At 38.5% G+C, this 72,089-nt stretch overlaps 3 protein-coding genes across 3 annotated transcripts; 1 reads left to right on the top strand and 2 right to left on the bottom strand.

The window, feature by feature from the left end:
• Positions 1–7,820: 7,820 nt before the first annotated feature.
• On the bottom strand, positions 7,821–9,306 carry LOC146380127 (homeobox protein ceh-31-like). Its single transcript, XM_084939928.1, has 4 exons — positions 9,276–9,306; positions 8,441–8,799; positions 8,266–8,349; positions 7,821–8,125 (listed from the first exon to the last, which is right to left on the bottom strand). The coding sequence occupies exons 1-4, from the start codon at positions 9,304–9,306 to the stop codon at positions 7,862–7,864; spliced, it is 738 nt and encodes a 245-aa protein (XP_084796054.1). The 3' UTR covers positions 7,821–7,861.
• Positions 9,307–16,437: 7,131 nt separating this feature from the next.
• On the top strand, positions 16,438–17,526 carry LOC146380128 (zinc finger BED domain-containing protein 4-like). Its single transcript, XM_084939929.1, has one exon. It carries the CDS (start codon positions 16,438–16,440, stop codon positions 17,524–17,526), a length of 1,089 nt encoding a protein of 362 aa, XP_084796055.1.
• Positions 17,527–31,249: 13,723 nt separating this feature from the next.
• Positions 31,250–55,523, bottom strand: LOC146380129 (uncharacterized). Its single transcript, XM_084940363.1, has 5 exons — positions 55,422–55,523; positions 55,001–55,068; positions 32,113–32,471; positions 31,938–32,021; positions 31,250–31,797 (listed from the first exon to the last, which is right to left on the bottom strand). Exons 1-5 carry the CDS (start codon positions 55,463–55,465, stop codon positions 31,534–31,536), a joined length of 819 nt encoding a protein of 272 aa, XP_084796489.1. The 5' UTR covers positions 55,466–55,523; the 3' UTR covers positions 31,250–31,533.
• Between the last annotated feature and the right edge of the window lie 16,566 nt (positions 55,524–72,089).

Here is a 72,089-nt window from a genome sequence, read left to right on the forward strand (position 1 = left end):
ACAATCAGAATACTTTTGTAATTCTTGTATTTATTATTGGAATTACATTTAAATAAATAAAATCAATTCCCCAGATAATGACAGAAACAGTTCTGTTTAATAATAGGAGATACTTACATGAAGTGGGACGCCTTGATTCACATGCTGAGGATGTGACCTCCTCCTAAACTTACTCCGTCTGTTTTGAAACCAGGTTTTTACCTAAAGATAGAAGAAAACAGAAAACATTTAATCAGTACAATGGACCCAAAATTCAATTTCTTATGTTCTATTGAGCTGAAAAACACTCACCTGTTTGTAGGTCAGTCCTGTCATCTGTGCCAGCTGTTCCATCTCTCCTGGCTCATGGTAATGTTTCAAATTAAAGTGATGGACAAGAATATTCAACTGTCTCTCCGTGAACACCACCCGGGCCTTTCCTTTAGGTTTCTCTGGAGCAGTGCTGGGATGGTGCAGAGTGGCAGTGATGTTGCCATCCTGGCTTCTTGGGACAGCAAAATCTTGTTTCTGCTCTGAGACAGAGCTGGAAACTGTCTCAGAGGTTTTGTTGCCCGTCTCCTTTTGTAGAGCACTCTCTGCCCATATAGCGAGTTCTTCCAAGGGCAGACTTCCTTCAGGGCCGCTGCCTGAACTCCACGAGTCTGTGAGGGTAAAGACACAAGAGGAGAAGTAATCACAAGTCTATATGGTCCACATGGGTCAGTTGCTGATATGTTTGGGCACGACTGACTTTGTAACAGAAAAAATAAAAAGGGAATATTGATGAGTCTTAAACACAACAGTTTCACACAAACTTGGGAAAAAAAAGTGGTCGGATATTTGTAGATTCTTTAAAACCAAAAAGGATTTAAAGTGGACTCTCTGTTCAGCTGTGGAGGGAGAAATGGTGATTTCTGCAATCAGGACTTACAACACAGAGTGAATGAATATTTCTGCATGTTGTCTTAAAAGTTAGCAAACTCTGTTCATATCAGCTCACCAGTCAACAATGCTGAGTACATACCTGGAGAAAAGTGCATCCCATAATCTTCCATCTTTGAAGTCCCAGTGATTAAAACAGGAAAGCTGGAGAAAGTATCTCTGCTGAAAGAGCTCCAAACCAAGCAGGATAGTAACTTAAGACTGACGGACTTAAAACTTAAGAGCAATTCTCCTGGGCTTTTAAGGAGGTTTGTGGGTGTGGGCAGGAATGTGGGGGGTTGAGCTTCTTCTTTTGTGAGTCTCTTTACAAGCAGTCAGGCTGTTTCTACCAACTGGCATCATTTACATTTCTTTAAAATGCTGTTTCTCAGGTCTGAAAAAAGAAAGTACAGTTAGAAAGCAGCCATACAAATGAGCTTTACCAAATCCTTCCAACTCACACTTTATAAAATATGAAACACTTAATGCACTTAAATCAATTAAATAAACACATCTTTACTCATGTGTTTGAAATACATGATGGACTATATAATGTGAAAAATTCTCATTTTGTAAAGAAAACCAAAACTAATGAGTTGCTGACTGTGAGCTGCAGCTGGTGTAAATCATGATTTTATGGATATTTCTCACTGGTGAGTTGAGAACAGTTTTGCTTGTTCTGCTTTCATGTCAACTAGATCTGTGTTAGATGATTTTGATTTAACTTCCTGCTCTGGTTGTTTCAGACAAGCAACCAGTTTGATCTTTGAACCTATGTTTAATTTACTTTCTATTATCAGAAGATTTGTGCACATAGTTTATAATTTCAAATGTTTCAGAGCAAATACAGCTGCTCTTTAAATATATTTTTGCATACGTTCTGTATTATTTCAGTGAGTATTGAAACCTGATGTTTAAAATGTTTTAAAATAAGCCAATGTATACCAATATTACACACAAATAATGACTTACACCTCTAATTTAGATATTTTTGATCATGTGGAGAACATTTGGAGTTTATAAAGTAGCAAATGGTAGCTTTCACCTTCTACATTGTAAAATGCACCTCTACATTGTAAAAGTCTCTGACACTAAAACACCCACATAAGTCAATGTAAACAATAGCAAGGCTAACGATCCACAACAACGCTCGTCATAAACCCACGGACACATGCATCTGGCCTCCTCTGGCTCATTCAGAATTAGAGACGCACCCAGTTCAGCCAGTGACCACTAAACATCCGCTAATGTGTGTTTTAGAGTTCCTGTATCACACCCTGCTACCTCTGATTAATTATCAAGTCAATGCAGACAGATGGCACCAGGGCCATGAGAGATAAATGAGGGTAAAGGTGTTTGTGTTAACATGTCTTAATTTGAAGTAATTTTAAAGACACAGAAGTCATATTGTTTGCAGATGACACAAAGTTATTGTGGAAGTAACTTGGAACAACTTCTGAATGAACTAGAAAATCAATTTAAAAAATTGAAGACTTGGTTTTTCTATAATGAACTAACACTGGATATGAGCAAAACAAAACTCATACTATTTGGGAGTTGTACAAATTCTATCATTAATAAACTGATGATAAATAACAGACTTAGGATCATAAATAAAACCACTTCAACAGAACCACCAAACCCACTTTTCAGCCTTTTAATTAAATACTCTTAAATTTAAAGACTTGACTGACCTCAGAACTCTACAAGTAATTTATAACGCAACAAACAAATCTTTAGGACATTTAGGACTTGATCAGGGCTTGTGTGGAAAACCGAGATAGAAAACAACTTGAAAGAGTGAGTGGTGAATCAAAGAGATGAAATTAAATAAACTTAATGTAAAGTGCACAAAAGAATGTAAAACTCAGCGATACATCCAGTGAGCAGCACTTCTCTGGATGAAACAAGCTTCTTGATGTCAGAGGTCAGAGCAAAAAGACCAGACAGCTTCATGCTGATAGGAAAGCAGGAGTGACTAAACATAACCACTCATTAAAAGCAAACTATACAGAAGACCATCACTGAGAGCACAACATGTCAGAATTTGAAGCACATGGGCTAGAAGCAGCAGAAGACCACACTGGCTACAACAGCTGTCAGCTAAGAACAGCAAACTGAGGAAACAGACTCACAAATATTAGACAATAAGAGATTGGAGAAATGTTTCCTGGTCTGATGAGTGTCCATTTCTGCTGTGACATTCTGGGTCAGAGGCTAAACACAAGATTTCATGACTTCCAAAGTGAAAAAAGCATGCACTTTTTAACATCCTATCAAATATTGTAGATTATGATGTTAGACACTCAATGAAAGCAAAACAAAATATGCAGCCAGTATGTAATCCTAGAAATGTCGTTGTTGGAAGAAAATGGATGGCACTGACTGAAACATTTACAACATATAAAAAGTTGACTTTATCAGTCTCCTGCATGAGCCTTGATCTACTGCACCAACTCTGAGGAAAAAAGCAAAAACAGACGTACATTACATGTTAATTCTTTCTTTCTTTCTTTTTTTACTTTAACTGAGATTCACTGAGTCTTGTCAAAACAGCCTATGTTTTATATTTAAATGGCAAGACAACAAAATCTACAAGAAATAAACCTTTAAAACAGGATAAAACATGTATGTAGCTTTCATGTTGAAAAACTGCAGATGACATGGTAGTCTTTTAAATCTTTGTGAAAACCACCAGCATGTGGTTTGGCAAGACCAAGGTGGAAGAAATCCTCATCTGAAGCTTTGCTGAACATAAGGATTTCTCTCAGGTCATCATGATTTGGTCTTTATCCTGATCAAGTTCTAAATGTTGTGGGACAAAGATTTGTTTGTTGCTTTATAAATTATGTGTAGAGTTCTGAGGTCAACCAAGTCTTTAAATTTAAGAGTATTTAATGAAAAGGCTAAAAAGTGGATTTGGTGGTTCTGTTGAAGTGGTTTTATTTATGATCCTTAATTCCTTATTACTCTTTGTTGCAGAAAATGGGTGTGTGTTTTATAGGTCATCGATATATTTGTAATGTGGGATGACCACGATAGTTTGTGATACATTATCACTGGAGTAAGTTTTTTTTTCACATAATTTATTTTACTTTTATGTTATTTATCATCAGACTCCTGAACAGTATGAGTTTTGTTTGCTCAGATTCAGTGTTCATCAATTATAGAAAAAGTCATCAATTTCTTAAATTCATTCTCTGTTTCTAGTTAAACTTTGTGTCATCTGCAAACAATATGACTTCTGTGTGTTTGAAAGTACTTGGTCACTGGGTGAACTGGGTGCGTCTCTGATTCTGAATGAGCCAGAGGGGGCCAGATGCATGTGTCTGTGGGGTTTATGACGAGCGTTGGTGTGGATCGTTAGCCTTGCTATTGTTTACATTGACTTATGTGGGTGTTTTAGTGTCAGAGACTTTTACAATGTAGAGGTGCATTTCAAAGAAGGTGAAACTACCATTTGCTACCTTATAAACTCAGTAATGTTCTCCACATGATCAAAAAGATCTAAATTAAGTCATTATTTATTAGTAATATTGGTATAATTTGGCATATTTTAAACACTTTAAAAATGCATTGGTTTGATTTCAGTTGCCCTATCAGATAGTTTAATTTAATGAAATTAATAATAATAATAAAAAATCCCACAGCCATCCTCTGGTGGGAGGGGTCAAACATAAACACACATAATACCTGCATGATCTTGGGTCGTAACAGACATCAACAGCAGACATTTTGGCTGTAATGTCTTAAGAGGTTGACAGCACTGTAGTTGAACCTACCAAGTTTGTTTCTAACATTTAGATGATAAACTCAACGTATTTTCAGCAGGCATGAATGGCTTCCTGCCTGTCATAGTTTCAGATATATAGTGTTAGATTGGGTTGGGCACGTCTGGTGTATTATCATCATCATCATCTAATAAGCTGAATGTACAATATCAATCCACGGCCACTCAGGTAATGAGTTATTCATTAATCTGTATTCACTTTGTATTTCACAGAGGCAAAAAAATTCCCAATGCATCTTATCTCTTGTGTTTCTAAAAATTAAGTAAGTTTGAGGTAGGGTTGTTGTTTGAGGGGTTTCTTGGACAACCTTTGTGTACATTATTTACAAATACTGGATGATACAACAAAATAAAGAAAAACATTTTCATCAATTAATGTCCTAATGTTTTATACAAAACTTCTTTTTATTATTACTATTAAATTTTTAATGAAAAAAATACTTATTACAATAGTGCACTGATTTTATTTAGTCCAAAAAAAAAAAAAAATATAATAAAATAATAATAATAAAATAAAATAAAGAACGACTTTCTTATTCCTTTTGTTTTACCTTCAGGTAACGAAAAGTGAACTCGGTGGCTTGACAGTGTTTACATAACGCAGAATGTTTAACTTATTTACATAAAGTACATCCAGTACATATTATGAAGTAGAGGGTCGACCTGACATTGTACAATACATGGGAGATACACCAATTCAGGGTTGGTCTTACCTAAATTCAGGGCGGAGGGGAGACACAAAGCTAATCCATTTATTCCATATTTTATAGAATTTGTCTTTTTTTAATTTTTCCATATTAAATAGTTCAAAAACCACATTAAACCAATCCTCAAGTGTTGGCGGAGTTGGATTTAGCCACTTTTTGGTTATTGATTTTTTGCTGTCCGCTAATAGCGCTTGTAAGAGCTTTGTATCCCCTCCCCGGCCCGAGCCAGCAACCAGGCCTAAGCACAAATTTACAAAATTAATATCAAATTTTTATCTTAAAAACCTCACACAGAGTTTTGATTTCCCAGCCAGTAATTTTTAAGTTAGGGCAGTCCCAAAAGACATGGTAATGATGTGCCTCTTCTGATCCACTTCTTCTCCAGCATTCCGCTGTCCCATTTTTATATCTGGTTTGATCAGGGTTTTGAAAAAAATCGAATAATATTCTTCCAGAAGTGGTCTCTCCAAGATAATGAACTTGTACCAATGAAAGTTACAAATAGTCTCCCAGTTCTCGTTTGTTATACCGATCCCTGATTCCAATTCCCATTTAATCTAATGTTTTGAGTGTTATCCTTCCTTGCCTGAAGTAGCACATTATATAGTTTGATGTATAGTCTCAGAGTACCAGCATATGCTAATTTAACCATCTTAAAAATTTCTGACTCAACCGAGTTTGGGATATTGCAATGTTTGTTAAAATAATCCCGCATTTGAAAAAACCTGAAGAAATCTACTTGTCTTAAGCCATTTCTTATTTATAAAGAGTGAAAGCTCTGCAGTGTCCCTTTATGTGTGAAGGAATGGAATGTTGTTAGTCCACTCTATCCAAGACTGAAATCTTTTATCACTTTCATTTGGTTTCAAATCTGTATCACACCATCTAAATTCTTTTAGTATTTGTTCACTACCACATATTTTAATCACTTTATTCCATATTTTTAGAGTGTGGCTTATCCCTGTTCCTTTACCTTCTAAATGGTCTGCCAGTTTTTGTTTTGTTTTTTTAATCCGGAATTGAGGCTGGTAATTGAAATTTAGAGGTTGTATTAAATTCTATGGATTTCCACTTAGCTTTCAAATCAGGGTTACACCATTGCAACAGGGGTATGACCTGAGATGCATAATAATAGTATTGTAAACATGGAAGCATTGCCCCCCCATTTGCTTTGCTTAACTGTAAAATACTAAATTTAGTTCTTGGTTTTTTCCCCTGCCAAATAAAATGCGAAATCCATTTGTCCCTTTCCCCAAACTGTGTTTGGCTTACTTCAACAGGTGAAGTTGTAAATAAATAGAGGAATCTTGGGAGTACATTCATTTTCACTGCTGATATCCTTGAATTTAAATTTAAGAAATGCACCAGATTCCACCTATCTAAATCAGATTTCATGGCCTGGGACAAGGGACCATAATTTACTTGTGATAGATGGGAATAATTCTAACTAAGAATATTTCCAAAGTATTTAAGTCTTTCAGCTTCCCAATTTATATTATAATTATCTCGTAAAGTTTCAGATGCTGTATACTTTAGTGTCATTACCTGGGTTTTGTTTAGGTTTAGTTTATAAGCAGACAGTTCTCCGAAGTCAGATAGAGAGGACATCAACTTCTGAAATAATTCTTCAGGTTCCCTCAAAAAACATCATCTGCAAACATTGCAACCTTTTGTTCGTCCCCAGCAATTGCGATACCTTTAATTTTAGTATTGTTTCTTATAAACTGAGCAAGAGGCTCAATATAGAGTGCAAATAAAAGTGGTGAGACTGGACAGCCCTGCCTGGTCCATCGTTTTAGAGTAAAGGATTCAGATAGATCTCCATTGACCTTCATGCAAGCCCTTGGTATATCATAAAGGGATTGTATTATTGAGATAAAATTATTGTGAAAACCAGAAGTGTTCAATACCCTATAAAGAAAAAGCCATCTGACTGAATCAAAGGCTTTCTCAGCATCCAGTCCCACCAAAAGCCATCTCTGTTTATTTGTTCCATAACACGGAATCTAGCAGTTATTGACCGATTAGTGTATTAAATCTGGATTATAAACTATTTACAGCAATTTTGGCACGGAGACTTGAAAAATATTTACCTGACATAATAGACCTGGATCAGTGTGGTTTCATCTAACAAAGGCAAACAGTGGACAACATAAGGCGTTCCCTACATGTTATGCAACTATACAAAACTTCTGATGGTGTTCTCTCTGATTTCCCAGGATGTATTTTGGATAGACTAAAATATTCACAATAGTCAGAGTTGACTGAATTCAAATATTTCTAAAGTCCAATTATTACAATAAAACGGCCAGAAATTCACCCCGTTCCTTTCATTTAATGAAAGAGTTCAAATATGACAATCTGTCATCTTGAGGTACATGAAGACAAGAAATGCAAACTTTATTACAAAAAAAACCAAAAAACAAACAAACAAAAAAAACAACTAATGTAACAATATATGTAATTAAAAGAGCATTGGCTGCTGGCAAGGCTCTCCACTGGCTCCTTCAAAACATGTATTGGGAATTCCAGAGTTCTTTACATTCATACCAGTGTTTAAAATAACGGGGCTGAATTCATACTGGCTGTTGCCAAGTGGCATCGACCAGCCAAACATCTGGGGGGAGTTGGGGAAGGTCCATTGAGGTAAAGCCACAGAATGAGGATAGTGTGCCTGATTATTAATTCTCATAAAGTTCATGAGTGGGGGCTGTCCCTCTCCCTGAAACTGAATCACAGATAGGTGGATTATCAGTACAATCAGAATACTTTTGTAATTCTTGTTTTTATTATTGGAATTACATTTCAATAAATAATCAATTCCCCAGATAATGACAGAAACAGTTCTGTTTAATAGGAGATACTTACATGAAGTGGGACGCCCTGATTTACATGCTGAGGATGTGACCTCCTCCTAAACTTTCTCCTTCTATTTTGAAACCAAGTTTTTACCTAAAGATGGAAGAAGACAGAAAACATTTCATGAGTACAATGGACCCAAAATGCAATTTTTTATGTTCCAGTACGTTTCAAAAACACTCACCTGTTTGTAGGTCAGTCCTGTTATCTCTTCCAGCTGTTTCATCTCTCTTGGCTCATAGTAATGTTTCGCATTAAAGTGATGGACAAGAATATTCAACTGTCTCTCTGTGAACACCACCCGGGCCTTTCCTTTAGGTTTCTCTGGAGCAGTGCTGGGATGGTGCAGAGTGGCAGCGATGTCGCCATCCTGGCTTCTTGGGACAGCAAAATCTTGTTTCTGCTCTGAGACAGAGCTGGAAACTGCCTCAGAAGCATCACAGGTTTTATTGCCCGTCTCCTTTTGTAGAGCACTCTCTGCCCATGTAGCGAGTTCTTCTAAGGAAAGACTCCCTTCAGGGCCGCTGTCGTAACTCCACGAGTCTGTGAGGGTAAAGAGACAAGTAAGCGCAAGTCTATATGGTCCACATGGGTCAGTTACTGATACATTTAAAAAAAAAAAAAAAAAAAAAAAGTGGACTCTCTTCAGCTGTGGAGAGAGAAATTGTGACTTCTGCCATCAGGACTTATAACACAGATTGAATAAATACATTTTTAGATGGTGCCACACAAGTATCAAGTTGCCTTGATCGAGTTCAGGGCATACTTAAAGTAAATGAAGTCAATGTATAACAATAGTAAGGCTGACGATCCACACCAACGCTCGTCATACACACTGAATATCACGATGACCGCTGACCACTCGTTTTTATCTTTATTAAATGAAAAAGTTTGAAAGTGGCAACTGAAATTAAATCAATTAAATGAATTCGGCATCTTTGTGTGTTTGAAATACATGGACTATATAATGTGAAAAATTCTCATTTAGAAATGAAAACTGAAACTGATGAGTTGCTGACTGTGAGCTGCAGCCATAGCTGGACTGGCCATTGGGCATACCAGGAATTTGCCCGGTGGGTCGATGGTAATTTTTCGTTTTTAATGGGCCGATGTTTTTTTTTTGTCTTTTTTTCCCCCCGTAACGGTGTAAACAGTGAAAGGTTGCGGATTGGACAGATGCTGGCAGATGTGTAAATATAACTCAATTGTTTGGTAGTGGCTATAGTGGAGCTTTCACAGATTCAGTAAAATTAGCAAGTGGTGGAGGCCAGCAGGTGGATGAGGGAAAGGGGAGGCGGAGAAGGAGAGACCCGAGGCGGCCGCTGGTCCGACTGTCAAGTGAACTGAGCTTCAGGTGAGAAGTTATGACAGATATAAACCAAGTTTAGGTGGAGTTTATTTTCGTTGTGCTGACTTTTTACAGTCACTTACAATAACTCGTACTGCGTACTAGCTAGCATGACGCAGTTTCTATACTGCTGGGTGGGTGCTATGATGTTACTGATTGTGAACTTTATTTTATTCATAAGGTTAGTTAGCAGAGTTGCCAACCATCCCATAAAAAAGGGAATCCTCTGGTATTCAGAGTTCATATTACGCGTTTCGTGTTGAACTGAAAATAAACGTGATTTGTCCCGGACTAGAATGGGGGGAAAAAAAAAAAAAAAAAAAAAAGGACACAAAGCTGGAGTTATTCTGCGTCTTTACGCTGTCAGCTGCCTCTTCTTCACTCATTTGCTCCTCCTCCCTCTCCTGTTTCTACTTCAATCATGAAACTGATCAGCTGATCGGCTTTTCTCTCTTGTTTGTTTATCGCCCACTTTGCGCCAGAAAGAGGAAACCAGCGGAGGTCGCGTTAAACAACAGCAGCACATTTAAACTTGATAAGCTGTTGTTAGAATTTATTTAATATTACTTTACTTTCTAGTATCAGCTGATGTTTGTTGGAGCCACGGCCGTAAAAGCTGCTGGTCATGATATCGGTTTGTATATCTGGTGAGAGGGAAACATGAAGATGAAACCAGGAGATGTCCTTACTGAATCATCAGAGCTGAACAGGTGATGGAGAAACAGGTTTACCTTTTAGGTGACATGAATGAGTTGAAGGGAAGTTATGAACTGTTTCTGAGAGACAAAAAACACCAGGATCCTTTTCTATGTAGCTGACAGCTGGTAAATATGCAGGGGCGGCTCTAGCAAAGTTTTGCCAGGGGCCAAGGTAGGGCATTAACAGGGAAAGGGGGGCACAAAGAAATACTTTCTTATTCTCATTTAAAAATGTCTAGTTTATAATAAATAATTATCTTAATCTTACAAACAAAGATTTCATCTGATGTCAAATGTACAGGGAGTGCAGAATTATTAGGCAAGTTGTATTTTTGAGGAATAATTTTATTATTGAACAACAACCATGTTCTCAATGAACCCACAAAACTCATTAATATCAAAGCTGAATGTTTTTGGAAGTAGTTTTTAGTTTGTTTTAAGTTTTAGCTATTTTAGGGGGATATCTGTGTGTGCAGGTGACTATTACTGTGCATAATTATTAGGCAACTTAACAAAAAACAAATATATACCCATTTCAATTATTTATTTTTACCTATGAAACAAATATAACATCTCCACATTCACAAATATACATTTCTGACATTCAAAAACAAAACAAAAACAAATCAGCGACCAATATAGCCACCTTTCTTTGCAAGGACACTCAAAAGCCTGCCATCCATGGATTCTGTCAGTGTTTTGATCTGTTCACCATCAACATTGCGTGCAGCAGTAACCACATCCTCCCAGACACTGTTCAGAGAGGTGTACTGTTTTCCCTCCTTGTAAATCTCACATTTGATGATGGACCACAGGTTCTCAATGGGGTTCAGATCAGGTGAACAAGGTGGCCATGTCATTAGTTTTTCTTCTTTTATACCCTTTCTTGCCAGCCACGCTGTGGAGTACTTGGACGCGTGTGATGGAGCATTGTCCTGCATGAAAATCATGTTTTTCTTGAAGGATGCAGACTTCTTCCTGTACCACTGCTTGAAGAAGGTGTCTTCCAGAAACTGGCAGTAGGACTGGGAGTTGAGCTTGACTCCATCCTCAACCCGAAAAGGCCCCACAAGCTCATCTTTGATGATACCAGCCCAAACCAGTACTCCACCTCCACCTTGCTGGCGTCTGAGTCGGACTGGAGCTCTCTGCCCTTTACCAATCCAGCCACGGACCCATCCATCTGGCCCATCAAGACTCACTCTCATTTCATCAGTCCATAAAACCTTAGAAAAATCAGTCTTGAGATATTTCTTGGCCCAGTCTTGACGTTTCAGCTTGTGTGTCTTGTTCAGTGGTGGTCGTCTTTCAGCCTTTCTTACCTTGGCCATGTCTCTGAGTATTGCACACCTTGTGCTTTTGGGCACTCCAGTGATGTTGCAGCTCTGAAATATGGCCAAACTGGTGGCAAGTGGCATCTTGGCAGCTGCACGCTTGACTTTTCTCAGTTCATGGGCAGTTATTTTGCGCCTTGGTTTTTCCACACGCTTCTTGCGACCCTGTTGACTATTTTGAATGAAACGCTTGATTGTTCGATGATCACGCTTCAGAAGCTTTGCAATTTTGAGACTGCTGCATCCCTCTGCAAGATATCTCACTATTTTTGACTTTTCTGAGCCTGTCAAGTCCTTCTTTTGACCCATTTTGCCAAAGGAAAGGATGTTGCCTAATAATTATGCACACCTGATATACGGTGTTGATGTCATTAGACCACACCCCTTCTCATTACAGAGATGCACATCACCTAATATGCTTAATTGGTAGTAGGCTTTCGAGCCTATACAGCTTGGAGTAAGACAACATGCATGAAGAGGATGATGTGGACAAAATACTCATTTGCCTAATAATTCTGCACTCCCTGTATAGAAATCCATTATTGTACATAGTAATTTTTTTCAGGGTCCCAACATAATTTCTTCAGAAGTAAGTACTGTATGTGATGCCAGTATTTTCCCACATTTTCTAGATACTGTACTAGTACTTTGTGTAAAATGGCATCAATTAAGTTTTATTCTTTCTCACCTGTCTTTCGGTCTCCTTTCACTTTGGCAAGGTTGCCATTTTAGAAAAAAATATTTTCCCCTGCCATGCTGTTTATTGATGTGGTAAATAAATAGTTTATGAAAATATCACCAAATCTGTCATTTATTATTTTTAATATTCCGTAATGGTCATGTCTCACCTTTAGTCTTCTGTCTTGATTTCAGGTTTCCACCATGTGTTGTAGATAGTTCAGGAGGTTAACTCAACCAAGCAGTCTTTGGGTTTCGGCTAAGTACTGTTTAGAATACCAGAATAGAGAGGATGCTGTAGGTTTAAGTTTATTAGATTGATACATATGTACCAACAAGACAGTGTACGTCACTGTTACAACGACGTTTGTTTTCATTCAAAGGCTTTATGGTTTTTCCTATAATACCTGGTGGGCTGGTCTCTAGTCAAAATGCCCAGGCTGATTTTTTTTCCCAGTCCAGCCCTGGCTGCAGCTGGTGTTAATCATGATTTTTATGGATATTTCTCACTAGTGAGTTGAGAACAGTTTAGCTTGTTCTGGCTTCATGTCAACTAGATCTGTGTTAGATTATTTTGTTTTAACCTCCTATTCTGGTTGTTTCAGACAAGCCACCAGTTTGATCTTTGCACCGATGATTAATTTACTTTCTATTATCAAAAGATTTGTGCACATAGTTTATAATTTCAAATGTATCAGAGCAAATACAGCTCCTCTTTAAATATATTTTGCATACGTTCTATATTATTTCAGTGAGTATTGAAACCTTATGTGTAAAATGTTTTAAAATAAGCCAAATTATACCAATATTACTACCAATATTATGGTAGCTTTCACCTTCTTTGAATTGCACCTCTACATTGTAAAAGTCTGACACTAAAACACCCACATAAGTCAATGTAAACAAAAGCAAGGCTGACGATCCACACCAACGCTCGTCATAAACCCCACAGACACATGCATCTGGCCTCCTCTGGCTCATTCAGAATTAGAGACGCACCCAGTTCACCCAGTGACCACTAAACATACGCTAATGTGTCTTTTAGAGTTCCTGTATCACACCCTGCTACCTCTGATTAATTATCAAGTCAATGCAGACAGATGGTACCAGGGCCATGAGAGATAAATGAGGTTAAAGGTGTTTGTGTTAACATTAGAGCAGACCAAAAATATTATATATAAATTTAACAGTGCAAAAGCAAATTCCTTGCTGACAGTTTAACCAAAAGGCATTTCCAGTGGAAATTGGCCAACTTATCCTCAGCATAACCATGTATAATATCCACAAAACTTAAGAGGTTATACACAAACAATACAGTAATATGATGTTGAAGCACAGTACGTATCACTCCGCGAGGCTCCTGCCTACGGTAGCCGTAATGCCATGAAGCGGTGCGGGTTTGTAGCTTAGCAAAGTCATAGTAAAACATTTGACAGATTTTCGAGTGCCGTGTACAACATAAAATCGTTTCAAGGTCAGCAAACACAACCAGAATTCATACATAAGGCACACGGGATTATAAGGGGCACTATCGATTTTCAGAAAAATCAAAGGATTTTTTTTTTTAAGTGTGCCAAATTTTTTTTCCAAAAAACACGGTAATAACGACGCCCCGCTAGCATGCTCTACCAAAAATAGTGCTTTGTTGTGTATCTGACAGACGAAAGCTAAACCAGTTCCACACCCCTGAAGTTGCAGCATTTTCACAAACCAATTCTGGTTCATCCGTTTCATTAAACGATTCGCTTTCTCCCTTCTCATTCTCCGTCGCCGCTGTGCTTTTTTTCGCCATGTGCGTATGAAAACAAAGGCAATGCGCATGCGCGTTTTACCCATATTCTATTGCGATATTTCATTTTCTTATCGTTGCCCAACATTATACCGGTATTACCGTGAACGGTATGATAAGGCCCAGCCCTAGTTAACGTGTCTTAATTTGAAGTAATTTCAAAGACAAAGAAGTCCTATTGTTTGCAGATGACACAAAGTTATTATGGAAGTAATTTGGAACAACTTCTGAATGAACTAGAAAAAGAATTTAAGAAATTGAAGACCTCTTCTATAATCAATAAACACTGAATCTGAGCAAAACAAATTTGGGAGTCAAAAATTATATCACTAATAAACTGATGATAAATAACATAGAATTAGGATAATAAATAAAACCACTCCAGAGCCACCAAATCCACGTTTTAGCCTTTTTATTAAATACTCTTAAATTTAAAGACTTGGTTGACCTCAGAACTCTACACATAATTTATAAAGCAACAAACAAATTTGTTCCACAACATTTAGAACTTGATCAGGATAAAGACCAAATCACGATGACCTAAGAGAACACCCCAGGTCTGTCAGGTCATCAGTTAAACTTAAACTTAAGAGTAAACTCTTAAAAGTAAGTACTGAATATGTCACTTATTTAAATGCAAATGTTTAATAACAAAGAACATTAAAGCATTACTGTTGGCAAAGTAGTGATGTTAGTACTTGTAGCATTAACGTGGCTTTAAAGCCTTTACTTTAAAATATACACCGTTCAATAGTTAACCTTAATTTTACAGAGCATGTGATGATTTTATGGATAATTAAAGTCAGTCATATATTGTGAGATTATTGTATTATCTTATGTCATGTTATACGTTATACCTCTAAAGACTGAAATCATTGTGTAGTTTTAGGTTGCATTTAACTCTGGACTTAGAAGGTGACAACTATTAGATTTGACTGATTTGTATTACATTAGACTGCTGATTTATTGTGAATGAATTACATTGTTTTATGATGCATTATACTGCTATAAGATATATAAGAAATACTGTTTTCAGAGAATCTGGGCCTATTTGTCCGATTAGAAAAGAACAGAACATACTGCACAGGAAGCCATGGTCATAACTTAGGCTCACTGAGAGAGCGAAAGAATGTTGATGTTTAGGTTTTATGACTGTGGAAGGGGGGCTGAAGCTATAAGAATGTGAGAAACAGACACTTCGAGATCTGGCGGACACCCTCCTGTCCACAACTATCATATCTGGATGGTTAATGCTCAAAAGTGTTTGTATAGAATAATAAGAATTGTATGAATTAAAGAGATTGGCGATTGAGCATCTATACATTGAGTGTTGTTCTTCCTTCAGCCCAAAGATTAAAGAATTGGGATATTTAACAATATCCACAAACACAACAAGCTGAAAGTCAGTGATGCTGCTCGGTTTGCAGTCCTGAATATCACGGCACAAGCAGGATTCACTGCACTGTTAATGTTAGCTATGTTATATTGCTGCCTCTGTTCGGTGGTGTTCTCTCTGATTGTGTAATAAAAGTATGAACATGTATTTATAAGTTACACTTGTGGACCCACTGCTGCACATCATCTGCGAGGCTTTGCACCCCTGATGATCCACCAGGACAAACTCAGCAGTGTGTGAGGAAGAGGAGGAGGAAGAGCCAGCAGCAGCTGACAGATGGAGAGAATAGACAGGCTGTTCCCTGTTTGTGAAGGACTGCTAGAAAAGTTTAAAATAATAAATTGTCTGTCCTGAATCAGTCTTATTAGGTAAAGTTCAAATAATTTTATCATTCCCGTGTTTTCAGTGTGGGAGAAAGTACTCAGGGCCTTCAGGTTCCACACCATGAAAGGCAATTAGACTTAACAGTAGGTAACACCAGACTGCAGATGAACTGCATACAGGGCTGGACTGGGACAAAAATAAAAAATAAAAAAAAAATAAAAAATCGGCCCGGGCATTTTGACTAGAGACCGGCCCGCCATTATAGGAAAAATTAGGGGTGCAACGGATCACGGTTGATCCGAAATCCGAACCGATCCCATCCACGGTATGGTACGTACGTGAGCCGAAGATTCGAAAAAGGAAAAAAAAATTTCACTGCGCAAGTTTCATGCGCAATCTGCGCATGGGCAGTCTTTCAAGCGTTAGTCATAGCCAGCGCTAGCGGTCCAACTAAGGAGCTCGAGAAACCTCCACCATCACTTAAATCTCATGTGTGGGAGCATTTTGGCTTCCCCGTTAAATATATAGATGGGAAAAGGGTGGTGGATAAAACCACCACAGTTTGTCGACAGTGTGGCACGTGGAAGCCTTATGACACTGGCAACACGTCGTGCATGGCGGCTCATTTGAAACGACATCATCCTAGTGTGACAGGAGCTAAGATGAGGGCTGCGCAACAACCGCTGATATCCGCGGCATTAAAGCAGCCCTTTGCTGCCCAATCCGACCAGGCTAAAGGTATTACAGAAGCTATTGGTGTGTCTATAGCTGCAGACATGAGGCCATATTCCGTTGTACAAAATAAGGGGTTTAACCATTTGATGAACGTGCTTGAGCCACGCTACGACATCCCGTTGCGCGCCCACTTCAGTGAAAAGGTCGTTCCAACCATTTATGAGCAGCAAAAGTCTAAAGTTATGGCTGAACTGTCCCAGGCATCTTCTGTTGCGCTAACTACAGATGGTTGGACCTCCAGGGCAACGGAAAACTACGTGACCGTGACCGCTCATTACATCACAGCCGAGTGGGAGATACGAAGCGCTGTACTGCAGACACGCCCCTTCTATGAGAGTCACACAGGTACAAATCTGGTGCACTTACTGACGGAAGCGGTGGTAGAGTGGAGGATAGAGAGGCCCAATACCAATATCCCAGTCACAACAGATAATGCTAAAAACCAAATAAATGCAGTGATGGACCGCCTCCTTGGGAGGATAAGGAAGGTGGTTTCCTACTTCCACCGAAGTTCAACAGCTGCTGATGTGCTTAAGACCAAGCAAGATATGCTACAGCTGCCTACTCATAAGCTCATACATGATGTCCCAACAAGGTGGAACTCCACTTATGATATGTTGGAGCGTTATCTTGAGCAGCAGACAGCTATATACTCTGCACTAACAGACAAAACCCTGAAGAAAAATGTCAGAGACATCATCACCTTGTCTGATGATGTTAGAGTTGCAGAGGAGGTCCTCCAGCTGCTCAAACCACTCAAAGCGGTTACAACTCTGTTGAGCACTGAAACTGCACCATCTGTGTCCATGATCCTGCCTCTGAAAACAAGGATCCTACAATCCATGGTCCCAAGTGAGGAAGACAGCACCATCACAAGAGATGTCAAGACTGCCATTAGAGAGGACCTGAAGCACATACACTTCACCACCAGCCCTACAGGAGTACCTTCACCGAACTACTGCACTTGATCCAAGGTTCAAGTCCCTATCTCACCTAGACCTGGCCCTACGCCTGAGGACATACAGTGATCTCACTACTGAGACTGTGAGCAGTTTTGGCACTGCAGACTGTGAAGAGGTACAGAAAATAAATATTTAGAAATTATATATTTTTTATTTTTAATGATATTGTTTTTCTTCAAAGTTATTGCCACATTTTAATGTCAATGAAATATTTTTCTTCTTCTAGTTCTTTGGGTACTCCCTGCTCACAGCGATGGTCTTCTCCCTGATGCTGGGCAGCGTGTCCTTCTGGTCCTCATTGGCATTTATTCGCTACATCTATCGTAGCCTCAAGATGGACTAGAAATTCAATTTGAAACACGCAACTTAAAACAGACATTTCCACTTAGCACACAAAGACAATCTTCATTCTCCTCTTTTGCTTTTTCACTCATACACACCTGTTGCATTAAAGTGAGGAGAAACAGGGGCCTTTTCCTTGATTTAAAAGGGGTTAATAGTTAAACTTGGACAGCGTGCTGGATTGGTGAAAGCTCAGATGAGTTTGGGGCTGGAATCGCATAGATTTATGATAAAAGGGGATATTTCAACACAAAGGGATGATTGCTTCCCATCAGGGATAAATGGGTAAATTGTTGGATTTGCTACGTGAGTGAACCAAAATCACAGTCAATGGAGACCACAGAATACAGTTACAATATTGCCCCCTTCACCACCAACTTCAATCTAAAAGGCATCATTCTTTTTATCCGCTGCAAGGCCATGTACTGCTTCAAGTACTACAATGTTGCTGCTACTGCCAGAACCAAGGAAGAGCTCCCATCTCACAGCCCTGAGCAGCAAACCACGGACGGCCAGTTTCACTACCTGGACTCAGCCAGTGTACACAAAGGAAAGCCAGGCCAAGCTGTCTGCCAGTGGCTCATCAAGTATGTATGCATGTTCATTTTTTATTTATACAGCGCCAAATCACAATAACAGTCACTTCACGGTGCTTTATATTATAAAGAAGACCTTTTTTTTTTCCCCCCCCCTTTGGTAATATGAACTAATATTAGCAGAGTTAGCTAACCTATGACCTGCTACAAAAATACCCTCTGTGTTGTAAGGCCATGTTTCAGTAGTTTTTCCAGAAGTACTTTCCAGACTAGAAAAGGGGGTCTATCCCTGTTTCCAATTATACCACCACTGCTTTGGTTTTGTTTTTTTTTCCCCCCAAATAGCGACACTTGGTGGCAAAGTTTTAAAGCGTGCCACCAGAATAAAACCTTAAAGCTCTGAGGTTTTACTTTTGTATTTTCTGATCTAAAGTCACTCATGCCAACACACATCAGTAACCATGCTGACCCATGTGGACCATATAGACTTGTGCTTACTTGGCCTGTGTCTTCCTATCCTCACAGACTTGTGGAGTTCTGGCAGCAGCCTTGAAGGTAGTCTCCCCCTGGCATACCTCACTATGTGGGCTGAGAGAGCTCTTGATTAGGAGATGAGGAACAACATCTTTGAGACTGCTGAACTGTTTCCAGCTCTGTGCGAAGGAAGGAGGACCACAGCAAAAATGCCACTTTGCATGGTCCACAGAGGACAAGCGCTACATATGAGCCCTAGCTTAGCCCTAACCTTAACTTAAAAGTTCTTGTCCATCACTTTAATCTGGAATGTTATTATGACCCACAGGAGGTGAAAGGACTGACCAACAAACAGGTGAATTCATGTTTAATTTTGGGTCAATCTGACTCATTGATTGAAACTGAAGCGGTTTCCAGCTCTGTCACAGAGGAGAAACAGGTTTTTACTGTCCCAAGTGTGGTGGCCTGAAGGAGGAGAAGAGGAAAGGGTAACTAAATGGTACTGACAACACCATTTGGGCGTGCAGTTATGCCTCAGGAAATATTACATTAGCCATTGCAAAGGCTTTCCAGTAACAAAGGCACACAGACTCTGTACTGACAAGACAGAGGCGTGGCAAATTAATATAAAATGTATTAAATTACCTGAGAATATCGAACTGCGGGGAAATGTGTTAAAAAAACAAACAAACAAATAAAACTTTTAATTCAAAAACCTTTTAATTTAAACTCTTAATAACCACACATTGCTTAAAAGAACAAGGTTTGTGGCCTCTTGCTGCTTTATTTAAAATAGCAGCTCAAAACTGTTTATTAATTTGGCCACTTTGGCACTCCTTCCTCTACGTTGCTTCCCCAAGGGGTACCACCTGTTACTCACCCGTGACTCACACAACCACCTAAATGGTGGTTTATACACATCTCCCAGTGTTTACACTCTCATGGATAAGAGGGAACATCACTAAACATCACAGCTATTGTAAATGACGCTGGCTACTAACAATGACTGAGCTGAGTGTATCAGATTTTCTGTGGATTTTATCTGACAGCCATTTTAATGTTCTGTTGATGTTGACTTAACGGAGACTGTCTTTAACGTAACTATTTTATGACCACAGTAAAATTAAGTACAACCTTTTTTGTGTATCGTGGGTTGTTTGTTTTTTGTGGGGTTTTGTGTGTGGGGTTTTTTTTTTCTTTTCTTTCTTTAAAAGTTGTTACTTTGGGTGAGGTATTAGATGGAAGTGTTGACAAATAAAAGTGGGCATGTCAAATGCACTTTCAAGCTCATAATTAGAATCAGACAGTCTGTTTTGACAAAGGGAAGAAAAAGGGGCTTATTGACTTTTTCTGATAATGTAATGTGGCTGAAAGAAACATCCTACAGCAATGTTTTTTTTTTTAAATGTTATTTTGTATCTTCCATCCCTTGGAGAGAACATTGGGTCTTGCTTGATCACTGAATGGTGAAATATATTGTTTTGATTTTCATAGGGATTTCCAGTAGACTGTATTTTTATTCCATGAACATTAAGTTTTAGGGTCACCTAAAACTGGTTTGTCAGGCCACATCACACATGGCGCTAATGATCACAGATGGTATCGAAACTTGACTGTGCGCTGAGGTGGCAACCCCTAACCCTACGAAAGTAAATTAAAGTAAATGCATTTGGAAAAATGTACTTCTAAAAGTCGTTTTAATGCACCATGTTCATTTACTCATGAGCTGCTGTAACATGAATCAAAACTTAGTCAGATAATTTCAAATTCAAAGGTTGTGCGTTTGCTGATGTCTGAGCTGACAATGTTTTTGTGTCGTTTGTCACACAGTGTGTTGCAAGCTGAGGTCCAGCTGGTATGTTACAGATTTAAAGGTAGATTTGAAGTGCTCAGTGACGCTTGACAAACTGCAAATTTAAAGCTTAAATATGTTTTAATCACATATTGGGTCTACGTTCAGGAGTTGCACTTCAGTTCCATCCTGCAGTACATCGTCCTTCACTTGCTGGAGCTGAAGTGAAGACCGATGGGATGATGCCCTGATCCAGTTCATGTGTGATGAGAAACAGTTCAAGTGAACTAAGTGAAGCATTGACTTTTTTTTTTCCTGTTCTTTTCCTCCTTTTATCTGCCCACTGAGTTTTCATGCCATGAGGACGAAGATGATCTGTTGTTGCTGTGACTTCAACTACACACACTTGTTTAATGTTTGACCACTAGACTGGACTGTTGAGTATGTACATGAAGTGTTTCTGGAATCTTTTGAATTCAATGGTTAATCATCTGTCACACAAAACCTCTGCATGTCCTCCTTCACTACATCCATGAACCTCCTCTCTGGTTTTCATTCTTTCTGTCCTGGCTGGCAGTCCCACTCTTTTAAAAAATAAAAAAAATAAAATTTGTATAAACCTGCAAGAAGAACACACTGTACATCAAATATCTTTTTATTTTATTTTGCCTGTTAAATATGCGAATGAGAATGCTAATTGTTCAAGTGTAGCTTTGATTTTGTGTATGTGTGTGCAGCGAGGACATTGCTGCGACTTTGACCACACACACATGTTATATAATGTTGGACCAGTAGGTGTCACTGTTGTCCATGTACATGGAGTGTTTCTGGCGTCTGGAGAAAATCAGAAAGATTAATGAACTTTTTAACACTATTAAAAAATATTATAGATTTTCACATAGACACATGAAGCCGTATTTCATTCTACCAAAGTCCTAATTTTTTTGGAAGAAAAATCATTGGTGATTCATGCATGTCTGACTTCAAAACAGACGTGCATGTGTGATTGTGTCATCTGGGGCAGGGATAGCTCAGTAGGTAAAGTGGTTGCCCCATAATTCACTGGGTGAGTAATTGGCCTACAGGAATCAATAAAGTATACATTATTGTTATTACTACACAATTCCTCTAATTAGTCCACCCTTTTTCGTCCTCAAGTTTGCCTCTATCATGCGCTGGTTGTAGAATTTCTTGGAGTGGGGGCTGGCTCTCACTTGTATTCTAGAAACATCAAAAAAAACAAAAAAAACACTGTTTGTTTGGATAGTACTGCCATCTTTACCACCTCTTTCATTTTCGATGGGTCATGGTAAATCACCTTATCAAGAGCATTCTCAGCCCATGTAGTAAGGTCTACCAGGGGACGACTCCCTTTAAGGCTGCTGCCAGAATTCTAAGACTAAAAGGCAAAACTGGTTTAAGTATTTCTGCTGGAGCAGGTAGTTTGTTGCAGAGGCTGCAGAGCTTCTGTTTAAACTATGATGTTTTGCAACATAACCAACCATGCTGATGTCAGCTCAGTGTGAGTGGAAGACATAGGCATGATAATCAGTGATGTATTCATAAACTGCAAAAGGATGTACCTGTTCCAATTCACTTCCTTGTAAACCTCCCTCACCCCAACTCTCTGCTCCCAACTAAATTCAGTGGTCATAGAGCACTTTTGGTGAGGTGAGGACATGCTTCTCCTTATGAGGTGCTAACAAACAGCATCAGCCGTGGAAGCAGTGTCTGGTGGGAAAGCCCACACCAGAAATATATATGCTGGGTGGAATAGTGAAATGCCCGGCTAAGTCAGGACAGACAAAGCAGAGCCAAAGGGGAAAATTTTTCACCATACCCATTTATTAATCCTGAGAAAACAGAGATCTAAAGAAAACTAGGTGCTAACTTTAACCAACATTGCAATCAAAGCAGATTAAAGAAAACAAAACAACAAGTTGGGTTAAGCACAAACAGGCCCACCAGTCAGGCTGAGGTGCTGATTAACAATACATATCAGAGCAACAATCAGGATATCAACATTCATTTTTTCTGTGGTGCACACAGGTATGTCAGTCTGTCAGACCTTACTGCTCTGTTGTCCTAAAGATGACCAATGGCTGGAGCTCAAAGTGCAAGTAAAACTCAATCTACACTCCACCCTCACAACTGAAGCTACAGCACAGAGGTGAGTCTTTGCTCCCCAACCTTGTGTTCAGTGGAGCAGAGTGCTTTAATTGTCAGGTGGAGGTAAAACCTGCAGACTGTGGCTGTGTCCAAATTCAGGGGTAGCATGCTTTGAAGGCGGCATTTGTAGGCAATTATGTCACAGTGACGTGACGAAGGTTGTCCAAATTTGAAGAGTCCTCCAAATGGGGTGACAAATGCGTCCTTTTTTTCCCCCCAGATGTGAAAGATGGGTCGGATATATCCTTCGTGGCCCACCCTATCCCAGGATTCATTGCGGGTGATATAGGAGAATTTTTCTCAAAACAATCGCAGATGAAGCAGGAGTTAATTGCGGAAGAGGAATACACTTTTAAATTTAAGTATATGAAAATCTGGTGGTACAAACCTTCTGTCTCTGACAGAAGGTTTGGAGACATGTACAATGTTCAATTTTTAAGGTGTGGGACTCGCATTTTATTTACAGCTTCTCAAGACAGATAATATTCAGTATACACATGGCATTACAATTATTGGAACATATAGAAAAAAAAAAGAAAGATGGTTACAGCTTCAACAGCATTGGTTGTTGGCACGGCTCTAAATTGGCTCCTTCAAATTGTGTATTGGGAATCCCGGAGTTCTTTACATTCGTACCAGTATTAAAAAAAATGGGGTTGAATTCATTCTGGCCAGCCAAACATCTGCGGGGAGTTGGGGAAGGTCCATTGAGGTAAAGCCACGGGATGAGGATAGTGTGCCTGATTATTAATTCTCATAAAGTTCATGAGCGGGGGCTGTCCCTCTCCCTGAAACTGAATCACAGATAGGTGGATTATCAGTACAATCAGAATACTTTTGTAATTCTTGTATTTATTATTGGAATTACATTTAAATAAATAAAATCAATTCCCCAGATAATGACAGAAACAGTTCTGTTTAATAATAGGAGATACTTACATGAAGTGGGACGCCTTGATTCACATGCTGAGGATGTGACCTCCTCCTAAACTTACTCCGTCTGTTTTGAAACCAGGTTTTTACCTAAAGATAGAAGAAAACAGAAAACATTTAATCAGTACAATGGACCCAAAATTCAATTTCTTATGTTCTATTGAGCTGAAAAACACTCACCTGTTTGTAGGTCAGTCCTGTCATCTGTGCCAGCTGTTCCATCTCTCCTGGCTCATGGTAATGTTTCAAATTAAAGTGATGGACAAGAATATTCAACTGTCTCTCCGTGAACACCACCCGGGCCTTTCCTTTAGGTTTCTCTGGAGCAGTGCTGGGATGGTGCAGAGTGGCAGTGATGTTGCCATCCTGGCTTCTTGGGACAGCAAAATCTTGTTTCTGCTCTGAGACAGAGCTGGAAACTGTCTCAGAGGTTTTGTTGCCCGTCTCCTTTTGTAGAGCACTCTCTGCCCATATAGCGAGTTCTTCCAAGGGCAGACTTCCTTCAGGGCCGCTGCCTGAACTCCACGAGTCTGTGAGGGTAAAGACACAAGAGGAGAAGTAATCACAAGTCTATATGGTCCACATGGGTCAGTTGCTGATATGTTTGGGCACGACTGACTTTGTAACAGAAAAAATAAAAAGGGAATATTGATGAGTCTTAAACACAACAGTTTCACACAAACTTGGGAAAAAAAAGTGGTCGGATATTTGTAGATTCTTTAAAACCAAAAAGGATTTAAAGTGGACTCTCTGTTCAGCTGTGGAGGGAGAAATGGTGATTTCTGCAATCAGGACTTACAACACAGAGTGAATGAATATTTCTGCATGTTGTCTTAAAAGTTAGCAAACTCTGTTCATATCAGCTCACCAGTCAACAATGCTGAGTACATACCTGGAGAAAAGTGCATCCCATAATCTTCCATCTTTGAAGTCCCAGTGATTAAAACAGGAAAGCTGGAGAAAGTATCTCTGCTGAAAGAGCTCCAAACCAAGCAGGATAGTAACTTAAGACTGACGGACTTAAAACTTAAGAGCAATTCTCCTGGGCTTTTAAGGAGGTTTGTGGGTGTGGGCAGGAATGTGGGGGGTTGAGCTTCTTCTTTTGTGAGTCTCTTTACAAGCAGTCAGGCTGTTTCTACCAACTGGCATCATTTACATTTCTTTAAAATGCTGTTTCTCAGGTCTGAAAAAAGAAAGTACAGTTAGAAAGCAGCCATACAAATGAGCTTTACCAAATCCTTCCAACTCACACTTTATAAAATATGAAACACTTAATGCACTTAAATCAATTAAATAAACACATCTTTACTCATGTGTTTGAAATACATGATGGACTATATAATGTGAAAAATTCTCATTTTGTAAAGAAAACCAAAACTAATGAGTTGCTGACTGTGAGCTGCAGCTGGTGTAAATCATGATTTTATGGATATTTCTCACTGGTGAGTTGAGAACAGTTTTGCTTGTTCTGCTTTCATGTCAACTAGATCTGTGTTAGATGATTTTGATTTAACTTCCTGCTCTGGTTGTTTCAGACAAGCAACCAGTTTGATCTTTGAACCTATGTTTAATTTACTTTCTATTATCAGAAGATTTGTGCACATAGTTTATAATTTCAAATGTTTCAGAGCAAATACAGCTGCTCTTTAAATATATTTTTGCATACGTTCTGTATTATTTCAGTGAGTATTGAAACCTGATGTTTAAAATGTTTTAAAATAAGCCAATTTATACCAATATTACACACAAATAATGACTTACACCTCTAATTTAGATATTTTTGATCATGTGGAGAACATTTGGAGTTTATAAAGTAGCAAATGGTAGCTTTCACCTTCTACATTGTAAAATGCACCTCTACATTGTAAAAGTCTCTGACACTAAAACACCCACATAAGTCAATGTAAACAATAGCAAGGCTAACGATCCACAACAACGCTCGTCATAAACCCACGGACACATGCATCTGGCCTCCTCTGGCTCATTCAGAATTAGAGACGCACCCAGTTCAGCCAGTGACCACTAAACATCCGCTAATGTGTGTTTTAGAGTTCCTGTATCACACCCTGCTACCTCTGATTAATTATCAAGTCAATGCAGACAGATGGCACCAGGGCCATGAGAGATAAATGAGGGTAAAGGTGTTTGTGTTAACATGTCTTAATTTGAAGTAATTTTAAAGACACAGAAGTCATATTGTTTGCAGATGACACAAAGTTATTGTGGAAGTAACTTGGAACAACTTCTGAATGAACTAGAAAATCAATTTAAAAAATTGAAGACTTGGTTTTTCTATAATGAACTAACACTGGATATGAGCAAAACAAAACTCATACTATTTGGGAGTTGTACAAATTCTATCATTAATAAACTGATGATAAATAACAGACTTAGGATCATAAATAAAACCACTTCAACAGAACCACCAAACCCACTTTTCAGCCTTTTAATTAAATACTCTTAAATTTAAAGACTTGACTGACCTCAGAACTCTACAAGTAATTTATAACGCAACAAACAAATCTTTAGGACATTTAGGACTTGATCAGGGCTTGTGTGGAAAACCGAGATAGAAAACAACTTGAAAGAGTGAGTGGTGAATCAAAGAGATGAAATTAAATAAACTTAATGTAAAGTGCACAAAAGAATGTAAAACTCAGCGATACATCCAGTGAGCAGCACTTCTCTGGATGAAACAAGCTTCTTGATGTCAGAGGTCAGAGCAAAAAGACCAGACAGCTTCATGCTGATAGGAAAGCAGGAGTGACTAAACATAACCACTCATTAAAAGCAAACTATACAGAAGACCATCACTGAGAGCACAACATGTCAGAATTTGAAGCACATGGGCTAGAAGCAGCAGAAGACCACACTGGCTACAACAGCTGTCAGCTAAGAACAGCAAACTGAGGAAACAGACTCACAAATATTAGACAATAAGAGATTGGAGAAATGTTTCCTGGTCTGATGAGTGTCCATTTCTGCTGTGACATTCTGGGTCAGAGGCTAAACACAAGATTTCATGACTTCCAAAGTGAAAAAAGCATGCACTTTTTAACATCCTATCAAATATTGTAGATTATGATGTTAGACACTCAATGAAAGCAAAACAAAATATGCAGCCAGTATGTAATCCTAGAAATGTCGTTGTTGGAAGAAAATGGATGGCACTGACTGAAACATTTACAACATATAAAAAGTTGACTTTATCAGTCTCCTGCATGAGCCTTGATCTACTGCACCAACTCTGAGGAAAAAAGCAAAAACAGACGTACATTACATGTTAATTCTTTCTTTCTTTCTTTTTTTACTTTAACTGAGATTCACTGAGTCTTGTCAAAACAGCCTATGTTTTATATTTAAATGGCAAGACAACAAAATCTACAAGAAATAAACCTTTAAAACAGGATAAAACATGTATGTAGCTTTCATGTTGAAAAACTGCAGATGACATGGTAGTCTTTTAAATCTTTGTGAAAACCACCAGCATGTGGTTTGGCAAGACCAAGGTGGAAGAAATCCTCATCTGAAGCTTTGCTGAACATAAGGATTTCTCTCAGGTCATCATGATTTGGTCTTTATCCTGATCAAGTTCTAAATGTTGTGGGACAAAGATTTGTTTGTTGCTTTATAAATTATGTGTAGAGTTCTGAGGTCAACCAAGTCTTTAAATTTAAGAGTATTTAATAAAAAGGCTAAAAAGTGGATTTGGTGGTTCTGTTGAAGTGGTTTTATTTATGATCCTTAATTCCTTATTACTCTTTGTTGCAGAAAATGGGTGTGTGTTTTATAGGTCATCGATATATTTGTAATGTGGGATGACCACGATAGTTTGTGATACATTATCACTGGAGTAAGTTTTTTTTTCACATAATTTATTTTACTTTTATGTTATTTATCATCAGACTCCTGAACAGTATGAGTTTTGTTTGCTCAGATTCAGTGTTCATCAATTATAGAAAAAGTCATCAATTTCTTAAATTCATTCTCTGTTTCTAGTTAAACTTTGTGTCATCTGCAAACAATATGACTTCTGTGTGTTTGAAAGTACTTGGTCACTGGGTGAACTGGGTGCGTCTCTGATTCTGAATGAGCCAGAGGGGGCCAGATGCATGTGTCTGTGGGGTTTATGACGAGCGTTGGTGTGGATCGTTAGCCTTGCTATTGTTTACATTGACTTATGTGGGTGTTTTAGTGTCAGAGACTTTTACAATGTAGAGGTGCATTTCAAAGAAGGTGAAACTACCATTTGCTACCTTATAAACTCAGTAATGTTCTCCACATGATCAAAAAGATCTAAATTAAGTCATTATTTATTAGTAATATTGGTATAATTTGGCATATTTTAAACACTTTAAAAATGCATTGGTTTGATTTCAGTTGCCCCTATCAGATAGTTTAATTTAATAAAATTAATAATAATAATAAAAAATCCCACAGCCATCCTCTAGTGGGAGGGGTCAAACATAAACACACATAATACCTGCATGATCTTGGGTCGTAACAGACATCAACAGCAGACATTTTGGCTGTAATGTCTTAAGAGGTTGACAGCACTGTAGTTGAACCTACCAAGTTTGTTTCTAACATTTAGATGATAAACTCAACGTATTTTCAGCAGGCATGAATGGCTTCCTGCCTGTCATAGTTTCAGATATATAGTGTTAGATTGGGTTGGGCACGTCTGGTGTATTATCATCATCATCATCTAATAAGCTGAATGTACAATATCAATCCACGGCCACTCAGGTAATGAGTTATTCATTAATCTGTATTCACTTTGTATTTCACAGAGGCAAAGAAATTCCCAATGCATCTTATCTCTTGTGTTTCTAAAAATTAAGTAAGTTTGAGGTAGGGTTGTTGTTTGAGGGGTTTCTTGGACAACCTTTGTGTACATTATTTACAAATACTGGATGATACAACAAAATAAAGAAAAACATTTTCATCAATTAATGTCCTAATGTTTTATACAAAACTTCTTTTTATTATTACCATTAAATTTTTAATGAAAAAAACTTATTACAATAGTGCACTGATTTTATTTAGTCCAAAAAAAAAAAAAATATAATAAAATAATAATAATAATAATAAAATAAAATAAAGAACGACTTTCTTATTCCTTTTGTTTTACCTTCAGGTAACGAAAAGTGAACTCGGTGGCTTGACAGTGTTTACATAACGCAGAATGTTTAACTTATTTACATAAAGTACATCCAATACATATTATGAAGTAGAGGGTCGACCTGACATTGTACAATACATGGGAGATACACCAATTCAGGGTTGGTCTTACCTAAATTCAGGGCGGAGGGGGGACACAAAGCTAATCCATTTATTCCATATTTTATAGAATTTGTCTTTTTTTAATTTTTCCATATTAAATAGTTCAAAAACCACATTAAACCAATCCTCAAGTGTTGGCGGAGTTGGATTTAGCCACTTTTTGGTTATTGATTTTTTGCTGTCCGCTAATAGCGCTTGTAAGAGCTTTGTATCCCCTCCCCGGCCCGAGCCAGCAACCAGGCCTAAGCACAAATTTACAAAATTAATATCAAATTTTTATCTTAAAAACCTCACACAGAGTTTTGATTTCCCAGCCAGTAATTTTTAAGTTAGGGCAGTCCCAACAGACATGGTAATGATGTGCCTCTTCTGATCCACTTCTTCTCCAGCATTCTGCTGTCCCATTTTTATATCTGGTTTGATCAGGGTTTTGAAAAAAATCGAATAATATTCTTCCAGAAGTGGTCTCTCCAAGATAATGAACTTGTACCAATGAAAGTTACAAATACTCTCCCAGTTCTCGTTTGTTATACCGATCCCTGATTCCAATTCCCATTTAATCTAATGTTTTGAGTGTTATCCTTCCTTGCCTGAAGTAGCACATTATATAGTTTGATGTATAGTCTCAGAGTACCAGCATATGCTAATTTAACCATCTTAAAAATTTCTGACTCAACCGAGTTTGGGATATTGCAATGTTTGTTAAAATAATCCCGCATTTGAAAAAACCTGAAGAAATCTACTTGTCTTAAGCCATTTCTTATTTATAAAGAGTGAAAGCTCTGCAGTGTCCCTTTATGTGTGAAGGAATGGAATGTTGTTAGTCCACTCTATCCAAGACTGAAATCTTTTATCACTTTCATTTGGTTTCAAATCTGTATCATGAGCACACCATCTAAATTCTTTTAGTATTTGTTCACTACCACATATTTTAATCACTTTATTCCATATTTTTAGAGTGTGGCTTATCCCTGTTCCTTTACCTTCTAAATGGTCTGCCAGTTTTTGTTTTGTTTTTTTAATCCGGAATTGAGGCTGGTAATTGAAATTTAGAGGTTGTATTAAATTCTATGGATTTCCACTTAGCTTTCAAATCAGGGTTACACCATTGCAACAGGGGTATGACCTGAGATGCATAATAATAGTATTGTAAACATGGAAGCATTGCCCCCCCATTTGCTTTGCTTAACTGTAAAATACTAAATTTAGTTCTTGGTTTTTTCCCCTGCCAAATAAAATGTGAAATCCATTTGTCCCTTTCCCCAAACTGTGTTTGGCTTACTTCAACAGGTGAAGTTGTAAATAAATAGAGGAATCTTGGGAGTACATTCATTTTCACTGCTGATATCCTTGAATTTAAATTTAAGAAATGCACCAGATTCCACCTATCTAAATCAGATTTCATGGCCTGGGACAAGGGACCATAATTTACTTGTGATAGATGGGAATAATTCTAACTAAGAATATTTCCAAAGTATTTAAGTCTTTCAGCTTCCCAATTTATATTATAATTATCTCGTAAAGTTTCAGATGCTGTATACTTTAGTGTCATTACCTGGGTTTTGTTTAGGTTTAGTTTATAAGCAGACAGTTCTCCGAAGTCAGATAGAGAGGACATCAACTTCTGAAATAATTCTTCAGGTTCCCTCAAAAAACATCATCTGCAAACATTGCAACCTTTTGTTCGTCCCCAGCAATTGCGATACCTTTAATTTTAGTATCGTTTCTTATAAACTGAGCAAGAGGCTCAATATAGAGTGCAAATAAAAGTGGTGAGACTGGACAGCCCTGCCTGGTCCATCGTTCTAGAGTAAAGGATTCAGATAGATCTCCATTGACCTTCATGCAAGCCCTTGGTATATCATAAAGGGATTGTATTATTGAGATAAAATTATTGTGAAAACCAGAAGTGTTCAATACCCTATAAAGAAAAAGCCATCTGACTGAATCAAAGGCTTTCTCAGCATCCAGTCCCACCAAAAGCCATCTCTGTTTATTTGTTCCATAACACGGAATCTAGCAGTTATTGACCGATTAGTGTATTAAATCTGGATTATAAACTATTTACAGCAATTTTGGCACGGAGACTTGAAAAATATTTACCTGACATAATAGACCTGGATCAGTGTGGTTTCATCTAACAAAGGCAAACAGTGGACAACATAAGGCGTTCCCTACATGTTATGCAACTATACAAAACTTCTGATGGTGTTCTCTCTGATTTCCCAGGATGTATTTTGGATAGACTAAAATATTCACAATAGTCAGAGTTGACTGAATTCAAATATTTCTAAAGTCCAATTATTACAATAAAACGGCCAGAAATTCACCCCGTTCCTTTCATTTAATGAAAGAGTTCAAATATGACAATCTGTCATCTTGAGGTACATGAAGACAAGAAATGTAAACTTTATTACAAAAAAAAAAACAAAAAAACAAACAAACAAACAAAAAAAACAACTAATGTAACAATATATGTAATTAAAAGAGCATTGGCTGCTGGCAAGGCTCTCCACTGGCTCCTTCAAAACATGTATTGGGAATTCCAGAGTTCTTTACATTCATAGCAGTGTTTAAAATAACGGGGCTGAATTCATACTGGCTGTTGCCAAGTGGCATCGACCAGCCAAACATCTGGGGGGAGTTGGGGAAGGTCCATTGAGGTAAAGCCACAGAATGAGGATAGTGTGCCTGATTATTAATTCTCATAAGGTTCATGAGTGGGGGCTGTCCCTCTCCCTGAAACTGAATCACAGATAGGTGGATTATCAGTACAATCAGAATACTTTTGTAATTCTTGTTTTTATTATTGGAATTACATTTCAATAAATAATCAATTCCCCAGATAATGACAGAAACAGTTCTGTTTAATAGGAGATACTTACATGAAGTGGGACGCCCTGATTTACATGCTGAGGATGTGACCTCCTCCTAAACTTTCTCCTTCTATTTTGAAACCAAGTTTTTACCTAAAGATGGAAGAAGACAGAAAACATTTCATGAGTACAATGGACCCAAAATGCAATTTTTTATGTTCCAGTACGTTTCAAAAACACTCACCTGTTTGTAGGTCAGTCCTGTTATCTCTTCCAGCTGTTTCATCTCTCTTGGCTCATAGTAATGTTTCGCATTAAAGTGATGGACAAGAATATTCAACTGTCTCTCTGTGAACACCACCCGGGCCTTTCCTTTAGGTTTCTCTGGAGCAGTGCTGGGATGGTGCAGAGTGGCAGCGATGTCGCCATCCTGGCTTCTTGGGACAGCAAAATCTTGTTTCTGCTCTGAGACAGAGCTGGAAACTGCCTCAGAAGCATCACAGGTTTTATTGCCCGTCTCCTTTTGTAGAGCACTCTCTGCCCATGTAGCGAGTTCTTCTAAGGAAAGACTCCCTTCAGGGCCGCTGTCGTAACTCCACGAGTCTGTGAGGGTAAAGAGACAAGTAAGCGCAAGTCTATATGGTCCACATGGGTCAGTTACTGATACATTTAAAAAAAAAAAAAAAAAAAAGTGGACTCTCTTCAGCTGTGGAGAGAGAAATTGTGACTTCTGCCATCAGGACTTATAACACAGATTGAATAAATACATTTTTAGATGGTGCCACACAAGTATCAAGTTGCCTTGATCGAGTTCAGGGCATACTTAAAGTAAATGAAGTCAATGTATAACAATAGTAAGGCTGACGATCCACACCAACGCTCGTCATACACACTGAATATCACGATGACCGCTGACCACTCGTTTTTATCTTTATTAAATGAAAAAGTTTGAAAGTGGCAACTGAAATTAAATCAATTAAATGAATTCGGCATCTTTGTGTGTTTGAAATACATGGACTATATAATGTGAAAAATTCTCATTTAGAAATGAAAACTGAAACTGATGAGTTGCTGACTGTGAGCTGCAGCCATAGCTGGACTGGCCATTGGGCATACCAGGAATTTGCCCGGTGGGTCGATGGTAATTTTTCGTTTTTAATGGGCCGATGTTTTTTTTTTGTCTTTTTTTCCCCCTGTAACGGTGTAAACAGTGAAAGGTTGCGGATTGGACAGATGCTGGCAGATGTGTAAATATAACTCAATTGTTTGGTAGTGGCTATAGTGGAGCTTTCACAGATTCAGTAAAATTAGCAAGTGGTGGAGGCCAGCAGGTGGATGAGGGAAAGGGGAGGCGGAGAAGGAGAGACCCGAGGCGGCCGCTGGTCCGACTGTCAAGTGAACTGAGCTTCAGGTGAGAAGTTATGACAGATATAAACCAAGTTTAGGTGGAGTTTATTTTCGTTGTGCTGACTTTTTACAGTCACTTACAATAACTCGTACTGCGTACTAGCTAGCATGACGCAGTTTCTATACTGCTGGGTGGGTGCTATGATGTTACTGATTGTGAATTTTATTTTATTCATAAGGTTAGTTAGCAGAGTTGCCAACCATCCCATAAAAAAGGGAATCCTCTGGTATTCAGAGTTCATATTACGCGTTTCGTGTTGAACTGAAAATAAACGTGATTTGTCCCGGACTAGAATGGGGGGGAGAAGAAAAAGGACACAAAGCTGGAGTTATTCTGTGTCTTTACGCTGTCAGCTGCCTCTTCTTCACTCATTTGCTCCTCCTCCCTCTCCTGTTTCTACTTCAATCATGAAACTGATCAGCTGATCGGCTTTTCTCTCTTGTTTGTTTATCGCCCACTTTGCGCCAGAAAGAGGAAACCAGCGGAGGTCGCGTTAAACAACAGCAGCACATTTAAACTTGATAAGCTGTTGTTAGAATTTATTTAATATTACTTTACTTTCTAGTATCAGCTGATGTTTGTTGGAGCCACGGCCGTAAAAGCTGCTGGTCATGATATCGGTTTGTATATCTGGTGAGAGGGAAACATGAAGATGAAACCAGGAGATGTCCTTACTGAATCATCAGAGCTGAACAGGTGATGGAGAAACAGGTTTACCTTTTAGGTGACATGAATGAGTTGAAGGGAAGTTATGAACTGTTTCTGAGAGACAAATAACACCAGGATCCTTTTCTATGTAGCTGACAGCTGGTAAATATGCAGGGGCGGCTCTAGCAAAGTTTTGCCAGGGGCCAAGGTAGGGCATTAACAGGGAAAGGGGGGCACAAAGAAATACTTTCTTATTCTCATTTAAAAATGTCTAGTTTATAATAAATAATTATCTTAATCTTACAAACAAAGATTTCATCTGATGTCAAATGTACAGGGAGTGCAGAATTATTAGGCAAGTTGTATTTTTGAGGAATAATTTTATTATTGAACAACAACCATGTTCTCAATGAACCCACAAAACTCATTAATATCAAAACTGAATGTTTTTGGAAGTAGTTTTTAGTTTGTTTTTAGTTTTAGCTATTTTAGGGGGATATCTGTGTGTGCAGGTGACTATTACTGTGCATAATTATTAGGCAACTTAACAAAAAACAAATATATACCCATTTCAATTATTTATTTTTACCTATGAAACCAATATAACATCTCCACATTCACAAATATACATTTCTGACATTCAAAAACAAAACAAAAACAAATCAGCGACCAATATAGCCACCTTTCTTTGCAAGGACACTCAAAAGCCTGCCATCCATGGATTCTGTCAGTGTTTTGATCTGTTCACCATCAACATTGCGTGCAGCAGCAACCACAGCCTCCCAGACGCTGTTCAGAGAGGTGTACTGTTTTCCCTCCTTGTAAATCTCACATTTGATGATGGACCACAGGTTCTCAATGGGGTTCAGATCAGGTGAACAAGGTGGCCATGTCATTAGTTTTTCTTCTTGATAAGAGATTTTTTAGTTTTGTGATTATTGTTTAGTTGTAGCTTCATTTAAGATAGGAGAGCTTGTGAGTTGGAACCACCACAGGAAAGGAAAGTGGAACCAGATGTGTAGAGGAATGCGGTGACATACATACTACATCCTGAGTTAACGGTCACCCCCCTCTCTCACTCTCCTTTTAAGGAAATGTTTAAGTTTCTATACATACCAAGCTATCTCCTATTTCAACAGACAAGCTAAAGGTTTCTCCTATTATGGAAACGTTTTTGTATACTGAACATACCACTCCTACTTCCTTGAAAGCTCACTTGGAGTATAAATAAAGAATGCGCTGAGAGCCCTGGGCGGTTTTTCTGTCACATCTGTTGTGCGCACTTTGACAGCAGAGCAGATCGGACTGACCGCCCATGCGCATGTAAAAATTAGATATCTGAGTGTGACTTCATTTGCCTTTCTAATAACTTTTCTCTTCACATTTTCTTGGTCCTTCGAGCCGGAGAGGAAGCATCGGCCGCTGTGTCCTGCCGTCGTGGAAAGCTGCACTGAAATCTGTCCTCTAGGTAGGAGTGAAAAAGTCCAGGGACGCTAAAATTCGATTCCTGGCCAGTGTTTTATCAAGTGGTCCACGACGCTGGGATCCAGTGGCTGACTTTCAACATAGCCAGAGAATCTTGGGAAGGTAAAGGAAGTCACTCATTTACACTCGCGTAAAACGAACTTTGGTCTCACCCGCCGAAAGGGTGTAATTAGTCTAATCCACTGCACGGATTTGTAAAAGCGCTGGGGTGATCCACCGAACAGATTTTCAAAATAAAAGCGCTGGGGTGATCCACCGAACGGATTTTCAAAATAAACGCGTTGGGGTGATCCACCGAACGGATTTTCAAAATAAAAGCGTTGGGGTAATCCACCGAACGGATTTTCAAAATAAAAGCGTTGGACTGATCCGCCGAAAGGATTTTCAAAATAAAAGCTTTAGGACTGGCCTTCCGAAAAGGTCTGCGCGATTGTGTGAAATGTCTGTTTAAATGTTTGTGTTTTCTGTGTGTTGAGAGTGAATTGATTTAAACAGCACAAATACGCTGCTGAATCACTCTCATTGTTATTGTCATTTTATTTCCTGTCAGTAGCTGACGTACTGGTGACAAAAGAGAACGGTTGAGTTCCGCCTCATAAAACTGACACCGCTCCACTAATTAGAGTTGAGTAGAAGGGCGTAGTCAGTAACCACTCTTTAAGTCTAATACCAGAGAAGGCTCTGCAGTTCTGTTTTAATGGGTAATTAGCCCACTAAGTTTACTGTTGACGAACAGTGGTTAGGAAAAAAGTGTCCAGGCGCCGGACAAATTAGTGTGCAAAGATGGAGAAATTCTAAAAAGACTAAATGAGAATGTAGCCCATCTGCATTAATACAACTTAAAGAAGCATTACTGAAAGAAATAGGAGAGACAAAATAAAGAAAGAAGGAAAACGCACGTAAGAATTAGAATATTTCCAAGCATGGAAGAGAGAGGCAGATAGACGATGTGAGAATAAACAAAAGAAACAAGAAAAGAAGAAAGAAAAGGCAGAGGTATTAGACCCCCCACCATATGCTCCACTCGCTGCTGCGAGGCCGACCCCCACTTTTGCTGCTGTGAAACCAGCCCCCACTTCCGCTGCTGCGACCCCCCTTAAACAATCCTGTGATCCGTTCAGACCTCAACCTGGTCCTTATGCAGAGGCACAAAACATGTTAGATAAAATAGCACTAGGTGAAAATCCACAAAAAAAAAAAAAAAAAAAAAATAGGAAAAGATCGCTACGGAGGAGATATGGGAGGTGATGTTGATCCACCTGGTCCTCCCGGCATTTTTCCCATGATAGCAGTACTAAACCCCAGATACGGCCATCCCGCAGGGGAAGGTGGAGAAGGTGGAGAGGTAACAGACAGGGACAGAGGAGGATTTAGAGGAAAGGGCCAGAGATATGTAGGACAGACAGACTTACGCGAAAGAAGTGAAGAAAGAGATAATACGTGCTGGAATTGTGGCAAGGAAGGGCATTTCGCCAGAGATTGCAGACATAAAACAGACAAACGGCAATATTTAAATGAATGACTAAATGAGAAAAAGCCAAATGAAAATGATAAAAGTGACGCAGAAGTATTTACTGTCTATCAATTAGTGTCTGAAGTAAAAGGCAAACCTACACTGACAGTATATGTTAATAGCAAACCAGTGCAGATGTTATGTGATACAGGAGTATGTAAAACCGTTTTGAACAGAAGACCACAGGAAGTACAATTCTCAGAAGATACTCTAATAGTAAAATCAGCATCAGGTCACACTACAGTGCAGTGACTAATGAAACCCTTATTAAGTGAAAACTAGGGATCAAAATAGTTTAAAGTAGTTTAAAAAGGTTGGAAACAGACCCCACCGAATAGATATAAATATAAGAAGTACAAAAATAAAATAAATAAAGAAAAAATTACATTAGAACTTATTTTTACCGTATTGAAATTAATAATAGGAAGGATAACAACCTGTAAGCTGATATTAACAATGAAACATAGTTGGCATGACAATCATGCCCAGAATGTATAAAATGAATAAAAGGAAATAATTCACACGAAAACCTTTTAAATAAAATAGAGAGATGCATAAGGTACATTAAGGCTGTGTCATTGTTCAGCCAAGGAAAGTGTGTGAAAAGGTGAATGTCTCCAGCTTGGGAAAGGGTGAAACTGCAGATCACCCGAAGCCCTTGATGGATACAAAATAAAATATAAAATATATAATAATAAATTGCTTGGTTCGCTACACAACAGAGAGAATGAATGTGACTGAAGGTTGGATCTGAGATGAGACAAACAGAAGACCAGTCTAAAAAGTAGGCACAAACCTGTTCAGAGAAAAAGCAAATTTGTACAGACTGGATGAATTCTAAATTATCTGTTTGCTGAGTAAGATGATCCTAACTATTAAATTGGCTCAGTAGTAGTATAGTGGTATACACTAATAAAATATTGTAGTATACTATTGTCATAATATAGAAAGAAAAAGATGATAATATTAATAATGAGAAGCAACCTAGTCAGTTATGATGTGAGGTGGATGATTGTTATGAAGTAATCTGCATCAAGCTTAAGGTTTGCTCAAACTCAGTATAATGACACATGAGATGAAGAAAATAAAGAAACTATCTAAACTAATTACGTGCATAGAGGCACTTAACCTGCTTAAAAATCTGTCATTTATCCTGGATAAAATATTACTGAGATATAGAGCACACCTATAATAACAACTAATAAGCCAAACCCTGTAGACAACAGCTAAAGCTACAGGATTGAGAAGCTGAATTAAATATGTGGACACCGCTAAGTTGATGAGCATGTTACACATTTTCTTTTATCTTTATTTATTTGTTTTTTAGAGCAGAAGCTGCATAAAAGCTAACACACGCAGCTGTCTGTGAGCTCAGTTTTTCCCTCACACTTCTGCTCTGTTTCAGTAGCAGCATTTTTCTTTTTGTGTCCTGACTCATGTATGATTCCTGTTTTGTTTGATTATTTTATTTTGTTGATTTGGAAGCGAATTTGTGACCATACTTGTGGATCACAGTGACACATAGTGATTAGGCATATGATTTACAAATGCCTAGTTTTAGAACTGTGAGCAATTCAAAGTTTAAAATATATATATATATAAAAAAAAAACCCTAACTTCAAAGTTTGAAATGTGTAAGATGTGTGAGATGGGTGAATTCTTTGAAAAACTAGAAATTATCTAAAAATGCATTAAGTGAAAATGTAATGTTGCATCTATAGAGAAGACAGAAGAAGCATTCAGTTATTTAAAAATAGGCATTACAGACAGATACAGTTTTAGCACTGCCTGCCTATGATAAGCCTTTCTACTTACGTGTAGATAGAGGAGCAGGTTATATGAAAGCTGTGATAACACAGGCATTTGGAGAAAAACAACGCTCGTTAACATTCCTGGTGAAATTTAGACTCGTGTAAATTAGACTCTGTAGCGTCAGGCCTGCCTGCATATGCAAGCCTATGCAGCCGCAGCAGAGGCAGTAAAAGAGTCGGCTGCACGTATGCAGTCATATGTGCATATGAATTGCACGCAGGCCAAAATATAAATATGTACAATGGCAGCCAGTTTGTTTTTTCAGCAGTGCACCACTTTGCCAAAATTTGGCATAACAGAGGTATGGTCACCTCTACGGATAACCCCGTGCAACACGGCAGCTTATTAAAAATCTTATTGGAAGTGATTAGCTTGCCAAAACAATTGGCACTTTGTAAATGTGCAGCACATCAAAAAGACAATTTTATTGTCACAAAAGGAAATAATTTTGCAGATCAAACAGCAAAGCGGGCTGCACAACGAATGATAACGCTTCTAACATCCGAACATTGTACACAAATACCACTTGATGTACTAAAAACCGAACAAAAAGCTGCAACAATCACTGAACAGAACAAGTGGCTGAAATGTGGAGCACAACTGAAAGATGACTTAATGGTCTGTGATGGAAAACCAATATTACCAGAGTCGTTACACAGGACAGCGGCTGTAGTGACACATGAAGTAATACATGTGTCAACAGGAGGGAAATATAGTATAGATAAATAATACTTTTACACTATAAATTTTGAAACTTCAGCGAAAAATTTGTAAGAACATGCCTATTCTGTCAAAAACACAACTCACAAGGAAACTTAAGACCTAAGAGAGGCCAGTTCTCCACACCATCCACATGGATTTTATTGAATTGAATGAATGTCAAGGATTAAAATATGCCTTAGTGATCATAGATGTGTTTTCAAACTGACCAGAGATATATCCAGTGAAAGCAGAGGCAATCTTCATTGCAAAATGTTTATGTAATCATTTTATTCCAACATATGGTATCCCTTCTCTGATAAGATCAGACAATGGGACACATTTTGTCAATGATGTGATCAGTAAGGTCTCTGAAGCACTAGGATTCAGCATAAGAAATCACTGTGCTTATCATCTATGGAGTGCAGGGTTAGTAGAGAGAACTAACGGCACCATAAAACAGAGACTCAGAAAATGTCTGAAATAGATAAAAATGCAAAGAGTTTAGTTTATTTAAAAGGCAGTGTGTGTGAGAGGATTATGAAATTATTGTGTGAATGACGTTACATTTTAGATTAGAAGTTAGTAGAATTACAGAGGGTTTGTAGACTGTAAATACAAAATGAGTTTGATTAGCCTGTAGAAACACAAAAGAGAGTAACAGGAAGTGTGTGTGTGACAGGAACTTTGCATGCCCATATAAGGAGTGAGCACCCAGAGAGAAAAACAGAAGAGACAGACTCTAGCCAGATGAAGCAAATGGAGGCTTTAAGAAAAGAAATGAAAATGATATTAATGGTATGGTTTAGTGTGTCAATATAGGTCACAAATAAATAAAGGTGGACTTTTCTCAACCTAGAATTTTGAGCATAGCAGCAAAACCATAGATTAACATAATTGGGAGAAAACAAGCCAAAGTTTGGCTTAAAATTTTATAGCTTGACCTCCCACTTGTCCCGATCCTGAGAAGAAGCTCAAAGGACAGTCAATCTCCTGATGAAGACCAACAGAATATCGTGGACTTGAAGAATTAACAGCAGGCTGGTAAGAACAGTGTGACATAACTGTTTAAAGGCACTGAATGTGATATTTTGCCTGGCTGGGACTTAATCTAAAAGGAAGAAACAGAGAAGAAACAGATTGTGTTTGCTGGAGATTTAAGACAACAAAGGACACTTAGAGAAGGGTACAGGGGCCAGTGGGAAGGTGAAGCCCAGAGGAGTATAATTGGGTTGAAATTGAAGCCTGAACTTATGATGGTGTTTAGAGATGTCCACCAGATCACAACAAAGAGGTAAACAAAAATAGAAAACACACATATATAAATTGTTACATGTGAAATTATTTTTGGAAAGAATCAGAAGTAAGATAGTTTGAATCAGACCTCAGTGAAAAGGTGCATGAATTGATGAAAGTGAACCAATAGATAAATCTGTTAGAAAGACAACTTTAGTAGAAAGAATGGCAAAACTAGTAGAAAATAGGGATATTGTTTTGAACTGCCGTGCGACGCTTCTCAAGTCTCTTGCAGATTAAAACCAGGCGATTGGGTCCTTATATGAGTACTCCAGAGAAAGAATTGGAACCCATCCCGGTGGGAAGGTCCATACCAAGTACTCCTAACGATGCCAACAGCTTGCAAAAACGCTGAGAGGCCCTCTTGGATCCACCAGAGCCATTGCAAAAATGGAAGTGAGTGACAGCACAACCTAAAGACACCACCATCCCGACTCTTTGGTGATCTACAAGTGAAGGGAGGGCTGATTGGGTATATCCCGCCTTCTACTTCTCGCCTGTAGTCTACTCACCAGAGTAAATCGGTGTGTCTGGTCATCATGAAGATTATTCTGCTTACCACCTTGGCCCTGCTGCTTACAGCATGGACCCTGATGCACTTAAAGGATCAAGAAGCCAACATGCATAGAAGAGCATGGACATATGACAACTCACACCTGGCTGAAGTGACACAGGACCACATCCATCCCTGGATGAACAACGCCTGGTATAGATACATATATAATCGCAAAGAAGACAAAGATTGTTATATATGCTCACACATGCCTGCTACAACACAGCATGCTACATTATATGGCAGACTTATGAACATGATTCAAGTGACATGCGCAGCAAGCTTTGCCAGTTTAGGTTATCAATATTTAGGAATTGTCCTAAACCACAGCGACCCCCTGACTATTGGACTATAGTTTTGGACTGTTTTTAAATGCATCGACCAGCATCAACAAAGAGCAAAATCAGGAAATTGATGCCATAGGAATAACTGTTATGCAACACAGTTGCCCTGGACATGATCTTGGCAGAAAAGCGCGGACTGTGTTTTGTTTAATATAACTTGTTGTACATATATTCCAGACAATGTGCATTCTGATAATATGACAAATGCTCTACAATTACTTAGAAACGTTCAACAGGCACAGGTAACCGATTGGGCAAATTCACAAAGTAATTGGTGGAATTGGTTTATGAGCGGCTCATGGAAAACATTGATGTTTAAGGTTTTAATGTTTATTGGCCTAATACTTATTATGTTTTGTAAGAGGAATGGTATCAAGAATGATATCTCAATCTCTTGTTGCATATGTCACTGTGCCAGACGAGGAAGAAGGAGAAGACGATGAGTATGAAACAAATGTGATGAATGATTATGTTTGAATGATACACATTTTATGACGACCAGACCGAAAGCACTCACAATGTAGGGTCTGTGTCTGAAACACATTGATGTATTTGCTTAAAATCGCTACAAACAGGAGGGAATGATAAGAGATTTTTTAGTTTTGTGATTATTGTTTAGTTGTAGCTTCATTTAAGATAGGAGAGCTTGTGAGTTGGAACCACCACAGGAAAGGAAAGTGGAACCAGATGTGTAGAGGAATGCGGTGACATACATACTACATCCTGAGTTAACGGTCACCCCCCTCTCTCACTCTCCTTTTAAGGAAATGTTTAAGTTTCTATACATACCAAGCTATCTCCTATTTCAACAGACAAGCTAAAGGTTTCTCCTATTATGGAAACGTTTTTGTATACTGAACATACCACTCCTACTTCCTTGAAAGCTCACTTGGAGTATAAATAAAGAATGCGCTGAGAGCCCTGGGCGGTTTTTCTGTCACATCTGTTGTGCGCACTTTGACAGCAGAGCAGATCGGACTGACCGCCCATGCGCATGTAAAAATTAGATATCTGAGTGTGACTTCATTTGCCTTTCTAATAACTTTTCTCTTCACATTTTCTTTTATACCCTTTCTTGCCAGCCACGCTGTGGAGTACTTGGACGCGTGTGATGGAGCATTGTCCTGCATGAAAATCATGTTTTTCTTGAAGGATGCAGACTTCTTCCTGTACCACTGCTTGAAGAAGGTGTCTTCCAGAAACTGGCAGTAGGACTGGGAGTTGAGCTTGACTCCATCCTCAACCCGAAAAGGCCCCACAAGCTCATCTTTGATGATACCAGCCCAAACCAGTACTCCACCTCCACCTTGCTGGTGTCTGTGTCGGACTGGAGCTCTCTGCCCTTTACCAATCCAGCCACGGGCCCATCCATCTGGCCCATCAAGACTCACCCTCATTTCATCAGTCCATAAAACCTTAGAAAAATCAGTCTTGAGATATTTCTTGGCCCAGTCTTGACGTTTCAGCTTGTGTGTCTTGTTCAGTGGTGGTCGTCTTTCAGCCTTTCTTACCTTGGCCATGTCTCTGAGTATTGCACACCTTGTGCTTTTGGGCACTCCAGTGATGTTGCAGCTCTGAAATATGGCCAAACTGGTGGCAAGTGGCATCTTGGCAGCTGCACGCTTGACTTTTCTCAGTTCATGGGCAGTTATTTTGCGCCTTGGTTTTTCCACACGCTTCTTGCGACCCTGTTGACTATTTTGAATGAAACGCTTGATTGTTCGATGATCACGCTTCAGAAGCTTTGCAATTTTGAGACTGCTGCATCCCTCTGCAAGATATCTCACTATTTTTGACTTTTCTGAGCCTGTCAAGTCCTTCTTTTGACCCATTTTGCCAAAGGAAAGGACGTTGCCTAATAATTATGCACACCTGATATAGGGTGTTGATGTCATTAGACCACACCCCTTCTCATTACAGAGATGCACATCACCTAATATGCTTAATTGGTAGTAGGCTTTCGAGCCTATACAGCTTGGAGTAAGACAACAAGCATGAAGAGGATGATGTGGACAAAATACTCATTTGCCTAATAATTCTGCACTCCCTGTATAGAAATCCATTATTGTACATAGTAATTTTTTTCAGGGTCCCAACATAATTTCTTCAGAAGTAAGTACTGTATGTGATGCCAGTATTTTCCCACATTTTCTAGATACTGTACTAGTACTTTGTGTAAAATGGCATCAGAAAGTCAATTAAGTTTTATTCTTTCTCACCTGTCTTTCGGTCTCCTTTCACTTTGGCAAGGTTGCCATTTTAGAAAAAAATATTTTCCCCTGCCATGCTGTTTATTGATGTGGTAAATAAATAGTTTATGAAAATATCACCAAATCTGTCATTTATTATTTTTAATATTCCGTAATGGTCATGTCTCACCTTTAGTCTTCTGTCTTGATTTCAGGTTTCCACCATGTGTTGTAGATAGTTCAGGAGGTTAACTCAACCAAGCAGTCTTTGGGTTTCGGCTAAGTACTGTTTAGAATACCAGAATAGAGAGGATGCTGTAGGTTTAAGTTTATTAGATTGATACATATGTACCAACAAGACAGTGTACGTCACTGTTACAACGACGTTTGTTTTCATTCAAAGGCTTTATGGTTTTTCCTATAATACCTGGTGGGCTGGTCTCTAGTCAAAATGCCCAGGCTGATTTTTTTTCCCAGTCCAGCCCTGGCTGCAGCTGGTGTTAATCATGATTTTTATGGATATTTCTCACTAGTGAGTTGAGAACAGTTTAGCTTGTTCTGGCTTCATGTCAACTAGATCTGTGTTAGATTATTTTGTTTTAACCTCCTATTCTGGTTGTTTCAGACAAGCCACCAGTTTGATCTTTGCACCGATGATTAATTTACTTTCTATTATCAAAAGATTTGTGCACATAGTTTATAATTTCAAATGTATCAGAGCAAATACAGCTCCTCTTTAAATATATTTTGCATACGTTCTATATTATTTCAGTGAGTATTGAAACCTTATGTGTAAAATGTTTTAAAATAAGCCAAATTATACCAATATTACTACCAATATTATGGTAGCTTTCACCTTCTACATTGTAAATTGCACCTCTACATTGTAAAAGTCTGACACTAAAACACCCACATAAGTCAATGTAAACAAAAGCAAGGCTGACGATCCACACCAACGCTCGTCATAAACCCCACAGACACATGCATCTGGCCTCCTCTGGCTCATTCAGAATTAGAGACGCACCCAGTTCACCCAGTGACCACTAAACATACGCTAATGTGTCTTTTAGAGTTCCTGTATCACACCCTGCTACCTCTGATTAATTATCAAGTCAATGCAGACAGATGGTACCAGGGCCATGAGAGATAAATGAGGTTAAAGGTGTTTGTGTTAACATTAGAGCAGACCAAAAATATTATATATAAATTTAACAGTGCAAATGCAAATTCCTTGCTGACAGTTTAACCAAAAGGCATTTCCAGTGGAAATTGGCCAACTTATCCTCAGCATAACCATGTATAATATCCACAAAACTTAAGAGGTTATACACAAACAATACAGTAATATGATGTTGAAGCACAGTACGTATCACTCCGCGAGGCTCCTGCCTACGGTAGCCGTAATGCTCCGACAAGCCATGAAGCGGTGCGGGTTTGTAGCTTAGCAAAGTCATAGTAAAACATTTGACAGATTTTCGAGTGCCGTGTACAACATAAAATCGTTTCAAGGTCAGCAAACACAACCAGAATTCATACATAAGGCACACGGGATTATAAGGGGCACTATCGATTTTCAGAAAAATCAAAGGATTTTTTTTTAAGTGTGCCAAATTTTTTTTCCAAAAAACACGGTAATAACGACGCCCCGCTAGCATGCTCTACCAAAAATAGTGCTTTGTTGTGTATCTGACAGACGAAAGCTAAACCAGTTCCACACCCCTGAAGTTGCAGCATTTTCACAAACCAATTCTGGTTCATCCGTTTCATTAAACGATTCGCTTTCTCCCTTCTCATTCTCCGTCGCCGCTGTGCTTTTTTTCGCCATGTGCGTATGAAAACAAAGGCAATGCGCATGCGCGTTTTACCCATATTCTATTGCAATATTTCATTTTCTTATCGTTGCCCAACATTATACCGGTATTACCGTGAACGGTATGATAAGGCCCAGCCCTAGTTAACGTGTCTTAATTTGAAGTAATTTCAAAGACAAAGAAGTCCTATTGTTTGCAGATGACACAAAGTTATTATGGAAGTAATTTGGAACAACTTCTGAATGAACTAGAAAAAGAATTTAAGAAATTGAAGACCTCTTCTATAATCAATAAACACTGAATCTGAGAAAAACACTTTTGGGAGTCAAAAATTATATCACTAATAAACTGATGATAAATAACATAGAATTAGGATAATAAATAAAACCACTCCAGAGCCACCAAATCCACGTTTTAGCCTTTTTATTAAATACTCTTAAATTTAAAGACTTGGTTGACCTCAGAACTCTACACATAATTTATAAAGCAACAAACAAATTTGTCCCACAACATTTAGAACTTGATCAGGATAAAGACCAAATCACGATGACCTAAGAGAACACCCCAGGTCTGTCAGGTCATCAGTTAAACTTAAACTTAAGAGTAAACTCTTAAAAGTAAGTACTGAATATGTCACTTATTTAAATGCGAATGTTTAATAACAAAGAACATTAAAGCATTACTGTTGGCAAAGTAGTGATGTTAGTACTTGTAGCATTAATGTGGCTTTAAAGCCTTTACTTTAAAATATACACCGTTCAATAGTTAACCTTAATTTTACAGAGCATGTGATGATTTTATGGATAATTAAAGTCAGTCATATATTGTGAGATTATTGTATTATCTTATGTCATGTTATACGTTATACCTCTAAAGACTGAAATCATTGTGTAGTTTTAGGTTGCATTTAACTCTGGACTTAGAAGGTGACAACTATTAGATTTGACTGATTTGTATTACATTAGACTGCTGATTTATTGTGAATGAATTACATTGTTTTATGATGCATTATACTGCTATAAGATATATAAGAAATACTGTTTTCAGAGAATCGGGGCCTATTTGTCCGATTAGAAAAGAACAGAACATACTGCACAGGAAGCCATGGTCATAACTTAGGCTCACTGAGAGAGCGAAAGAATGTTGATGTTTAGGTTTTATGACTGTGGAAGGGGGGCTGAAGCTATAAGAATGTGAGAAACAGACACTTCGAGATCTGGCGGACACCCTCCTGTCCACAACTATCATATCTGGATGGTTAATGCTCAAAAGTGTTTGTATAGAATAATAAGAATTGTATGAAATAAAGAGATTGGCGATTGAGCATCTATACATTGAGTGTTGTTCTTCCTTCAGCCCAAAGATTAAAGAATTGGGATATTTAACAATATCCACAAACACAACAAGCTGAAAGTCAGTGATGCTGCTCGGTTTGCAGTCCTGAATATCACGGCACAAGCAGGATTCACTGCACTGTTAATGTTAGCTATGTTATATTGCTGCCTCTGTTCGGTGGTGTTCTCTCTGATTGTGTAATAAAAGTATGAACATGTATTTATAAGTTACACTTGTGGACCCACTGCTGCACATCATCTGCGAGGCTTTGCACCCCTGATGATCCACCAGGACAAACTCAGCAGTGTGTGAGGAAGAGGAGGAGGAAGAGCCAGCAGCAGCTGACAGATGGAGAGAATAGACAGGCTGTTCCCTGTTTGTGAAGGACTGCTAGAAAAGTTTAAAATAATAAATTGTCTGTCCTGAATCAGTCTTATTAGGTAAAGTTCAAATAATTTTTTCATTCCCGTGTTTTCAGTGTGGGAGAAAGTACTCAGGGCCTTCAGGTTCCACACCATGAAAGGCAATTAGACTTAACAGTAGGTAACACCAGACTGCAGATGAACTGCATACAGGGCTGGACTGGGACAAAAATAAAAAATAAAAAAAAAATAAAAAAATCGGCCCGGGCATTTTGACTAGAGACCAGCCCGCCATTATAGGAAAAATTAGGGGTGCAACGGATCACGGTTGATCCGAAATCCGAACCGATCCCATCCACGGTATGGTACGTACGTGAGCCGAAGATTCGAAAAAGGAAAAAAAAAAAATTTTCACTGCGCAAGTTTCATGCGCAATCTACGCATGGGCAGTCTTTCAAGCGTTAGTCATAGCCAGCGCTAGCAGTCCAACTAAGGAGCTCGAGAAACCTCCACCATCACTTAAATCTCATGTGTGGGAGCATTTTGGCTTCCCCGTTAAATATATAGATGGGAAAAGGGTGGTGGATAAAACCACCACAGTTTGTCGACAGTGTGGCACGTGGAAGCCTTATGACACTGGCAACACGTCGTGCATGGCGGCTCATTTGAAACCACATCATCCTAGTGTGACAGGAGCTAAGATGAGGGCTGCGCAACAACCGCTGATATCCGCGGCATTAAAGCAGCCCTTTGCTGCCCAACCCGACCAGGCTAAAGGTATTACAGAAGCTATTGGTGTGTCTATAGCTGCAGACATGAGGCCATATTCCGTTGTACAAAATAAGGGGTTTAAACATTTGATGAGCCACGCTACGACATCCCGTCGCGCGCCCACTTCAGTGAAAAGGTCGTTCCAACCATTTATGAGCAGCAAAAGTCTAAAGTTATGGCTGAACTGTCCCAGGCATCTTCTGTTGCACTAACTACAGATGGTTGGACCTCCAGGGCAACGGAAAACTACGTGACCGTGACCGCTCATTACATCACAGCCGAGTGGGAGATACGAAGCGCTGTACTGCAGACACGCCCCTTCTATGAGAGTCACACAAGTACAAATCCGGTGCACTTACTGACGGAAGCGGTGGCAGAGTGGAGGATAGAGAGGCCCAATACCAATATCCCAGTCACAACAGATAATGCTAAAAACCAAATAAATGCAGTGATGGACCGCCTCCTTGGGAGGATAAGGAAGGTGGTTTCCTACTTCCACCGAAGTTCAACAGCTGCTGATGTGCTTAAGACCAAGCAAGATATGCTACAGCTGCCTACTCATAAGCTCATACATGATGTCCCAACAAGGTGGAACTCCACTTATGATATGTTGGAGCGTTATCTTGAGCAGCAGACAGCTATATACTCTGCACTAACAGACAAAACCCTGAAGAAAAATGTCAGAGACATCATCACCTTGTCTGATGATGTTAGAGTTGCAGAGGAGGTCCTCCAGCTGCTCAAACCACTCAAAGCGGTTACAACTCTGTTGAGCACTGAAACTGCACCATCTGTGTCCATGATCCTGCCTCTGAAAACAAGGATCCTACAATCCATGGTCCCAAGTGAGGAAGACAGCACCATCACAAGAGATGTCAAGACTGCCATTAGAGAGGACCTGAAGCACATACACTTCACCACCAGCCCTACAGGAGTACCTTCACCGAACTACTGCACTTGATCCAAGGTTCAAGTCCCTGTCTCACCTAGACCTGGCCCTACGCCTGAGGACATACAGTGATCTCACTACTGAGACTGTGAGCAGTTTTGGCACTGCAGACTGTGAAGAGGTACAGAAAATAAATATTTAGAAATTATATATTTTTTATTTTTAATGATATTGTTTTTCTTCAAAGTTATTGCCACATTTTAATGTCAATGAAATATTTTTTTTAAAAAATAATTGTTTTAATCAATAAAGTAACTTTCCTTGTAGGGTCAAGCAGCACCAACAGGAGCAGACACAAGTCCTCCTCAAAAGAAGTTGGCAATGGCGGAGCTTTTTGGCGACACCTTTGTATAGAAGGACATGGGCAGCAAGGCTTTTGCTGACACCATCAAAGAGGAGGTGGCATCCTATGAGGCAGCAAGTGGCATTCCAGTGGATGGTGATCCACTGACGTGGTGGAAAAGTAATGAATACCCTCACCTTGCCATAATGGCAAGACGCTATCTGGGTGTGCCTGACACTTCAGTGCCTAGCGAGAAGGTGTTCTCAACAGCAGGGGACATAGTTACAGCAAAGAGGTCCACACTCTCCCCAGAAAATGTAGACATCCTCATCTTTTTGAAAAAAAAAAAATTGAAGTTATAAGCTCACATCTGCTTTGCTTTCTTTCTTCTTTTTTGATGATGTGGACAAAAGCTAGTTTTTATTTCATTCTCCAAATGTTCAAAGTAAGAAGCAATAATACCTTGAATTGCATTTTAAGTTGTTTTTGATTGTGTCCACATTAAAGGAAATAATTATAATGCCCTATAATGCACCTTAATTTGTTTTTATATAATTGTGTGGAACGATTCTAGAGTTGAATGTTTTTTAAAGGGCAAAAAAAATACTTAAATAAATAAACAGACAGTTAAATATGTCTTGTCTTTTTTTGCTGATCCGAAAATTGATCCGATCCGTCACTTAAAAACCGTGATCCGATCCGAACCGTGAGATTTTTGATCCGTTGCACCACTAGGAAAAATCATAAACCCTTTGAATGAAAACAAACGCTGTTGTGACAGTGATGTACACTGTTCTGATGGTATATATGTATCAATCAATCGTTTGTTGTAAGATTCAGATAATTTTTTTTTTTTTTTTTTTAAAGTGAGACATTTTAAATGAGAATAAGAAAGAAAAGTATTTCTTTGTGCCCACCTCTCCCTGTTAATGCCCTACCTGCCCCCCTGACAAAACTTTGCTAGACCCGCCCCTGCACAGTTAGCAGCTGTCAGCTATGTAAAAAAAGGATCCTGGTGTTATTTGTCTCTCAGAAACAGTTCATAACTTCCCTTCAACCCATTCATATCACCTAAAAGGTAAACCTGTTTTTCCATCACCTGTTCAGCTCTGATGATTCAGTAAGGACATCTTCTGGTCTCATCTTCATGTTTCCCTCTCACCACATATCCAAACCGATATCATGACCAGCAGCTTTTACTGCTGTGGCTCCAGCAAACATCTGCTGGTACTAGAAAGCAATATTAAATAAATTCTAACAACGGTTCATCAAGCTTAAATGTGCTGCTGTTGTTTAGCGCGACCTCCGCTGGTTTCCTCTTTCTGGCGCAAAGTGGGAGATGAACAAACAAGAGAGAAAAGCCGATTAGCTGATCACTGATCAGTTTCATGATTGAAGTAGAAACAGGAGAGAGAGGGGAGAGAATGAGGGGAGAAGAGGCAGCTGTGCAGCATAAAGACAGAATAACTCCAACTTTGTGTCTTTTTCATTCTAGCTGAAGTACGGGACAAACTCTGTTCCTTTTCAGCTCAATATGAAACGCGCAATATTTTCTCTGAATACCAGACGATTCCGTTTTTTTACGGGATGGTTGGCAATTCTACTAACTAACCTTATGAACAAAATAAAGCTCAACATCAGTAACATCATAGCACCCACCCAGTTGTATAGAAACTCCGTCATGCTAGCTAGTACCCAGTACGAAAAAGTCAGCACAACGAAAATAAACTCCACCTAAACTTGGTTTATATCTGACCCAGACAGACTGCAGGACATAACTTCTTACCTGAAGTTCAGTTCACCTGACACTCAGACCGGCAGCCGCCTCGGGACTCTCCTCCTCCTGCCTCCCCTTTCCCTCATCCACCTGCTGGTCTCCACCACTTGCTAATGTTACTGAATCTGTGGAAGCTCCGCAATAGCCACCACACGAAGTAACGCCCCTATTTAAATCCCAGTAACAATTAGTGCGTTCCTGATTTTGGCATAATAACTAGTTACTATATAATGTGCTTCTTCAGGCAAGGAAGGATAACACTCAAAACATTAGATTAAATGGGAATTTGAATCAGGGATCGGTATAACATACGAGAACTGGGAGACTATTTGTAACTTTCATTGGTACAAGTTCATTATCTTGGAGAGACCACTTCTGGAAGAATATTATTCGATTTTTTTCAAAACCCTGATCAAACCAGATATAAAAAATGGGACAGCAGAACGCGAGAAGAAGCGGATCAAAAGAGGCACATCATTACCATATCTTTTGGGACTGCCCTAACTTAAAAATTACTGGCTGGGAAATCATAAAACTGAGATTTTTAAAATAAAAATTTGATATTAATTTTGTAAATTTGTACTTGGGCCTGGTTGCTGGCTCGGGCTGGGGAGGGGACACAAAGCTCTTACAAGCGCTATTAGCGGACAGCAAAAAAAGCAATAACCAGAAAGTGGCTAAATCCAACTCCGCCAACACTTGGGGATTGGTTTAATGTGGTTTTTGAACTATTTAATATGGAAAAAATTGACAGTCTCTTTAAAAATGAGAAAAGACAAATTCGTAGCTTTGTGTCCCCCCTCCGCCCTGAATTTCGGTAAGATCAGCGCTGAATTGGTGTATCTCCCATGTATTGTACATTGTCAGGTCGACCCTTTACTTCATAATATGTATTGGATGTACTTTATGTAAAAAACTTAAACAAGCTGCATTATGTAAATACTGTCAAGCCACCGAGTTCACTTTTTGTTATCTGAATGTAAAACAAATGACTTTTTTTGACTAAATAATATCAATGCAATTTATTGTAATAAGTCCCTTTTCAATAAAAATATAATATATATAAAAAGGAAGAATAAACTACCCGACTAATTTAGGACTAGGGATGGGTATCGTTTAGGTTTTATCCGATACCGGTGCCAAACCGGTACTTTTGAAACGGTGCCGGTGCTTAAACGGTGCTCAAACCGGTGCTTAAAGAATGGAGAACACACACTTTGTCCAAAAACCTCTCATGTTCAGCTGTTTTTTTGTAAAAAGATAACAATGTTAGCCTTTTCTGCAGCTATGGGGCATATATGGTATCACTCTTGGCTGGAAGCAATGCTTAAACAATGGAAAAAAAAACACAAACTTTGTCCAAAAACCTCTCATGTTTAACTGTTTTCCACTTTTTCTTTGGTCATTTTAGCCTTTTTGGCCAGGGTGAAGGGAGTATCTGCCATCAAACAAGAAGACAGCCGCATGTAACTATGATGTTTGCTAGTTCACCTTACATGCATTAATGTAATAACGTGGTTAGCCTACTCAACGTAAATTACACTCGAACAACATTAAGCTACTCACGCAATGAAGAACGGCTGCTGCTGCCATCATCATCCGTCATCATTTCTGCTACACTGGCAGGGCTAGGGGCCAGGACTCTCCTCTTCGGGTTTTTGGGGGATGTTGCCAACTCCGGGTCAGATAACAGGCACCACACCCGCAGTAGATGTGCACGGTGTGAGGTCTCGCAGCAAGCTATCAAATACGGCGCATTTCTCGGCTTTTTAAAAAAACGCTATGCGTCGCCAGGTGTTTCATCGGATTTGAGGTGTTACCTCCTTTGACAGTATCACCTTAAAGCACTTGTTGCAGGCTGCTGAGTTTGCATCTTTTGCTGTGAAGTACAGCCAGACTTTGACTGCTTCGCCTTGGGCATTTTTAATCTGTAGCTCTGCTCTAAAAGAACGTACGTACCTGGACCCGCCTACTATCCTCGGAAACGTAAAATGATTGGCTAGAATCTAAAGTGTATCACAGCTCAGGAAAAAAAAGCACCGAAATGTGCGCTGCTCTTCGGTCTGGTTACTACCGTTTATGTCAGAACCGGTGCCATGATGGCACCGGATACCGGTACCCATCCCTATTTAGGACAAAGAATGCAGGGGCTGAAATAACAGTCTTTACTAAACCCTTTTATTAATTCAACTGAAAAAAAGGTGTTAACCCACTTGCAACTTTAATTAGGAGGACCAGGAACTGTGAAGAAAGAAGTCCACCGACCAATAACAACAAGGCCAGGGCTGTCACAGTAGACATCGGAGACATCAATGTTTAAAGAGTTTCTACTGGGTACTTGCAGGGAAAGCTGAAGCTCTCTTTTAAAGGCCTGTGGGTCAATCTCAACACTTTCTTGACCAAACCAGTATGACCGCTGAGGTCAGAGTGGGTATGGTGGTCCTCAGGGTCAGAAAAATCCCTTGTCTCCCTTTGAATGATTCAGCAGCTAGTTTCCTGATTACAATGTGCAAGATCTTCATCTGACCTGAGCTATACCATTTTGATGTTGGAATGTGCCAAAGAGATTTGAACAGATGCTCTACACCCAACCATCTGCTTCATGCTTCCCAACAGCTTAAGGCAGTTTGAAGAAACTGTTTTTAGTATCTTTTTAACAAAAAGGAAAACAAACAAACAACATGCAAAGACTGGTAGAGGCACCTTCCAACAAAGAATCAACATGTGTAATGTGGTAGCTTGCAACATTTGATTAATTTCTCCCCCACACATACTTCCTCTTAAAAACACAGCATGTTTCCAGAGAAAAATAGAGCAGAGATTCCAGGCTTGATGGCAAAGACACAATCCAGAGAAACTCAGCAATCATCCATGCCCTCTCATAGTCAACTCAATAATCAAAGAATCCTCCCACAGACAAACAGCCCATGTATGCCAAATCCTTTCTATTAACAACAGGGCAGCATGTTGTGCACTAGTGATGTATCGGTCGCGAACGAAATGACTCTCTTGCACTTTTTTAGCGCTTCACTCCGCATGCGAGCCTTGTGTTTTGCATCGATGGATGGATGCATCGGAGAGCAACATTGGGTTAGTATCTTGCCCAAGGATATTTGGCATGCAGACTGAAGCAGCCTGGGATCGAACCACCGACCTTCTGGTTAGTGGCTGATCTGCTCTTCCACCCTAGCTACAGCTACCCCACAACTCACAACTAAAAACTCAGAAGCACATAAAAACTCAGAACACACACAAAACACAACAGAAGTGCTCCAGGATGCTAGGCGCAGTGTTGAGCTTTTGTTACCTAGTGGCTACACAAGCCAGCAAGTACCAACGACCGGATTTAGTGTGTGGTAGTAACAGGTAATATTTGAGAATAATCTATATATATATATATATCTATATATATATATATATATACACACACACACACACACATATATATATACATATATACATACATACACACACACACACACACACATACATATACATACACACACATGCTTTCAATTGTGTAATTTAAGTGATCTAGGTAGCTCTGTTTTGGAAGTTCAGTTAACGCTAGAAAGGTGTTTTGGAGTTTGTACGTGCTTTGTCTCTAGGGGCCACCGTATATATTTATATATAAACATATATAAATAAAACCACTTTTTTACATTAGTAATTCCTTTTGTGCATAATTTTATATTATTGTTAATAATAAATTAATTAAAGCAACAAAACAACCTGAATAGCCGGTTCGGAGCCGAAAGAGCCGGCTCTTTTTAGTGAGTTGTGCCGAAAGAGCCGGATCTCTAAAAAGAGCCGGAAATCCCATCACTATTGTGCACATCCACCAGTAAATGAAGCTTCTAACTGCACTTCAGCAATCATTTAAAAGTCAGGGCCTACCTCCATGTCTGGATCCATATCTGCCGACTTTAAACCTCTCCATCCTTGATGCCCTGCTCCATGAGATTCTGACATAAGTAGATTTTTGTTAGAAAATTAAAAAAAACTCCAGAAACAAACAAAAAGCCACTGAGAAGCTGATACTGGGCCTGTATACATGTGCAAGGCCATCTAAAAAACAGTAATCACCAAAACAGAAAAGAACTTAAATGTTTAGCAATAAAAGAAAACTAAGGGAAACAAATCTAAAGCAAAGCACAAAAAAGAATAAAAAAACTCAGCAATCCCAAAACACAAAGCCACACATCAATCCTCTCTTCTCCCACTGACACTGCATGAACAGGTGCCTCAAATAAGCAATCAATACCGCCCAAATCACGTGACCCACCATAAACTATCACAAAATACTTTCAATACAAACCTCTTAAACATAACCATCAGAAACCACACAGTTAACAACAGCATGAAATCTGTATATTAAGTTCAGACAGGCCTCTTACAATCATGATCTACAATATTTGGTGGGATTGTTGAAAAGTGAGTGAATCTTTCTGAAATCTTGCCGCCATGTTCTTCTTCTTTGGGTTTGGCAGGCTAGATGCATCAGTGGTGTGTTACTGCCATCTACTGTTCATTATTTCCGAGGTCAGTCTTCTTCTGATTAAACAGGCTGGACTCCAGCTAGAAGCACAAAGTCAGCCTCAGATCCCTCCATTGTCTTATATAGACTAGCACTGTGTAGATATTTTACCTGTCTTTGTTTTAGTGCAGTTAGATTCTAAACTTAAGGTATTTGAGCAGGCATGAATGACTTCCTGCCTGTCATAATTTCAGATATATAGTGTTAGATTGGGTTGGGCACCTCTGGTATATTATCATCGTCAACTAATAGCTGAATGTTAATCAAGTCACACAGTTAATGAGTTATTCATTAATCTGTATTCACTTTGTATTTCACAGAGGCAGAAAATTTCCAATGTATCTTATCTCTTATCATGTTTCTGAAAATGAAGTATTCAAAGTTTGAGGTAGGGTTGTTGTTTGAGGTGTTTCTTGGACAACTTTGAGGGCCATTTGAAAGCTCCAGATTCTTTAGATTAACTGTCTCATACTTTGATGGTGAATATAGAGAATTGTCGCTCAACTTAACATGCAAAGTCCAAAGTCTGTAAAACATTTGGATGTTCAGTCTCTGACAAAAGGTCTGGAGACATGTAGAAAATTCAGTTTTTAATAGGTGGGACTAATATTTTATTTACAGTTTCTCATACACAAGGCAGATAATATTCTTCATGTACATTATTTTTACAAATACATTTACAAATACATCACAAAAATATTTTCATCAATTCATGTCTTAATGTTTTATACAAAACTTCTGATGGTGTTCTCTCTGATTTCCCAGGATGTATTTTGTATAGACTAAAATATTCACAATAGTCAGAGTTGACTGAATTCAAATATTTCTAAAATCCAATTATTACAATAAAACGGCCAGAAATCCACCCCGTTCCTTTCATTTAATGAAAGAGATCAAATCTGACAATCTGTTATCTTGAGGTACATGAAGACAAGAAAATTGAACTTTATTACAAACAAAGTAATATATGTAACAATATCTGTAATTAAAACAGCATTGGCTGCCAGCAAGGCTCTCCACTAGCTCCTTCAAAACATGTATTGGGAATTCCAGAGTTCTTTACATTCATAGCAGTGTTTAAAATAACGGGGCTGAATTCATACTGGCTGTTGCCAAGTGGCATCGACCAGCCAAACATCTGGGGGGAGTTGGAGAAGGTCCATTGAGGTAAAGCCACAGGATGAGGATAGCGTGCCTGATTATTAATTCTCATAAAGTTCATGAGCGGGGGCTGTCCCTCTCCCTGAAACTGAATCAAAGACAGATGGACAAGAATTCTTGTTTTAAATTATTGGAATTACATTTCATTCAATACAGTCAATTCCCCAGATAATGACAGAATCATAAACAGGGCTTTTCAATAATAGGAGATACTTACATGAAGTGGGACGCACTGATTCACATGATGAGGATGTGAACTCCTCCTAAACTTACTCCGTCTGTTTTGAAACCACGTTTTTACCTAAAGATGGAAGAAAACAGAAAACATTTCATGAGTACAATGGACCCAAAATTCATTTTCTTATGTTGTAGTAAATTGAAAAACACTCACCTGTCTGTAGGTCAGTCCTGTTATCTCTGTCAGCTGTTTCACTCCCTTGGCTCATAGTAATGTTTCACATTAAAGTGATAGACAAGAATATTCAACTGTCTCTCTGTGAACACCACCCGGGCCTTTCCTTTAGGTTTCTCTGGAGCAGTGCTGGGATCGTGGCAAATTTGTCGTTTATTGGAAGAAAATGGATGGTATTGACTGAAACATTTACAATATATATAAAAAGAAGAGTTTATCACTCTCCTACTTGCCTTAATCTAGGCACACCAACTTAGGGGAAAAAAAGAACAAAAAACAAAAAAGAGCAAAAAAGCGTGGATTATATGTTAATTCTTTTATATTTTTTTAAACTTTAAATAATGCAGAGGTTCAGGGAGTCTTATCAAAACAGCCTCTGTTTAATATTTCAATGGCAATAACATAAAAATTTACAAGCAAAAACAACCTGTAAAACAGGATAAAACATGTATGTAGCTTCCATGTTGAAAACTGCAAATGAGGTGGAAGTCTTTTAAATCTTTGTGAAAACCACCAGCATGTGGTTTGGCAAGACCAAGATGGAAGAAATCCTCATCTGAAGCTTTGCTGAACATAAGGATTTCTCTCAGGTCATCCTGATTTGGTCTTTATCCTGATCAAGTTCAAAATGTTTTGTCCAAAGATTTGTTTGTTGCTTTATAAATTATGTGTAGAGTTCTGAGGTCAACCAAGTCTTTAAATTTAAGAGTATTTAATAAAAAGTGGATTTGGTGGTTCTGTTGACGTGGTTTTATTTATGATCCCTATTACACTTTGTGTGTGTTTTACGGGTTATCGATATATTCATAATGACCATGATGGTTTGTGATTTATTATCACCGGAAGAAGTTTGTTCTTTCAGATAATTTATTTTAATTCTATGTTATTTATCATCAAACTCCTGAATAGTATGAGTTTTGTTTGCTCAGATTCAGTGTTAATCGATTATAGAAAAAGTCTTCAATTTCTTAAAGTAATTTTCTAGTTCATTCAGAAGTTGTTCCAAGTTACTTCCACAATAACTTTGTGTCATCTGCAAACAATATGACTTCTGTCTTTGAAATTACTGTACAATATCAATCCACATTCTCTCAGTTAATGGTTTATTCATTAATCTGTATGCCTCTTGTATTTCATTGCTCAAATTCAGGAGATTGAAAAACACCTTATGGCATAATGCTTTTCAGAAACTCTCAAAGACAACATTACATGGACTATTAGACTCAGTGCTGCTCATTTGCTAACTTGATTTTTTGTTCCTGCAGCTCCTCTGTTCTGACAGCTCCACTCAGGCTCTGCTGAACACCACTGTGCTCCTGCTGCAAGGCGCCTGGTTGCTGGTACGCTTCCCAGTCATGATCATCGGTGGCACTGTGAGCAAGAACCTGGCAACCTCCAGCCAACATGCCCCATCGTAACATCCCTTGACAGATCCCAACACAGCCCTGATACAAACATACATGGCCATCAGGAGCATCCTACACTTTAAATGAGCTGACTTCAGGTGTTCAGTAAGGGGAAGATTTAATAACATTGCACGTTTCATTTCAAGACTCTGTAGTCACAGAGCAGAGAGTAGAAAAGGTGACAATAAAATGTTTTTGGAGCTTTACTACAAAGTAATCAGCATCAGACTTGTTAACAATTAAAAGAAAACCCAACATTTAGAGTCTTAGGAAGATAATCACAGCGGCAGAAACTTTCCACTGTGTCATCTCAGGTTTCTTAAAATGAAGTCTGAGGTAGGGTTGTTATTTGAGGTATTCCTGGAAAAATTATTTTGTCCATTTGAAAGCTCCAGATTCTTTAGATTATCTGTCTCATACTTTAATTGTGAATACAGAGGATTGTAGCTCAAGTTAACATGGAAAGATAGAGGTCTACAGTCTCTAAAACATTTGGATGTTCAGTCTATGACAGAAGGTTTGGAGACATGTAGAAAGTTCGGTTTGAATGGGTGAAACTAATATTTTATTTACAGTTTCTCACACACACAAGGAAGAGAATTTTCTTCATGTACAATATTTTATACAACAAATACAACAAAATGAAACAAAACACATTTTGATGAATTCATCTCTTAATCTTATATACAGAATTTCTGATGGTGTTTTCTCTGATATCCCAGTATGTATTTTGGCTATTTTGAAAATTTACAGTAGCCGGAGCCTACTGAATTCTAATATTTCTAAAATCCATTGGATATTGAATACCCCCCTCCCCCTTTACTGAAAGCGATCAAATCTGAGACTCTATGTTGAGCTACATGAAAACAATAAAATTAAAAAAAAAAGTCTAGGGTTGTTTATATTCCATTCAGTGCTGAACTGGTGTTAAAAATCAAATTTTATTAGTCAAATACACAGTCATACAAAGTACAACATGCAATGAAATTCCTGTGTCCTGGGGCTGCGGATGTAGCCGCACCAGGAAGAAACCAAAAAGACAAAAAGACAGTGAAAATACGTACATCAGGGACAAGAGGAAAAAAAGGAACTCTAAAACAGTAACAGTAAAAAAAAAAGGTCTTGATGGGCCTTCCAGGGACATCGGTATGCAGGGGAGACGATGTTTGGGTTTGGTGCCTCCAATTTCACAGACAGTCTAAATGTCTGTCACTCGTCACCAGGTCTGTCAATTTCTTGTTGAAGAGCCGTGAGCTTCTCCAAGATCTTATCCATGTTGCGTTCAATGAGAACAGTCTGAGTACTCACAGCTCTTCCCATTGCTTCGATCAGAGTGGCTATTTTTGCTGGTTTTTGAACAGCTGTGTCGTATTCGTGATGCCCGTTGCCTGGTGGAATTGACCAGCCAAACATCTGAGGGGAGTCGGGGAGGGTCCATTGAGGTCCAGCCGCAGAATTGCCCACAGCATGAGAATAGTGGGCCTGATTATTTGCATCCATTCTCATTGAATTTACCTGGTGCTGGGTGTACCGCTCCCTGAACGGGGGCTGTCTCTCTCCCTGAAACTGAAGGGGACAAGGGGACTGTCAGTAAAACGAGAATAGTTGTTTTAAATTATTGGCATTACACTATTTTAAATACAGTCAATTCCCCAGATAATGACAGAATCATAAACAATTCTGTTTAATAATAGGAGATACTTACATGAAGTGGGACATCCTGATTCACATACTGAGAATGTGACCTCCTCCTAAACTTACTCCGTTTGTTTTGAAACCAGGTTTTTACCTAAAGATAGAAGAAAACAGAAAACATTTAATGAGTACAATGGACCCAAAATTCAATTTCTTAGATTCTAGTAAGTTGAAAAACACTCACCTGTTTGTAGGTCAGTCCTGTCATCTCTGCCAGCTGTTTAATCTCCCTTGGCTCATGGTAATGTTTCAGATTAAACTGATGGACAAGAATATTTAACTGTCTCTCTGTGAACACCACCCGGGCCTTTCCTTTAGGTTTCTCTGGAGCAGTGCTGGGATGGTGCAGAGTGGCAGTGATGTTGCCATCCTGGCTTCTTGGGACAGCAAAATCTTGTTTCTCTTCTGAGACATCAGGAAAAAAAGTTTTTAAAAAGGTAAATTGCTGAGTCTGAAACACAACAGTTTCCCAGAAAAAAAGTGGGATATTTGTACATTATTCAGAACCAAGAGTGACTTCTGCCATCAGGATTTACAACACAGAGTGAAAGAGTATTTTTGCAAGTTGTCTTAGAGGTTAGCCAACTCTGTTCATGTAGCTCACCAGGCAACAATGCTGAGTACATACCTGGAGAAAAGTGCATCCCATAATCTTCCATCTTTGAAATCCCAGTGATTAAAACAGGAAAGCTGGAATAAGTATCTCTGATGAAAGGGCTCCAAACCAAGCAGGATAGTGCTGTGTATCCTAAGGCTGATTTAAGAGCAATTCTGGGCTTTTAAGGAGGTTTGTGGGTGTGGGCAGGATTGTGGGGGGTTGAGCTTCTTCCTTTGTGAGTCGCTTTACCCTACCAAGTTTCTACCAACTGGCATCATTTACATTTCTTTAAAATGCTGCTTCTGCGGTCTGAAAACAGAAAGTACAGTTAGAAAGCAGCCATACAAATGAGCTTTACCAAATCCTTTCAGCTCACACTTTATAAAATCTCAAAACTGTAATGCCTAAAATTACTGTTTTACTTTCAATTTAACCTCCTACCCATTACTTTAGTGTCCGTTTTAACTGCTCTTAAATTAGCAAAAAAAAAAAAATTCAACACCAAATTCAGTTCGGTGGGTCATTCAATGGGTCGTTCAGTGGGTTGTTCAGTGGGTCTTTCATTTGGTCGTTCTTTGGGTTGTTCAGTCAGTGGGTGAGTGAAAGCAAGATTAAGTGGAAAGTGTCTATGTGTGCATCTGGAAAAACTTTCCACTCACATAGATCATTTTTGCAAATGCATCCTCACACTAATTTGATCTCCAGGCGTTCAGTTGCACCTTTGTGTAAACCCCCAAAGCAGCTTTTTAAGGTCAAAACAAGTTTTTCAAACTCTGACAAACCATTAAAAAAATCTGACACTGAATATCACGATGACCACTGACCACTCATTTTGTCTTCATTAACTTTATTAAATGAAACAGTTTAAAAGTGGCAACTGAAATTACACCAATTGAACTCAGCATCTTTGAAAATGTTTTAAAATAAGCAAAATTATACCAATATTACATACAACTAATGACTTACATAATTAAGATCTTTGTGATCATGTGGAGAACATTACTGAGTTTATAAGGTAGCACATGGTAGCTTTCACCTTTGAAATGCACCTCTACATTGTAAAAGTCTCTGACACTAAAACACCCACATAAGTCAATGTAAACAATAGCAAGGCTAACGATCCACAACAACGCTCGTCATAAACCCACGGACACATGCATCTGGCCCCCTCTGGCTCATTCAGAATTAGAGACGCACCCAGTTCAGCCAGTGACCACTAAACATCTGCTAATGTGTCGTTTAGAGTTCCTGTATCACACCCTGCTACCTCTGATTAATTATCAGGTCAATGCAGACAGATGGCACCAGGGCCATGAGAGATAAATAAAGGTTTCTGTGTTAACATGTCTTGATTTGAAGTAATTTCAAAGACACAGAAGTCATATTATGTGCAGATGACACAAAGTTATTGTGGAAGTAACTTGGAACAACTTCTGAATGAACTAGAAAATGAATTTAACTGAATTCTCGGTTATTTCTATAATCAGTTAACACTGAGTCTGAGCAAAACAAAACTCATACTATTCAGGAGTCTGATAAATAACAAAGAATTTAAAAAGTAATTATGTTGAGGTTCATTAAAAGTAACTCGTTAAATGTACATATGTTTTGAAATCTCATGTTGTTATCTGGCTGTGCCATTACCATGGTGACGTGGACGCCATGGCAGGAAATACTTGGTGGACGCCTCTCCTTATATGTTCACTTTTTTTAAAAAAAAAAAAGTTGCAGCTCGACGCTCCTATTAAAATAGAGGACGTTTTTGGCTCAATCAAGTGTATGCGAGCGGTAAGGCCCCAGGCTCAGACAGATTTCCAGCTGAGTTGTTAAAAAAAATTAAAGACAAGCTAGCCCCTCTCCTTCTTGATCTATATAATGAATCACTGAGAAAAGGCTGGCTGCCCCCCACTTTAACGAAGGCATCTATTTCAGTTTTACTGAAGAAAGGCAAAGAGCCTACGGCCTGTGAGTCCTACAGGCCCCTGTCTCTCCTAAATGTAGATTTTAAGATTTTGGCAAAACTACTTGCAATTCGGCTCGAGGCCGTTCTCCCGCAGATTATCTCAAAGGAACAGAATGCACACGTACGGTGCTAAGCACAATTTTTTCTGCTCATTGTCCCACGTCTCCTGAGGTGATCATTTCTCTAGATGCAGAAAAGGCCTTTGATGGGGTTGAATGGGATTTAACTTTATGCTGTACTGAATAGGTTTGGGTTTGGAGAAAGGTTTGTGTCTTGGACCAAACTTCTTTATACACCCCCTCAGGCTTCTGTCATCACCAACTCAGTTCGATCTGAGTATTTCCCACTATGCTGTGGCACTCGACAGGGATGTCCTCTTTCTCCCCTTCTCTTTGCTTTAGCCATAGAACCTCTTTCTGTTGCTCTGAAATCCCTCTCTTCCTTTCATGGAATTATCAGTGCAGGTGTTGAACTTAAGGTATCCCTGTACGCAGATGACCTTCATTTGTATGTAGTTGACCCCATATGTAGTCTTCCTCCAATTTTATCTGTCTTGGAAAAATTCAGCTCTTTTTCTGGCTATAAAATGAATTTACTCAAGAGTGAACTCTTTAGCGTTAACACTTGATCAGTCTGACATTCCTTTTAAGCTCAGCCCCTCGGGGTTTAGGTACTTTGGAATTAACATTACACGAACTTTGCCTTTACTGTTTTCGGAGAATTTTGCGCCCCTGGTCTCACAATTTGCATTAGATTTCCAGAGGTAGAATTCACTCCCACTGTCACTAATTGGCAGGATTAATATTATCAAAATGAATGTGCTATCCAGATTTATCTTTTTATGTCAGTGTATCCCCCTTTTTCTGCCCAAACAGTTTTTTAAGTCCCTGGACCAGATGGTTTCTTCTTTTTTGTGGAATGGAAGAGCCCCTAGACTGAGGCTCTCTTTATTACAACAGTTTACCTCTAACGGGGATCTTTCCCTACCAAATTTTTTAATGTACTACTGGTCTTCACATATTCATAAGCTGACCTACTGGCTAAATTCACCTGACCTGATTTGGTGTAAACTTGAAATTCAATCAATTTCTCCATATTTTTTCACCTGCCTCCCTTATCTACTCATCACTGAGTAGTGTTGCTTCAAATCCCGTAGTGCTCTCTACACTTAAGATATGGTTTCAGTTCAGGTCACATTTTAAATTCATATCCCCCTCTACCAGATTACCATTGTTAAGGAATCATCTATTTCCCCCTGCCACTACCAACGCCGCCTATTTGATGTGGCACGAAAGAGGCATAAAAACCATGAGAGCCCTTTACAAAGATGGTGTCTTTCTTAGTTTCATAGAGCTATCCTCAAAATTTAACCTACCTCCTTTTCACTTGTTTCTCTATTTGCAAATTAGACTGTGTCTCATCACTGTTTCCAAATTCCCCAATTCTCCCTGCTGATCCATCATGGGTTGACCTTCTGGCTGTTACGCCTAATCAAAAATCACCTCTATCAAATATATATTGTATGCTTATGGTGACCGAATCCATCAGGTAAAATCAGAACCGCCTGGGAGCATGAATTAGGTGTTGAACTGTTTGAATCATGGTGGGATAAGGTGAATCTCATCATGCGTTCAAGTACACCATGTGCTAGGCTACAGCTTATACAGTTTAAAGTTTCCTTCAATTATAGAGCAATGTGACAGATGTCACACCTCCCCTTGCAATCTAAGCCATATGTTTTTCTTCTGTCCAAGTTTGAACCAATTTTGGACTGATTTCTTTTCTGTACTTTCAGGGGTTCTTGGAAGTCAGATCCGAGAAGACCCTTTAATTGCCATATTTGGAGTTCCAAAGATCCCTCTTAATATAACTCCCCAGCAAACTGAGATCTTAGCTTTTTGTTCCCTTCTTGCTAGATGCTGTATTTTACTTCTTTGGAAATCTCCCACGTCTCCATCTGCATTGCAATGGCTTAATACTGTCCGGACATTCTTGAGGGTTGAGAAGATTTGACTCACAGTGAAAGGTAGTTCTGAAAAATTTATCCACAAGTGGACACCCTTTGTGGAATATCTCAAATCTTTTCCTTAGAACAATGCAATTTACCCACCCTGCGACTAGATTGAAAAGAATTTGAAAGGATTTACCCCCCCCCCCCCCCCCTTCTATTCTTTTTTAATTTAATTAAATTTTTTAAATTGTATTTATATAGTGTTTAATTTTAATTTTTTAAATTGTATTTTATTTTATTTATTTATCTAATATTTTTTCTAATTTACTCACTTTTTTCTTCTTTTTTTCTTTTCTCAATTTTCTGTTCTTGTGTTGGTATGATGTTTTTTGTATTTTAATTTGTCTTTTGTTTAACAAGAAAACGTTAAAATGATTGGGAAAGAAATGTTTGATAAAATATGTCACGTAAAATGTATACAATACAATGTATATAAGTTTGTATGATCTCTTAATAAACAAATTTAAAAAAAAGTTGCTGTCCATACAAACAATACTGATTTGTAATTGTTTAACTAACAATCTTGTCAACACAAAGTTCCAATCCAATTTTATTTATGAAGCACTTTAAAATACCCAGCACAGGAACAAAGTGCTGTACAGAAAATAAGTTAAAAACAATAGAATAACAGAAAACAGCAAAAATATAGAAATAAAACACATAATACATAAAATTAAAACAGCCCTATATTAAAACAAAAACAAGATAAAACAGCATCGAATCAGCTGTAAACAACTATTTTTTTAAATTATTTTTTTAACAAAGTTCTTTATTTGGAGCACATTTCTACAAGAAAGGTAAGTTACTGCATTTAGACCATACGACGCACTGGATTTTTAAGGCGCATTATGTGATGGGCATGGGTCTGTGACCTGGAGATCATGTGTTATTTTTGAGTTTAATGAATATTATGAGTTTTATTCGTCTTTCTTAATCATTTATGGTTGTGGTGTGATCTTCTCCTGGTTCCTTGTTTCCCCGTGTGTGTTGCTGTGTCAGTTGTGCTGCCCCACCGTGCAATTGATTATTTTTAAACAATCGTATGAATTTTTGTATTGATGTACTTTTGTTAATTTCATACGTACAGGTGTTCCACACACTAACTCCTGTGATTGTAATGCTGTGATATTTTACATTAGTCTTTACCATTGGCTTGGCTCATCTACTCCCACTGAGTTTGCTACAGTAATAGTTAATGTTTTATTTTTAGAAGGGTGTCCAGTTTTTACAATTTCTTTAGGGAAGCCAGGACCAGCATTAAGAAAAAAAGTCATTAAAACCATTTGCAAATTGTTTTATGTCACTGATCAGTGTATTTTGTGTTTGAAAGTTATTGGGATATTCCAATCTTTTAGTTCCTTTATTTACAATATCATTTAGTATTGTCCACACTTTTCATATTTTTTTTTATCTAAAAGTTTACTGTAGTAATTTATTTTACTCGTTCTCATAATTATTATAAATTTATCTTATACCTTTTATAAGTTTGTTCTTGTACAACAGATTCTTTTTCTTACATGCGTTTGTTAGCCATGTTTTCAGTTTTCTTTGCTTTATTCACCAGGGGATAGCGTTTATTGTAAAGAGTTAATATTATAGATAAGAAGTTTACATATGCCACGTCAACATCTTGAACATAGATCTTTCTCTAGTCTTGGTTGTTACACTGTTCTTTAAGGTAGCCGATTTCTTAAGCCTAAATTATAGTATTTACACAATATTCATTTCATTTACTCCCTGCTGCTCTCCACCTCTTCTCCCTCTCTTGTCTCTTTCTTCCCGCAAGTCTCTCCATTCCCTCAATCTGGTCCATATCTCATCACTCACTATACTTTTTCTACTCCCTCTCTATCACTTCCTCCGTTCCCTTTATCTCTCACTCACAAACGCATGCATCCATACATGAAAGAAAACATAATTTATTAGCTCACCTGGATAAGACCCATGCAAAACAAACTGAAGGTTTTTGTCCGGAAACCCACCATCAAAGTACCCATTGTCTCTGATGTCTGCAAATAAGAATAACCAGAACTCCAGACAATGGCTGCGAAGAAAATGCCACCAGTATTCAATTCTTTCATTGGAAGTACTTCCTCCCTCCAGGTAACTCTCAAAGGTGTCGTAAAGAGCCACGGGCACAAGGAAACACTGAAAGCCTATAACATGGCCATTTTCAGTTCCAAGATCACCTCTTGCAACTCTACACCGCTGCACCGCTTCTACGTAACACCCCCCGATCACTTTCAGATTACTATTTGTTGTGTATGCATTAAGACAGATTATTTTTCTCGACAAACCATCAACACTCTCATTGATTCAGATGCCATATGGTTTCAGTTTGCCGTAGGAGTACAGGTGCCAGATGAAGTTCAGCCCTTTTGAAAAATAGTTCGCCTTCGCCTGAGACGTCTTGTGTGCCTCAATGCCACCCCTCAGGGATCCAGTTCATTCAACACCAAGCGCACATCCTCTTTCCTCATGCGTAGTCAATGTTCTCTGCATTTAGCATATATCCATCAGTACGCGTGAAGCTACCAGAGTACTGCAACTGGTTGTCAATGAATTCAACCAAGACTTCCAGGTCAGAGTACGCTTTTGTGACGAGTGTGTCCCCTAAGAACTCTCTTCAGATGTCTCTCACTTTTATAAAACTTGTGCGCTATATAAATGCAATCCATTATTATTATTCCATCTTGGTCTTGCCAAACCACATGCTGGTGGTTTTCACAAAGATTTAAAAGACTTCAATATCATCTGCAGTTTTTCAACATGGAAGCTACATGCATGTTTTATCCTGTTTAACTGTTTTATTTCTTGTAGATGTTATCTTCTTGCCATTTAAATATAAAACAGAGGCTGTTTTGATAAGACTCAGTGAGTCTCAGTTAAAATAAAACAATAAGAAAAACATTAACATGTAATGTACATCTTTTTTCCCTTCTTTTCCCCAGAGTTGGTGGGGCAGATGAAGGCTCAAGTAGGAGACTGATAAAGTCAACTTTTTATATATATTGTAAATGTTGCAGTCAGTGCCATCCATTTTCTTCCAACAAGTGATGACTTTGCTATGATTAAATACTGTCTGCATTTTTGTTTTGCTTTCATTGAGTCTCTAACATCATAATTTACAATATTTGATAGGATGTTAAAAAGTGAAAGTCATGAAATCTTGTGTTTAGCCTCTGACCCAGAATGTCACAGCAGAAATGGACACTCATCAGACCAGGAAACATTTCTCCAATCTCTTATTGTCTAATATTTGTGAGTCTGTTTCCTCAGTTTGCTGTTCTTAGCTGACAATAGTGGTAGCCAGTGTGGTCTTCTGCTGCTTCTAGCCCATGTGCTCCATGTTCTGACATGTTGTGCTCTCAGAGATGGTCTTCTGTATAGTTTGCTTTAAATGAGTGGTTATTTTTAGTCTCTGCTGCCTTCGTATCAGCATGAAGTCATCTGGTCTTTCTCCTTTGACCTCTGACATCAAGAAGCTCGTTTCACTCAGAGAAGTGCTGCTCACTAGATGTATCGCTGAGTTTTACATTCTTTTGTGCACTTTACATTAGTTTCTTTAATTTCTTTTCTTTCATTCATCACTCACTCTTTCAAGTTGTTTTCTATCTCGGTGAATCACTGAGATTTAAAGAAGGTTCCACACAAGCATGCACTGATCAAGTCCTAAATGTTGTGGGTCAAAGATTTGTTTGTTGCTTTATAAATTATGTGTAGAGTTCTGAGGTCAACAAAGTCTTTAAATTTAAGAGTATTTAAGAAAAAGGCTAAAAAGTGGGTTTGGTTTATTATCCTAATTCTATGTTATTTATCATCAGTTTATTAATGATATAATTTGTACACCTCTCAAATAGTATGAGATTTGTTTTGCTCAGATTCAGTGTTAAATCATTATAGAAAAACCAAGTCCTAAATTGATTTTCTAGTTCATTCAGAAGTTGTTCCAAGTTACTTCCACAATAACTTTGTATCATCTGCAAACAATATGACTTCTGTGTCTTTAAAATTACTTCAAATTAAGACATGTTAACACAAACACATTTACCCTCATTTATCTCTCATGGCCCTGGTGCCATCTGTCTGCATTGACTTGATAATTAATCAGAGGTAGCAGGGTGTGATACAGGAACTCTAAACGACACATTAGCGGATGTTTAGTGGTCACTGGCTGAACTGGGTGCGTCTCTAATTCTGAATGAGCCAGAGGGGGCCAGATGCGTTGATGTGGATCGTTAGCCTTGCTTTTGTTGACCTTGGCTTATGTGGGTGTTTTAATTTCACTTTTCACACATTTAGAGGTGCTTTTCAAAGAAGGGGGAAACTACCATGTGCTACCTTATAAACTCAGTAATGTTCCCCACATGATTACAAAGATCTAAATTAGAGGTGTAAGTCATTATTTGTATGTAATATTGGTATAATTTGGCTTATTTTAAAACATTTTATAAATATCAGGTTTCAATACTAATAATACAGATTTTGTTTAAAATATATTTAAAGAGCAGCTGTATTTGCTCTGATACATTTGAAATTATAAACTATGTGCACAAATCTCCTGATAATAGAAAGTAAATTAATCATCGGTGCAAAAGATCAAACTGGTTTCTTGTCTGAAACAACCAGAGCAGGAAGTTAAATCAAAATCATCTAACACAGATCTAGTTGACATGAAAGCAGAACAATCTAAACTCATTAGATTTGTTTGTTTGTTTTATTAAATAAATTTTTCACATTATATAGACCACCTTGTTTCGTTTTAAACACATGATTAACTATGCAGACCTTGATAAATTGACTTAATTTCACTTGCCACTTTCAGACAGACTCATTTATTAAAGTTAATAAAGACAAAATGAGTGGTCAGCGGTCATTGTGATATTCTGTGCCACATTTGTGAATGGTTTGCATGAGTACAAAAACCATTTTTGCCTCAAAAAGCTGCTGTGGGGGTTTAGACAGAGGTGTAACTGAACGGCTGTAGGTCAAATTAACGTGAGGATGTTTTTGCAAAAATGTTCTATGTGAGTGGAAAGTTCTTTGGGTGATCTAATACTGCGTTAATTGATGCAAACATGCAGTGAGTTCATTTCAGTAATTAGCTGTTAAGTGCTGCTCAAACATGAGCACACCAGTGAGGGAGCCAGTGATGTCCTCACCAAAATATTTCTTTCAAAGTCACCAATACATTTAACTGCAATAACTTTTCCTCCAATGAGGATAGTGGTAGAATGAAATACTGCTTCTGTTAAATACTGTTAAAAAAGACTCAGAAATCTCGCTGTGTCATGTCACACCCACCAACCAAAGGAAGAGTTTGACCTGTTTTGAGCTCAAGTCTCTCATCACAGGCTGATGTGTGCTTCCTCCTGCACACTGACACAGCTGGTGGGTGTAGTTCAGTAGAAAGAAAACAGTTCCTACATTAAAATGTTAATAAAAGCAAAAAAACAGACTTTGCAGCTGAGGAAAACCTTTGTTACTCTGAGAAACACATCAAATCCATCTTGTTCCGATTTACTGTAGAGACTTATTTACAAAACTGGGAAAAGGAGGAGCCCCTCACCCCACACTTCAAGCCCGCTTTAGTAGATATTCTGTTCCCAGGTTGGAGATCACACTTTGTCATTTCTTGAAGTATCAGTGCTTAAAAGATAAAATAATTTTAGGCATTAAGTGTTTCATATTTTATGAAGTGTGAGGTGGAAGGATTTGGTAAAGCTCATTTGTATGGCTGCTTTCTAACTGTACTTTTTTTTCAGACCTGTGAAACAGCATTTTAAAGAAATGTAAATGATGCCAGTTGGTAGAAACAGCCTGACTGCTTGTAAAGAGACTCACAAAAGAAGAAGCTCAACCTCCCACATTCCTGCCCACACCCACAAACCTCCTTAAAAGCCCAGGACAATTGCTCTTAAGTCAGTCTTACGACACATAGCACTATCCTGCTTGGTTTGGAGCTCTTTCAGCAGAGATACTTATTCCAGCTTTCCTGTTTCAATCACTGGGATTTCAAAGATGGAAGATTATGGGATGCACTTTTCTCCAGGTATGTACTCAGCATTGTTGACTGGTGTGCTAATATGAACAGAGTTGGCTAACCTCTAAGACAACTTGCGAAAATACTCTTTTACTCTGTGTTGTAAGTCCTGATGGCAGAAGTCACCATTTCTCCCTCCACAGCTGAACAGAGAGTCCACTTTAAATCCTTTTTGGTTTTAAAGAATGTACAAATATTTTTTTCTACTTTGTGGGAAACTTTTGTGTTTAAGATTCATTGTGTTGATGCTCAGTCATCAGGTAAGTAAATCCCTGAAGGTTGATTCAGTTCACCTGGATGTAATGTTTTCAATGGGAGAAATGTTTTGTGACTTCTTCAGTCTGAGACCTTTTGGGATTTAAGACTCATCAATTTAACCTTTGTTTATTTTTTCTGTTAGAAAGTCAGTCGTGCCAAAACATATCAGCAACTGACCCATGTGGACCATATAGACTTGTTCTTACTTGTCCTCTTGTCTCTTTACCCTCACAGACTCGTGGAGTTCAGGCAGCGGTCCTGAAGGGAGTCTTTCCTTGGAAGAACTCTCTACATGGGCAGAAACTGCTCTACAAATGGAGATGACCAACAAAACTACTGATACCTCTGAGGCTGTTTCCATCTCAGTCTCAGAGCAGAAACAAGATTTTGCTGTCCCAAGAAGCCAGGATGGCGACATCGCTGCCACTCTGCACCATCCCAGCACTGCTCCAGAGAAACCTAAAGGAAAGGCCCGGGTGGTGTTCACAGAGAGACAGTTGAATATTCTTGTCCATCAGTTTAATTTGAAACGTTACTATGAGCCAAGAGAGATGAAACAGTTGGCAGAGATGACAGGACTGACCTACAGACAGGTGAGTGTTTTTCAACTTACTAGAATCTAAGAAATTGAATTTTGGGTCCATTGTACTCATGAAATGTTTTTTGTTTTCTTCCGTCTTTAGGTAAAAACTTGGTTTCAAAACAGACGGAGTAAGTTTAGGAGGAGGTCACATCCTCAGCATGTGAATCAGGGCGTCCCACTTCATGTAAGTATCTCCTATTATTAAACAGAATTGTTTCTGATTCTGTCATTATCTGGGGAATTGATTGAAGTATTCTTGAAGTATTCTTATTTTACTGACAGTCCACCTGCCTGTGATTCAGTCTCAGGGAGAGGGACA

Source organism: Perissodus microlepis, chromosome 9 (genome assembly GCF_051167445.1).
Source record: "Perissodus microlepis isolate ML-2025 ecotype Zambia chromosome 9, ASM5116744v1, whole genome shotgun sequence".
NCBI classification, from domain to species: domain Eukaryota; kingdom Metazoa; phylum Chordata; class Actinopteri; order Cichliformes; family Cichlidae; genus Perissodus; species Perissodus microlepis.

Coding starts and splice junctions, on each gene's coding strand:
- LOC146380128 (XM_084939929.1), top strand. CDS start 16,438: ATGGCGGCTCATTTGAAACGACATCATCCTAGTGTGACAGGAGCTAAG.
- LOC146380129 (XM_084940363.1), bottom strand. CDS start 55,465: ATGCTGTTGTTAACTGTGTGGTTTCTGATGGTTATGTTTAAGAG. Junction 55,069..55,421: donor CTGATGGTTATGTTTAAGAG/GTTTGTATTGAA, acceptor TACTTATGTCAG/AATCTCATGGAGCAGGGCAT. Junction 32,472..55,000: donor ATATGGATCCAGACATGGAG/GTAGGCCCTGAC, acceptor TTACCCTCACAG/ACTCGTGGAGTTACGACAGC.
- LOC146380127 (XM_084939928.1), bottom strand. CDS start 9,306: ATGGCCAGTCCAGCTATGGCTGCAGCTCACA. Junction 8,350..8,440: donor CAGGACTGACCTACAAACAG/GTGAGTGTTTTT, acceptor TTCCATCTTTAG/GTAAAAACTTGGTTTCAAAA. Junction 8,126..8,265: donor ATCAGGGCGTCCCACTTCAT/GTAAGTATCTCC, acceptor TCTGTGATTCAG/TTTCAGGGAGAGGGACAGCC.